Raw genomic sequence first — 72,089 nt, forward strand, 5'->3', positions numbered from 1 at the left:
ATTCCCCCCTCCTGGCCCCGCCCTCCTCCCCCGGGCCCCCTCCCCCGGACGGGGTCCCGGCCCTGCCCCCTCCCGGGGACCCCCTCCTCCGGACGGGGCCCGGGGGGGGGGGGGGGGGGGCGGGTGGGGTGGGAGGGAGGGGGGGGGGCGGGTGGGGTGGGGGGGGAAGCAGAGGGGGGCACGTCACTCCGCGCCGTGAAACACAAACACATGTACACGTGTAAAAAAAACAAAAAAAACCACACACACACACGAATTGCCCTCCCCCTCCGGACCCCCCCCTCCCCACCCGCCCCCCCTCCCCCTCCCACCCACCCCACCCGCCCCCCCTCCCTCCCCCCCAGGGCCCCGTCCGGAGGAGGGGGTCCCCGGGAGGGGGCGGGGCCCGGAGCCCGTCCGGAGAAGGGAGCCCGGGGGCGGGGGGCGGGGCCAGGAGGGGGGAATGCCCCCCCTCCGCCCCGCCCCCCTCCCCCGGGCCCCCTCCCCCGGAGGGGGCCCGCCCCGCCCCCCCCCCGGGACCCCCTCCTCCGGAGGGGGCCCTACCTACCTACCCACCCCCCCCACAGGACCCCCTCCTAATGAGGGGGCCCTTCCTAACCCCCCCGCCACCCCCCCGACCCCCTCCTAACGAGGGGGCCGCTGTAACCCGCACCCCCCGCCCCAGGACCCCCCCAGTGTGATGTAGGGACAGCCGGAACCCCGGCGGTGTGGGGCGGTGCTTGAACTGCAATGGGGGGACCCGCGGAGCGGCTCCGGCCCCGTGTGGGGACCCCAGCGAGGGCGGGGGCGCCGGGCTCCGGCCCTCGGGGCTTTATTATTGCCCGGCACCCCGCGCCCCGCGGTGCGAGGGAAGGAGGAGAGCGGGGAATACAGAACGAGAATAGGGGAGCGGGGGAGAGGTCGGGGTGTGCAGGGCGGCAGGGGACGGGGCGGAGGGGAAGGCAGGGTGGGGAGGGAAGGGAGAGGATGGAGGAATAGGGTAGGGTTAGGTAGGGATGAGTAGGGTAGGGATGGGTGAGGGAATAGGGAGGTGGGATGGGAGGGAGGGGCGGGGGGCGGCCGTAGGGGGGGAGGGAGGGGAGGGCTAGGGGGGAGAGGGAGGGGGGGGGTTTGGGGGGGGGGTGGGTGTGGGGGGTGGGGGAGGGGAGGAAGGGAGGGTGGGAAGGAGAGGTGTAGAGAAACAGGAATACTAAAGAAAAGAAACGCAGAAGAAAAGAAAGAGAAACAGAGATATAGAGCCCCGACCGACAGCAACCTACCCCACCGAACGCCGAGGAGCAAATGGCTCCGCCGGCCGCCCCCCCGCGCCTTAAATACCCCAAGGCCCCGCCCCGCGCAGGCGCACTGGGATCGCTCACACCTGCGCACGCCCTGCCCCTCGCACCTGTGCCGGCCCCGCCCCCGGGCCCCGCCTCCCCCCCGCCCCCCTCCCGCCCATAAAAGCCGCCGGGGCCGCGCCGGTCCCGCTTTCTGCGGGGCATCTCGGCTCGGGATGCGGCGGGAGCGGCGGTCGGAGCGCGGTGCGGAGATCCGGATCCGGGGCTGCTGCTGCTGCTGCGGCGGCTGCTGCGCGGGGACCGAGGCGCTCAGGTAGGACCGGGATCGGGATCTGGGCCCGGGGATTCGGGTCCCGGTCCCGCCGGTATTCCCCGTGGGAGCCGGGCCGAGCCGCTTTTTCCCCGGCGGGCAGGGCACTGGGGTAGTTACCCGGGGTGCCGGGGCCGGAGGATCGAGGGGGGATCGGGGCTGGATCGGGACCGGCATCACCGCGGGCGGGAAGAGCCGCTCCGGGACAGGCGGCGCCGCTCTGGCTGCGGCCGGCGCGGGGCTGGGTCCCGCCGGGCCTCCGGGCACGCTCCGGCTGCGGCGGCAGGGAGCCGGTGCTGTGCCGCTGCCGCGCCCGCCAGGAGAACGACGCTGCCCGGGAGCGGCCGCTGGATCGCAGCGGGAAGGACACGGAGACCGCCCGTACCGGCCCCGAGACCCCATCGGCATCGCCGCTCGCTCAGCGCCGCTGCCCGTCCCGGCCCGGTAACCCCGGGGGGACACCGAGCCCCTCTCCCGGCCCGGTAACCCCGGGGGGACACCGAGCCCTTCTCCCGGCCCGGTAACCCCGGAGTGACACCGAGCCCCTCCCCCGGCCCGGTAACCCCGGGGGGACACCGAGCCCCTCTCCCGGCCCGGTAACCCCGGGGGGACACCGAGCCCCTCTCCCGGCCCGGTATCCCCACGAGCCCCGCGCTCCCCCGCAGCCGCAGCGCCCGCAGCCCCCTCTCCGTGCCCGCGCCCCGGGGGCTGCAGCCCCGGCCGGGAGCAGCCGCTCTGGGACGGCCGCTGGGGCCGAGGCGTTGCTGCTCCCGCTCCCGCTGTGCCTGGGCTGGGACCGGAGCCCAGGGAAACGCTGGGGAAAAACAGTGAAAACTCTTTGCTCTTTATTTGCAGAGCCGCGAGGATCATCGAGGCAAACGCTGAGCAGCGACCGGCCCGGCCGCCCATCGATCACAGACTTTTGGCCTTGCCAGCGCCCTGCTCCAAACACCTGGGCCGATGCCAGGGCTGTTCCAAAGCCCTGCTGGGATGGCAATGACCGCTGCCAGTAAGAGAGCTCCCCTACAAACGCAGCTCCTTCCCTTCTGTGAGTGCTGCTTTGCACACCGGCCCCTGCAATGGCTGCAGGGCAGAACCGGCTGGCACTCAACCTGGCAGCACCGAGCTCTTCCCCATGACCCTGATTGTTCTGCTCTTTCCAGGATTTCCCCAGCAGCTGTGAATGTGCTCACACCATGTCCCTTTGTTTCCCCAGGAAGAAGCGAACCAGACGAGTGCTGAGGGCTCCTCTGGAGAGCGGCAGGGGGCGTTTCCTGCAGGTGAGTGCTGCCAGCTCAGAGCCACGGTGGCTGCCGAGGCCGGGGCTGTTCCCCTGGCCCAGAGGCGTCGGTGCCTCCTGCTCGCTGCCAGCCGCGCTCCCTGCTGTTCCCTCGGGGTGTCCCGGCTGGCCGGGAGCGCGGGGCAGGAGGAGCCAGAGGCTCCTGAAGGCAGCGGCCCCTCGTGTCTGTGGGATCTGCAGCAGGAGCTGTGCCTGCACCGCGGCTCCCGGGCCAGGGGCTGCTCTGAGCAGGCCCGTGGAAATGCTCCGGCCCACACGGAGCACCCGGAGCCCGGGAGGAGCCCAAGGAGCAGCTGGCATCACCTGGCACCGGAGGCACGGCCCGTCTGCACGGGGGCTGGCACAGCAATGCCCGGTTCAGAGCTCCCACACGGCTGCAGGTACGTCCCAGCCACCCCACATCCCTTCCCTCCTCCCCAGCCTGAGGCCATCGTCCCTCAGCAGCGTTAAAGCCAAGGCAATCTTCCCCCACAGATACTGAACCCCAGGCAGGAGCCCTCAGAGACACCCGAAAATCAGCGGGATGGAGTCTGGAGTGTTCAGGATCCAGCTGCAAGTGCACAAGTGATGGAAAGCTCTCACAGGTGGGTCCCACTGGAGGTGTGCTGAAGACAGGGATGTGCATCCCTTTCCTGAGGGAAAAGAATTTGTAGAGGCCACTGCTGAGGCTCTGAGAGGAGCTGAGCTCCTGCAGGGAGAGATGTCCCCCCTGGGCACAGGGGCTGCCCCAGCACGGGCTGGGAGCACATCTGGCCACTGCCTTCTCCTGCTTTAAACACCACCGGGATGTTCTCCATCCTGGAGCTCAGGGGGTGACACCAGCTCAGTTCCAGGCAGCTCTGTCCAGTGCCCCCAGGGACATCACCGGGATGAGGGGTATAAATGCCAGTTCTGTGCCACAGAACCCTGTCCTTGTCCCCGTGCTGCTGCTGGGCTCCCTTGGAAGCTCTGCTGCTCCTGGCACAGCCGCTGTCCAAGGCAGCAGCCCTGCATGGCAATGCCCAGCTCCATGGGGCACTGGGAGGTCACTGCAGCGGGAATGGAGCAGGGAATTTGGGGCTCTGGGTGTGATTCAGCACAGCCAGCACAGCTGACAGGGAACCCCAAATCTGGGCACCGCACAGAGAACAATCCTTGTCCTGCCCGGTCAGCTCAAACCCCTGGGCTGGGAAGCTTTGGGAATTAAATATACGGAATTACACAAAGCACAGCAAGCGGCATCACCCAGAGGGACAATCCAGGTCCCAGACAATTCCTCCTCCATCCTCTATGGGGGAAAACACTCTGGGCCTGCCAGGAGCTCTGGCTCTGCTTTTCCTCCAGCTCCTGAGCAGTGTCAGGGCCACCACGAGGGCTTTAAAACCCAAATAAACCCCACATCCCACACAGTGAATAACCCAAATAAAGAAATGCATTCTTGTCATCAAAGCTCAGAGCTGTGTTAGGAGTTGTGACAACAAGCTAATGGGATTCCCAGGAATCTCATTCATGCTCCTGGTTTCATTTTCATGTGGTTTTAATCCCTCAGTGGGCAGCCTGTACAACTTCTCCTGGCATTCAGAGGTTGAGCAGGGCTGGCTTTGGATTGACCTTCACCTCTGGCCCCAGGCTGTGCAAACACACCTTGTGCCAGGGTGGGTGAGCTCCTCGCCTCAGCTTTTCCCTCCTAAACGTGCCCTTACTCATCTCTGTGCAGATGAACTCACACTTTGCCCCAAACCATCCGCTCCTCACCTCCATGTGGCCTCCGAGTGTCCCTTCTGCTCCTCACAGGTGCCCTGGTGACCCCGCGTTGGTCCCTTTGCCCTTCCCCAGCCCGAGGCCGCTCCTCTGCTCGCTCTCTCCAGCCCCATCCCACAGGGATCCTCTTGTCCCCTCCCTGCTGGCTGCTGCCGAGGAAGGAGCGCACAGTGAGTCCCAGTGCTGTCCCCTCAGCCCTGGAGAGGCCTGGCTGCGGCCCTCGGATTTCCCAGGGGAATTGTCTGCTGCTCTCCCCTCAATGACCTCAGCAATTCCCTCACAAATGCCACCTCACTGCCCCTGACATCCCCTCCCATTCCATTTTCCCACACAAACAGTTCTTGTATCCCCTCTAGATTGCACCAGGATTTCAGCTGCATGCATGGCATCATCTGTGCCCACTGCTCCTTACTCACCCAACCAAAATCAAGAGCAAATGCTGGTTGGGCTTTAATAAGAACTTGAAATAACTTTAAAGCAAAACAAATCACCTTTTTCTCCTGTGGTTTTTTTTTCCTTCAGATGCTGGGCTTACCTCTGAGGATGTGTGCTGAGCTCTCAGTGGAGGCACTGTCAGGCTGAAGGGCTGTGAGTCTGTGTTCTTTCCCTGGCACCAGCAGTGCCCCAGTCCCTGTTCCCAGGCTGTGCCCAGGCTGTGGCAGCACGGGCAGACTCAGCTCTCAGCACTCCCTGCTCCAAACACAGCTCTGGCCTCCACTGCCATCTGTCTCTGCTGGGAGCCTTTCTCCTGGAGAAACCAAAGAATGGCTCGTGGTGGCACTTTGGAGACTCGATCTGCACAAAGGGAGGTGAGGGATGGAATGCTGCTCCAGGAGCCCCTGGGATCTGCAGGGCTGCTCAGGGAAGGGACAGTCGCTGCTCAGGGAAGGGACAGTCACTCCCTGCAGTGCCCCAGCCCCCCTGCAGCACCAGCACAGGCTGCCAGCTGGGCTCTGCCAGCCCCTCTCTGCCACCCTCCCTGTGCAATCCAGCCCCGGGCCTGAGCCCAGAGCCCTGGCTGGCAGCCCAGGGACACAGGGACACTGCCAGGGATGAGGCACATTGCCAGCACACGCTGCCAGCAGGGCACACGGGCCCCCCTGGAGCTCCTGTGGGGCTGGCAGGAGGGCACAGCCCCGGGGCTGGCGGTGCCAGTGACGGCAGCACAGTGCCACGGTCTGGTGGCACGGCAGGGACACCAAGGGCAGCAGTGCCCAGGGAGGGGCACGATGGATTCTGCTCCCTGTGCTGCCCCGTGCCAGCAGGAAAGCTCCAGGGGATGGAAACTCCTCCCCTTGCCCCAGCCCCAGATCAGCCCTGCTCAGTCTCACCCCCGGCTCTCACCTCCGGCTGCTCTGGGGCTGCTGCCACATCCCTGCCAAGGTGCCAAAGCCACCTGCGACAGGGCTCCCTCCCCCTGTGCCTCAGGGCATGGCAGGGACCAGGGTGCTCCGGCAAGGACAGCCTGGAACAAAGGTGGGAGGAGTCTGGTGATTTGCCTGCCCTGAAAGAGAGGAGGAAAAGAAAATTAAGTCCACTGAGGAAGTCAAAGGATCCCAGCTCTCACAGGGTCACAGACATCTTTCCATTAAAATCCTTTCTTTAGCATTTTCCCTTCTGGGAAGCTGAGGCCCCAGAAAAAGAATGCAAACAATGGTTCTCTGCTGCTGAGGAAGGCAACAGGTGCAGCTGTGATTGGCTGTAGGATGTGTATAATTAATGTATAATTAATGGCCAATCACGGACTGAGCTCCTCTGTTATTCATTCTTTTCTATTCTCAGCTTAGCCAGCCTTCTGAGAACTTTCCTTCTATTTCTTTTCAGTACAGTTACAATGTAGTATATGTATCATAAACTAATAAATCAAGCCTTCTGAACACGGATCAACATTCTCGCCTCTCTTCACCTGCAAACCCCTGTGCCCACTGTCACACTCCCACTGCTGCCCTGATTGCTCCCTGTGGGGTTTACCCATGGCAGGTGACACCAATGCAAACACAAACCTGTCCTTTCCCAGCATTTTCATTCCTGACTATTGCAGACATTAAAAGGAAGCTCATTTTCCATACCGCATTCTTTGCCCAATTTCACAGAACCATTTCTATCCCAGCCCCCACGTGTCAGCCATTCCCTCCTTTACCACTGGACTTGGCACAAAAGCAGGGACACCTGGGATGCTGCATCACAAAAATCCCACAGAGAATCCCCTCAAAACCTCACAGAGAAAGGGTTTTTGCTTCTGGGACACAAGAAAGGCCTTTGACCATTTGCATCCACGTGGAAAGCCCCCATGAGCACTTGGTTTTAGAGATGTTGCACTTGGAGTTACAGACATGGAACTGCTCTGGGATTTGGCATTTCCTGCACCCACACGAACACATAAAGGAATGAAGGGCAGAGTCCCAAAGTTTGGTTATTCCAGTGCTGCTCTGGTAGTGCCACTTGGCACACCAAAATCCACAGCAACACTTAAAAAATGAAAAGCAACTTTCACCCCACATCCCCCTTCCTTTTGATTTTGCAGTTCTGGGCTCCCCTTAGGAACAGGTTACAGAGGAGAAGAGCCCAGGAGCTGCTGCCAGCCAGGGCACCAAGCAGCTGTGTCCCACAGACGGCCCTCACAGCTGATGCTGTTCCAGGACAGCTCCAGCCCAGCCCTGCCACGGCCACCTGCAGCGCTCGGTGCCAGCCCCAGGGCAGAGCCCGTCCCTGTGCTGTGCCAGAGCTCGGTCCCTCTCCCTGGGACGGCCCTGCCCTGGCCAGAGCTGGCTGCAGTCCCTGCCAGCTGCGCTGCCCGGGCTGCGGGGCACAGCGTGTGCCCTCTGGGAGAGCTCCACGGGCACCCCTGGTGCCCACAGCGCTGCCGGCAGCCCCTGGCACGGGACACGGGGCCTGCCCGCGGCTCCCGCCCTGGCACCGAGGGTGGCACGGCGCAGAGGCCACGGCAGCCGCGCCAACGCCGCGCGATGGCACCGACGGCACCGAGAGCCCGGCCCGGAGCCGCTCCTGCCGGCACAGAGCCCCAGGCGCTGCCAGGGAGCCCCGCAGCCGTGACAGGGACACGGCCACAGCAGTGCCCGGCACACACAGAGCCGTCCCCGGCCGCTCCACCGGCCCAGCTCTGTGCTCAGCTCGGGTGTCCCTGCTCCGGGCAGGAGCGGCCACACAGCCCCGGGGCTGGGCACACCCTGCCCTGCAGCAGGGAACACGGGCTCATGGAGCTCGGGGACACTGCTGTCCCCAGAGGGGTGTGACACACACCCAGAGTGTGCATCTCTAACAAGCACAGCCCGTACCTGTCCCTGCAACAGACTCGCCTGCGTTATTTCCTCAAAGTCTCTGCTTTGGAATATTTTGCCATTCCCAGTGTTTGAACAAGACTGACCGTGAGCTCTGCACCCTGGCCGTGCCCCAGCCCTGAGGAAGAGCCGGAAACGCTCACACCCGCCCAGTGTGAGGGAGCTGCTGCAGCATTTCAGCATTTCCAACCCGCCCTGCCCCGAGGGTGCCGGCCCAGCAGCGGGTACGGGGCAGCAGCAGAGCAGCAGCAGCAGCCGCTGCAGCCCCGGCACTGCCAGCACTCGGCTGCCCCATCCCCGCTGCCCAGCACTCCCAGCTCTGTGCCCAGGGCTCCCAGCAGGAACCCGGGGCCCTTCCCAGGTGCCATCCCCGCAGAGCCACCGCTCTCCCCTCTGCCCGCCCTCCTGCCCAGCCCTCACCCCTTGGATCGCCACCGCCCCCCCAGGACACAGAGGAGCCTCTCGGTGCCAGCCGGGACCCGAACCGTTCCGGTGCCTCGGGAAAGAAACACAAACAAACTCGTCCCCATAGGGTAACAAAATGTCTCGGTGCCCGGCTCCTGTTTCCTAAGGCAAAACACACGGAGCGGGGGAAATGGCAAATCCCAAACCCAACAAAGCCTGGTTTGCCATGGGCTTCCATCAGGACTGCTCAGGGTTCCCAGTGCCCCTCGGCTGCAGCCACAGGAGCAGCTTCTCTCTGGGACCCCGGGGGGCACAGGGACCCCCATCCCGGAGCTTCCCGGGACACAGAGCCCAGCCCGGCCTGAATGAAACACAACAAATGCAGTCATTGCCTCTGCCACTCGTGTGTGAGCTGTGGCACAGCATCACTGACCACAACCACCCTGAGAGAGCACAATCTGTGACTACTGCTCTCGATAAAGTACAATCTGTCAGCTCATGTATGCACTGCAGAGCTTTTATAAACAGCAGGGTAACAGATGCTATCTTAGACTGTAGCATAACAGAGACCGTGAAATGGTAAAATGCTTTTACATGTAAGGAACTCAGACAATGGTGTAAGATAATTAGGTGATTTGCCACATCTGGGGACAATCTTATCTGAAACACAAGATAACAGAAACAGAAACAAGAGCACCGAAAAAAAAGAAAAAATGATTGACTCTCGTTATCAAATAACGAGGGAGTGAAAATAAAACAGGATGGCACCACAGGAAGAAATAAAGTATATTGGCTAAATCCACAAGATGGCACGGAGGTTAAAACCAAGCAAAAGAACATCTCAACTCCAAGGACTGTTTGAACACGTATAAACTCCAATGAACACGCACACACCGCTGCAATGGAACAGAATACCGAGAACACGGTTTAAGGTGACCGGCTGCTCCTGGCAAACAGCCCAGCACCCCAGCGCTGCCCTTCATCCCTTAACAAACGTGTCAAAGTTCTCAGGAGTGAACTTTGTTTCCCACACAACAAAGCGCTGTCCCCGCAGCCGGGACGAGCCCCAGCTTCATTCCACGGAACGCGACCCCAGAGAGCCGCAGGGCCCGGGACAGCCCCGTCCCACCCACAGCGGGTCCCCCGCAGCAGCAGCAGCAGCGCCCGAAGCAGCCCCGGCCCGCTGTGGGCGCCCCGGCCCCCTGTGGGTGCCCCCGGCCCCGCTCCCCCCGCTCCGGCCGCTCACCTGAGGGCACCGCCCGCCGCCTCCCGCCGCCGCTGCCGAGCCGAGGGCATCGGCCCCGCTCCTGCCTCCGAGGCCGCGTTCTGCGCTGCAGGGCGCGCTCCGGGGAACGCGGGCCCGGGCAGGGACACGGTGGCCCGGGCTGAGGCGGCTGTGCCGGCGCTCTGTCCCCTCACGGGGCTCAGGCCGGGCAGCGGCGCCCCGCCACCGGCCGCCATTGCACCGCGGAGCAGAGTCAGGGACGGCCGAAGAGCCGAGCGCGGCCGAGTGGAGCCGACAACAGCCGAGTGCGGCCGAGTGGAGCCGACAACAGCCGAGTGCGGCCGACGACAGCCGAGTGCGGCCGACGACAGCCGAGTGCGGCCGACAACAGCCGAGCGTACCCGAAGGGCCGACGCTGGCCGGGATTTGCCGAAGCGATCCGAGTTTACTGAGGTGAAAGGAACGGAACGGGACAGAACCGCGTTCAGCCGAACCGAACTAGATAAGCAAAACCGAACTAGATAAGCCGAACCAACCTGAACATTACGGGGTCGTTGACTCAGCCATTTCTCAGTGCGGGCAGGCACCCTCAGCTCCGAGGAGCTGCGCAGAGCGAGCGCTTGGTCCCTTGGGAAGCACGGAGTGATCAGCCCCAGTGACAGCAAAGTACAGACAAATGCCACGCTCAGCCCTGAGGATTCAGGGGGATTCAGAGCCAGTGGCCTAGAACCTGCCACAATTACATCTACAATTGCAATGTAATTATGGTGTGACAGTGCAAGGCTGCAGTTCAGAGAGCCCAGCCATTCCACTGGGGCTGGGGACATTACTGAGGGGGTTTTGTGTCGGTCTGATGGGTCTGAGCAGCATCAAGAACTAAAAGGAAATTTTACAGAAATGTTTTGAGACTGATTGCCCCAAAAACTTGGGCTGCTTCTAGGGGGACAAAAGAGTGAAAAAGATTTCTGTTGAATTCCTGTCAGAAAGTTCAGACCCACTGGTTCAGCTATGGAAGGGATGGGTACGATGCACCACAGAGAGACAAAACCAGAAAGGTAAAAAGATCTATCTCCCATCCTTCCCCAAACACGCTGCAAGGAAAAAGTTTCCCACAATGAAATAACCAAGAACTGGCTCCTACCTCTGGGGTTCAGTCCTACATTCTGTCCCAGTGCTGAGCGGGATGAGCGGCAGGGCTGTGCAGCCCTCATCAGGGGAGACGCGCCCTTAAAAGCTGCCACACATCAGGGGGCACCAGGCACGTCTGCAGGAGCAAGGAGTGGCACAGAGCTGCTCTGGAAAAGGAATCCCCCTGAGCACAGCAGACAGGAGCTGCCTGAGCAGCCCTGCCGTGCCCGGGCTCCCGCCTCTGCGGGCACATCCACGGCCTCGTGCTGCGGAGCACTTGGATGGGTGCCACTGCACACACGGCCTGAATGGAGTCATGGGCTTATCCAGGTGTGGGACTGCAGCTACGTCCCTGGAATAAAAGCACTGGCACATAAACTCTGTTTTGTAGGAGGGTAACTACATACTGAAGTCATACAAACACGTAAAACTTACACTGTTCACAGAAAAAAAAGGAAGCACTGCCATTACTGTCAATAATACAGAACACGAGAATATGCACCTCACCTGTCAACATCTAAAGGTCAGAGCATTTCCATCCTGGAAATGCTTCCCAGATGGATCCTCTGAAAATTTATAGAAGCATGCTGAAGCAAAACACAAGCTGAACATATTTGGGGTGAGAGGACCAAAGAAGGAACTAAGACAATTATTGCGGCTGAGCCTCATCCAGCGTCAGTTCTGGGTCTCAGGCGGATCTGGAGGAGCCCCATTTCTGCTGCAATCCTCTTTCTGCACGGCCTGGCGTGGTGTTCTGTGGCTGCCTGGAAACTCTGCTCCCTCTGGGCTCTGACTGAAACACTGCACAGCGTGCAGGGCAGCAGAGACTCATCCCGAGGCTCCTGAGTTATCCCTGCTCTGCTGGAAGCTGCCACTCCTCTGACAGCCAGCTCCTACCTGCTCTGTGCTCACAGCTTTTCAGTTTCCCATCCTAGGGACACAGAGCACAGCAATACTCTTTTCTTTCTCCTGGCTTGTGCTCTTTGTTGATTTGTGAAAACATCTCTTGGGATAGGTGATAACTTCTGGCTTTGTACTGCAGGCACGGTTTTTCTCCTGGTATCAGCTCCTTCAAAGCCTGAAAGGTTACCTTGTTTTCCCTCACTTGCTAACTTCATGGAGGTCGCCTTCCTGCTGCTCAATTAGATTGCATTTTTGCCACGTTGGATAGACAGGAATAGAAAGGAAAGAAAGCAGAAAGAGCCCCCAAACCTGCCACTATTTCCCATTTTTGGAACTTCATGTTGCAACAAAATCAATTCCCGTAACTCCATCGTGGCAACCCCAAAACCCTGAGGTTCATCTTAGCTCCACTGAATGAGAATTAGAAACAGGGAGTTTAATTTTAATGCAATTTTAGGATTGAGACACAGGCTGAATTTCCATGAATCTGATTGTTTTCATGTTTGCTGCTGCCCAGAGCCCAGCCCACATCCCTGGCGCTGCAGTGACGCCCTGGAGCTGGATCTGCTGGGGCAGCTCTTCTGGAACTGTGCCAAAGGGGGGGCTTGCAGAGCTCTGGGTTGTACTTCCATGAGTGCAGAAAGAAAGGAGGGTTTTACAGACCAGGGCACTGGGGAACAGTGCTGGGAGCAAACAGCCATTAATGCGATCCATCCTTTATCACCCAGGAAGAATTTGTACAGCAGACACTAACCTAACTCATGTTTCACTGCTGTTTTCCTTTTCCACAAGGAGTGAGGCAAATCTAAATCTGGCTTGGCTGCCAGGTGTGAAGAGAAGCTCTGAAGTGCTGGGTTTGTGCACGGGTTTGCTCACAGACTGCAGGCTGTGCACTGGCTCTGAGCTCACCTCAGGTTCTGCTCACTGGCTCCTTACAAACAGCCCAGCTTCCCCAAGTGCCGCTGCAGCAGCCAGAATGCCTCAGTCCGTCAGTGAACCCAAGCTGAGAAATAAATATCCGTACTCACGATTGCAGAAGGGGCTTGGGGCGTTTTCTGATTGTCTGAGGAACTCAGAAACTCTTGGTAACTCTCCCATTCCTGGCAGGGATCTCAGAAATGAGGAATGGCTCTTCACAAGTCACTGACAGGTGCAAGGCTTTCCTTTGGCAGGTCTCTGAAATAAAGCACAAGTCAGGTTTGGTGGGAAGCAGTTACTGTGATTTACAAAGCAATATTTAACATTAAAGCAGAACATGAAACTCCTTGTGTTTGTTGAGCTGTCAGATGGAAAAATTCTGACTCTACTGAGCTGAGCTCTACTGAAACAGAAGATTTTGACCATTTTGTAACACTTTCGATGCTTCTAAAGGAGAACAGATCTTGAAACGACAACTTAGATGTTCTACATCTAATATTCAGGAACATTTTTATATAAAAGCATGTAACAATCAAAGATCCCTCAGTAACTACTGAAAGGATCTGGCATTTTTTGTTAATTCTCCAGTTAAAAAAAAAAAAATCTCAACTCAAGCAGTCACGAATTCTCTGCAGAAGGAATGTTTTCTGGTGTCTGTCAATAGCACTTGAGTGCACAACAGTGCTTAAGAGTTTCCAGTAGTCTGGGAACACGGCAATCTTTTTCCTCAGATATTAGGATAAATACATACTGAAGTATTTATAGGTGTGTGTATATATATGTGTGTGTGTGTGTGTGCTGCTGTGCCAGATTTCACAGGCATTCAGCAGCCAGCCACAGCACATTTTGTGACCCCACACCTCCACTCAAAGCGGGAAATCTCATTTGACCTCACTCCTGTCTAACACAGTTATATCCCAACGGTGTCAAAATGGGAGGGAAAACCTGGATAAGCAGGAAAGGAAAACAAACAAAGACATTCTTTGCAATAGCCCTGTAGGATAAGGGCAGCAGTTCAGCTGCCTGATAATTGCCTTGCCATGGAAGGCGTTGTGAGTGAGGGATTGGTTTGGGCTGTGTCTCACCTGGAGCTCCGTGGATGATCTGTAATTCAGAACAAAACCTCCCAGACTGGAAAGGTGATTCCAGTGACCTGTGCTGGTGAGAGGACGGTTTAACATCAGCATCCAATTCCCTGCCACAGACCAGGAGGACACATCACCCCAGGCCCAAAACTGAAAATCTCCACTGGCAGCAAAAGGGTTCTGTGCTATAAAAAAATTCCCTTGTCAAATGGCTCCTGCTGAAAGGAAGCCAGGAAAATTCAATGCAGTGTAAACAGAACACGGACTGGGAGTCCCCCACTGCGAGTTCGGTTTACCTGGATGGGTTCCAGGGAAAAATAACAGCACACAAGCCAGTGTATGGATACACCAGCCTGCTGCACTTGGCACATCTTGTGTGGAGTAATTAAAAACCAGCCCCTGGTACATTATGCAGCAGGAGTTTTGTACCGCAGGAATTAAAGTGCAGTTTCACACACTTTTATAATCCTTGCTTTCCCAGTAGCTACAATCTGACAGCACTAAGTCCCATGAAGATGAGGAGAATTTGAGTCCTTGTTTTGTTTCCAAGATGGGCCTCCTGTGCACAGAGTTGTTGGGAACCGGGCTGCTACTCCTTGGTAGTGAGCTGATGTTAGCAGAGCAAACAAAAATATCCAGCAGAAATAACTTTCCACGTCTGTTTTCAGCACCTGCCACCCGGGGATGCCCAACCTCGGTGGCTCCTTGTGCACCAAGCGTCTCCTCCCCTCCTCCCTCCCTGTGACAGCAATGCAGCTGCACTGACTCTGTGACCTCTGAGCTGCACAGAGAGCAGTGAGGGAGGAGCCATTCCCTGGGAGTGCAGTTCCAGCTGAAGCGCGGGCTCCTGTCCAGCCACTCACCCCCCTGAGCTCCATCAGAGTCACAGAGACTCCAGGGGGGAATCCAGGTGGGATCCCACCCATCTGGGACTGTGCTGCACTCCTGAGAGGAGACAGAGCAAACCTGAAGCCCTGCCAGCCTGGGAAAAGCATTCCCATCGTGGCATCATCTTCTAGATATGATAAATCATAGCCTATCTTTTTGCAAATTGACCTGTGAGTTCCTGGCAGCAAATCAATAGGACACACATGAACAATAACAAGGCAATGACAACACTGTGCATTATCCCAGGCCCCAGATGGAAGCCTGGGGAACGATCAATATGATAAAGATTCAGCACTGCTGCTCTCTTACAAAGGAATGCCAAAGTCACAGACTCGTTTCAGAAGGCAGCTGTGCAACACACCAAAACCACCTGCCACGAGATGCAAAGAAAACCCCAAATATAAAACACTTCCTCGTTGGTTTGTCTGTTTCCTCTCCCCCAGACTTCCATTCATTTGAACTGGAATTCAGGGGAGCAATTTTTTGTCCTTGTTTGGAGGAAAAGCAAGGAAGGGAGGCAATTATCCATTTATCCTTAGCCCAAAAGCTCAAAGACACAAACTCACTTGCCCACCACGGCAATGTGAAAGGGGGAGTTTTTCCCCCAGCCCCTCCGTGCACTTTGTTTGTCTCTGATTTTAATGCCAGTCTGAACTGCCAGGGGGCACAGCCCAGAGACAGCCATGCTCAGGGGCACGGCCCAGGCGTGGCACCTCCCTGCAGGCTGGCAGGGAATCATTTCCAGTGCCAGCTGCGGGGCTGGCTGGGGCACAGGGCAACAGAGCCAGCCCTGAGGCCAAGGACTGACTGAGCACTGATCCCCAGGGGTGTTTGCTTCTCCCTGTCAGTCTGCAACCTGCTCTGTGCACAGGCAGCACAGCACAGACTGCCCAAGGGCAGACAGTTCAAGGAGAGGGGATGAAGGCAGAACTGAGGGAGAAGAGGCAAACCCATGAGGGCAGCAGCTCTGCAAACAGCCCTGCCCATCCAGCCTGTGCTCCTGCCACAACAAGCTCCCTCGGGCACTGCTCTCAGGATCTACCCAATGCCACCTTACTGGGCAAGGTTTCACAAATGAGAGCCTGAAAAGATGATGCCAACTTGTGCCAGAATTCCCAGAACTATGTAAAATAACTTCCTCAACCAATGCAAGGTGGCACATGGCAGCTACCCTTCCATCTCACTTAGATTTTCATTCTGGATTACCAAGGGCAGGGTGAAAATAAAATGCCTTTCCTGAAAGGCAGCCAAAAGCCAAGGTTTCCAAATTCCAGTTTATGTTCAGAGCTTTATCACAATTTCACATGAGTAACAATTTCATACAAATAAGTTCTTTGCACATAAATTTCCACAACTGCCTCAGGGTGCATTTAAAGTCATTTATCTCCACATGGGTGCACTGTTTTAAGAACTTTAAGACTCAACTCAAGATGAATCCAGAGTCTGTGGTTACAAGCACAGAGCAGAGAGACTCACGCAGCTTCAGCCCCAAGACAGGCAGCACCCATGGGGAGCCAGGGGACAGTCCCCTCCTGATCCCATGACACCACGAGCACTGAAGTGACTGTGCCCTTCCAAGTGAAGGGTGCCAGTCCCCAGCTCTGTGGCACATCGGCCAAGGGAGGTGTTGGAAAGTGCTGCTGCAAGGCTCTCTCTGTCAGGGTGCGGTCCCACCTTAATTCTGGGCACTTTTCAGCAAACTCTGCTTGCAGGGAGTTTTTTATCCTTTACAGTGTCCGTACCTCTGACTTTTAAACAGCGTTTGTTGCAAATCAGAACCGCCTCAAAGCTGAAAAATCTCACTTTGGGAACTATCTAAAAAAACAATCAAAATTCTTTAGGGAAACCAGATGAAGTTTGTCAGACAGCTGCAGTTCCCAGCTGTTTGCAGCATTTAGGGAAAGAAACTCGGAGGTGTTTTTCCCAGGTGTGCCCAAGTGATTTCTGCATTATTCAGTCCTTCTGCTCTCCCTTGGCAGCTGTCACTGCCCAGCCTGAAGGGATGAGTCTGAGGGGATGCTCCTTCTGAGCCCACAGTCCCTTTTCCACGCCCATGGCACTGCAGGAATGCACTGAGACACGCAGGGAGCAGCAGCAGCAGCAGCTGTTCCCACACCCTGCTGGGCAGCAATGCCCCCAGCAGTGCCAGCAGCAGCCCCTGCTGCCCCTCAGTGTCCCCTCCCGCAGGGAAATCTGCCCCAGGGCCTCTGGGAGAAGGCCTGGCTGGGAGCAATCTGCTGGCACCTCCCCAGTGGTACTGACCTGGCTTCCATTTCAAACACCCAGGAAAAGATATCCTACAAACACCCTTTCCTACAGCCAGGGCTGCTCATTACCTTGAATGCTCAATCAGAGCCATATATATTGTCAAAGACCAAAACCCAACTCTCTTCCTCTGCCATAAAGCTAAACAGAATCCTGCTCTCTGTTTCCATGTAGGCTGGTAAATCACACAAAGTATTTTTTTACTGTTTCTTTGCTGCTGTCCCTTGTTTTCTATGGCTCGTGGGCCCTAGGAGCAGCCTCAGCTCAATGACATAGGCAGGCAACACTACACAGCCCTCACTGAGAAGAAACAATTAATTTTGAAATTTCCTATAGGATTTGTAATTATCAGAACCTGATTCCTACAGCTGAGGTATCCCAGACCTCAGGTATCCCATTTCAGGAGCCATAATGCTTTCAATTCAAGTGGAACAGGTTCTTAATCTTGATTTTTTGTGCTCAGGTGTTTATATTAAAAGCCTACTTAGTCACAACGTGGAGCAAAACAGGGATAATTCCAATCAAACATCTAAACCCAAGGAAAGTCAGAGGGGAGGGAAAAAAAAGACATGTCCAAGCCAACAGGGAGTGAAATAGTTGTGATCAGTCCTCAGCCTTGCTGATTTTGGGAGAGGACACAAAACCAAAGGGTAAAAATATACCTCATGTAAGCAAACAGCTGCCTGCTCTGGTTAAACAGTGTGGAAGGAGACATTTCCTTGCTTCACAGTGTGCCCTCCTTTCCTGATACAGTCTGGAGCTCTGCAAGACCACATGGAGATCTGCGGGTCCAAAGCGCTTTACAAGTAGAACCCACACTACTGCCCAAAAATTAAATACAGCTTCTTCTTGCCAGTATCCATTCAACCCTTTGTGTAAGAAAAATGGGAATGTGCTGGTAGATCTTCAGAGCCCCACCCTTAGAAAGGAACATTCATACCTTGAGCGCAGAGCTGACAATTAGGCTGTGGATACTCTCCCGAGGCAGGAGGGACCATCCTGGCTGCAGCCCCAACCAGGATCTCACCACAGCACAGGGGATGGATCTGTGCACAGCTGGGAGCCCCAGGGAGAGCCACAAAGCAGCAGCTCCATGTGGAATACCACTGCCCAGCCTCACCCTTCTGAGGGAGCTGGAAAATAAAAGGTTCATGTTTAGATTAAGAAAATGGAAAAGGGAAGAGCAAGGAAAGATATTTTCTGAAACCATTTTGTATTTTGTCCTCAAACATAAGTGGAACAAAAGTGCTGTGTAAAAATCAGTGTGAAACAAAGCCCCAGAAGAAGAGCTAAAGGCTATGCCTCCCTTCCTCTAATTTATTGCCAGAGTTATTCAGAGTGCAGACACTTAATCCCTAATGTAAACCCGCAGGCAACATTATTTATCTTTAGGAAGACCTGGGATTTTTGTCTTTTCATTGTGTGGGCTGCGAAGGAAAGATGGATTCAATTGCTTTCTGCAGATATCAATATGGAATTTAAGGAGGTGGAAGGGCCGGCATTCCTTGGAATGACTCAAGTGCACATTTGCTGTCTCCAAAGAAAGGAGTTTACAATGGACAATGACAGAAACACGATCCCACCGTGTTGGTCTGTGGCATTTGGACTTGTTTAGTGAGGCACCTGAAGGAGGCGTTTCCTTACAGCACCAGCTGAAAGAACCAAGTGTGTGTGTGCAAGAGTAGAGGGCTTTCCTGCCTAAGGGTGATTTTATGCCACAAACAAATGTTCATGGTCATAATGAAAGTGACTCTGCATTCCTTCACAGTTATCACATTAGATAGTTTTCATCCTTCTTAATGAAAAAAACTATTAATGAGAATGAAACTGGCCTCTAAAGCATTTCATCCCTGCTTTCAGGAAAATGGATCAAGGGCTGGTTCTCATTATTTTTCCAAACTGAGCAGAATACATTTTAATGAGGCTTCTTTAACCTTTACTCCCTGTCCCTCTTCTGTCTGGCTTCTGCCATTCCATCTCACAGCATTTCTGTGCTCAGGTCACAGCTGCCTTAGCAACATTAAAATATGGGGTGCATGCAGGCCTGAAACACACGTGATCCTCTCTTAGAACAAGTTTAAATTTTAAACTTATTGGAACGCGTGATCCGAGTACCTGGAACAGCTTTCTCAATAACCTTTCCACAGGAAAATGGAATCAAAAACAGCCAGTGGGAACAATTCCAGCTCCAAGCAATTGGCTCCTGATCACCAAGTCTGACGGTGTGTGGCTGGGGCTGGCACCCTGTGCTGCCCAGGGCGAGCAGCCTCCACAGCCACGAGTGCCCCGGCTGTGCCAGGGCTCCATCCCCACCCCAGAGGGACACGGGGCCGGTCCCAGCAAACGGGGCCCTGGGGTGGCAGCTGGCCCTGGGAGCACAGGGGCACCTGCAGCCCACAGCACCTTCAGCCCCAGGCACCCGCTCCTGGGGCTAAATGTGAGTTCTCCTTTCCATGGTCCTACAATGCAGCCTTTCCCAGAGGTACAGAGAGGAAAGGGTCAGGCTTAGGGACACACCCTCCACTTGCAGCGCCTGCTGCACCCAGGCCTTGATACCAATGATCTTTCCCTCTGCTTGTGGTGCAGTGTCCTGCCAGCACCATTTTCCACGCCATTCACTTCTTCTCTTTTCCCTTTGCTAGCTCCAGCTTCTCCACTGCAGTAGGTGAAATTCACTCATCCTCACCTTAAAGGTTCTCTGTCCTTCACTCCCCGCTCATTACCTCTCACATGGGACCCAGGGAAGGACCTGGGCACCCCTGCACACCCTGGGACAGCAGCTGGCCATCCATCCCCTGTGCTGGGGCTGTCCTCCGTGCCTTTGGCACAGGGGCACGCACAGATGGCCCTGGAGCCAGGGCTGAGGCACTGAACCCCTTGGAGGGGACACAATCTCCTGTCCCAGGCCTGAGAAGCGATGTGCACAAAGTACCCACGGCCCTACCAAGCTAAATAACAGAAGGAGATAAAGAACAGGGAAATGAAGGAGAAGAGAGGACAAGCAATAAGCAAATATCCCCTGATTTCTGCAGAAAATGTTACCCCAGTGCCACTGGACACTGATGGATGAGAGGAGTAGGGCAAAGCAGGAGGATTTTTCCAAACCTTTGGCAGCCATCCGTCGTCCAGAGCTGGGAATGACCCCCTTGGTGCAGCTCCTCAGGCCGGGGCTCCCTGAGCCACCCACACAGAGGATGGATCCTCAAACAGCAGGCACAGGTGACAAGGTAAGGAGCCCAGCACACCATGCCTAGGAGATAAATGGATCCATCTGTCAGCAGTTACTTCACAAGGGAATTGCTCCCAGTTATGCTAGGAACAGCTTTTCACAAAACACGGATCTAAAGTACCACAGAGAGGAGGAAAATGTACCAAGGAAATTCCTGATATAATGGAAATTGAAAAGAGCACTGGACTCTGCTGTTATAACTGCAAAGAGAATGGAGAGTTTGATAGAGGCGACAGTGGAACAGCTTCTGGGGTATTATTTGGCTGGGACAGCAATCTTCTCATCACGTGTCCAGCCTGTCCCCAGAGGTCATTTTCAAGGTGCACGCTGAGGTGAGAAAGAGCAGAGGCGTGTGACAATCTCTGATGGCTGCAGAGAAATGTTCACTGTGCTGCCTTCCTGCCACAGAAGGGACAGCCACGTGTCAGATGGTGGGAGGGTGTCAGTGAAACACTGCAGTTTGGCTACCCTGAACTGAAATCCTTCACACAGCCCACCCCCAGCCCTTTCTCTTATGACACCAAGTCAATGAACCCATATCAGGGGGCAGGCAAATATTTTCCCTCCCCAGTTTCTTCTGGGTTTTGGTGTGAGAGACGTGGATTGCACGGGTGGCCCCAGAGCTGCTGCCCACAGCCCTGAGGGAGTGTGACACATTCCTTTGGGCTCCAAATCCCTTGGAGCTCTCCCCAGAGCCCGGCTGCTGGAACACACCACGCTTGTTTGGCAGGCACCAAACCGAGCCTCAGTTTGTGCTGTAGCCCCAGAGGGGATTCAATAATGCTGAATTTAAAGTCAGTAGAAACAGCACTGCTGTCACAAGGACACAAATACTGAATTACTGCATCTCTTTGAGATGGGCTGAATTATGATAGTGCTTCGCTGACTGATTCATGCTGGAAATCCACATTTACAAATTACATTCACCAATAAACTCGGCTTTGGTGTGGCACAGAAGTTATTGCTGTTACCTGGGAAATGTTTTCTGCTTTGGCTTTTGTTCCTGGGCATGCTGCACACCAAACAATGAACTTCCCACATCAAACAGCTTCCCTGAAACATCTGCTACCAGGAAGCTTGTCTGCAACTTGCAATGGTGGATGACTTTCTGACAGGTAATAGCAATTCAGATCAGATGCAGACAGATTTAGTACCTAGAAGCTCCCAGTTTATTAAGATCACCACTGATTTATTCAAGCACCCCCCTCTCTTTTCAGCGCCATTGAGAAATGAATCACTTGGCTGTGGTGCTCAGGGCTCAAGGTTCTGGTTCCTTGTAGCTGACAGGAAATACAGCTTTGCCAGCTGTGAGAACTCCTCACTCTCCTGCCCTGAGTGGGAGAGGACAGGAAGGATATGATGTTTTTACCAATGTTCATCCTCTCTTTAATTACATGGGCTGCTGCAAAGGAGTCATTCTTCTGCCAGAATTTCCCACCCATGAATGTCTGTCTAGCCTTTAGTCATTGTAGATAGAAGATGTGGATTCCCTCTCTCGCTTATAAGTAGTGGTTGAAATCTTTAGTAAGCCAATATTTTAAGGAAAGAGGGCCCACAGTGTCTCTGACAAAGCTGATTATAGAACATCAGAATGAGGACACACCGCTATTCAAAAAGTTTTATAGGGAGTGAAGATTTATAGAGGTGTTCTGCTGATTCATGAGGAGGAGATATGGAAATGCATCTCTGGCAGCCACTCAGTGATGAAATATGTAGCACGTAATGCATTTGTCTGTAAGACAAATACGTGTGTTGGCCGATTAAAAAAGATACACAGACTTCTGCAAATAAAGCAGCAATTCTTCTCAGGAACAAACCAGCTAATTGTAAAACCAACAGGAAACAAAATCTGCCTGTTGAGTAACTACAATTTTCGCTAAACAGGAAACTTTCAGTATTAATTCCTAATGTGCTTCATACACAACCTCAGTATGTGATGACCAGTGTAAACTCTGAATACTTGCAATGCACCACCCTGCTGCTTCTAGGCCACTGCCAGGGTCTGTGGGGCACAGCAGGCACACACAGGTGGCTCAGGGTTTTTTCATTACTGGTTTTTAAAGTCGCCCTCAGAATCTGTCAATGTAAGAAACAATTTCTTCAGCAAGAGCAGCTCAGCTTCAAGCATTCAACAAGTGATAAATGAAGCTTTTCCAAACCAGGAGTGCCTACAGTGTTGATAAGGCAGTGTGTGAATGCTGATGGATAAATGTCATCTGCCTGAGTAAGCCAGATTCCAGCTTGTGCTCACATGGAAACGATTTGCATTTGTCCAGATGTGCTGATGTTACATGCCTTTTGGAGAAGAAAACAGAAATGCTAAAAAACACTTTCTCCCTATTTATGTTTAAAAATAAATTACTCAGTTGCTCTGTCAGGTTCAGAAACTTGAAGCAATTGATGCTGTTGGAGAAAAAAATATCAGGATATAAATCATCAAGCTTGTAATCTAAAATTTCTCAAGTCCTTTGGCAAAAATAAGACCAAATTGTGTGATGGGTTCAGGCACAAACTCCTGAGAGATGAGGGCTTTGAAATCTGTAGATTTCCCTGAGACCTCGTGGTTCAATACATTTTCTCCCAAGTTTTAGCTCTGCTAAAAGGAGAGATAGTAGATCTGGATAAGTCTTTTAATTCAAAAAGGAAGATGGGCTGATACCTCAGGACTGACAATATTTTGGATTTTTTTCTGGTTCTGTCGGGTTTAATGGAACGCACAATGTTCAAAGGATGTTCTGCTTTTCGTGAATCTTTTTTGCATTTTCTCTTCCATCCCTTAAGAAAAAGGAAGGAGAAGATAAATGGCAAGAGGAAAGGAGCGTTTGTTGCTTTGCGGTGTACAAAAGAGAGGGGGAAAAAGAAGTGTAACGTGGAACACACAGAAAATGGTTGTTACCAATTTCTGTGAAGTAGGAGCACTAACTTTAACAACTGCTACATAAACCCCTCTAGGTTGTTCTCTTTGCTCATCCATAACCTCTTTTATCTTGTTAGGATGGGATATCAAAACACGTGGTGCTAACCAAAACTACAGAGCAGCAGAGCTGCTGCATTACCCTGCAGTCCCTTTCCAGCGAGGAATTCTGAGGCAGCTGCAGCCTTTGAGGGAAACTCCCAGCGGCAGAGCTGGCAGCAGAGCCTGAGCTCCTGTGCTGGGGATCAGGGGTGCTGCCCACAGGGGGCACAGAGGGGACTCTCTGCTGTTCCTCACCTCTCAGCCTGAGGGGACAGTGCTCAGCTTGGAGCCTGAGCTCCTGTGCTGGGGATCAGGGGTGCTGCCCACAGGGGGCACAGAGGGGACTCTCTGCTGTTCCTCACCTCTCAGCCTGAGGGGACAGTGCTCAGCTTGGAGCCTGAGCTCCTGTGCTGGGGATCAGGGGTGCTGCCCACAGGGGGCACAGAGGGGACTCTCTGCTGTTCCTCACCTCTCAGCCTGAGGGGACAGTGCTCAGCTTGGAGCCTGAGCTCCTGTGCTGGGGATCAGGGGTGCTGCCCACAGGGGGCACAGAGGGGACTCTCTGCTGTTCCTCACCTCTCAGCCTGAGGGGACAGTGCTCAGCTTGGAGCCTGAGCTCCTGTGCTGGGGATCAGGGGTGCTGCCCACAGGGGGCACAGAGGGGACTCTCTGCTGTTCCTCACCTCTCAGCCTGAGGGGACAGTGCTCAGCTTGGAGCCTGAGCTCCTGTGCTGGGGATCAGGGGTGCTGCCCACAGGGGGCACAGAGGGGACTCTCTGCTGTTCCTCACCTCTCAGCCTGAGGGGACAGTGCTCAGCTTGGAGCCTGAGCTCCTGTGCTGGGGATCAGGGGTGCTGCCCACAGGGGGCACAGAGGGGACTCTCTGCTGTTCCTCACCTCTCAGCCTGAGGGGACAGTGCTCAGCTTGGAGCCTGAGCTCCTGTGCTGGGGATCAGGGGTGCTGCCCACAGGGGGCACAGAGGGGACTCTCTGCTGTTCCTCACCTCTCAGCCTGAGGGGACAGTGCTCAGCTTGCAGCCAGCCTGGGAGGCCGTGTGAGGACCATTCCTGCAGCGAGGCAGAGCAATCCCAGGGCAGTGCCAGCTTCTCCCAGGAGCTGCACCAAATCCCTGCTCTGAATATCTATGGGCACAGGACCAGGCACTGTTCTTTCAGCACAGGCAGCCATGGACTCAAGTTTTGCATTATTTTGACCTTTCTCATCCTCTGCCATCACATCTCCCCCTTCACTTGCTCAGGGAGCTCTTGCCTGACCCTCCCTCCCTCAGCCATGGGCCAGGGTCACCCTTTGAGCTGCACTGCCCTTGGCAGCTCCCCCTGAATTCCATCCCAGTGTCCATTTTGTCAAGGTCACCTCCAACAATCCTGCTCTCTTCTAAAGCCACGGCAGAGTCCCCCTGCACAGTTGCTCCCCCGTGACTTCATTCAAGGCTGGAACTCTCCTCTCCCTGCTCTTGGGCATGAGGGATCCTTAGGATCAAATCCCCCTGGGCAGCGTTTAAGGGGCAGCTCCTGCCCTAAGGAGGGCAGGACAGGACAGGGGAGAGGAAGGGGCAGGGCAGGGCAGGACAGAGCAGGACCAAACCCCTTTGGTGCATGGGGGTTTCTGCATCTCATCAGAGAAGTCACAGGAGTGGGTGCACATACACAAACCCCAGAACTCTCTCACACTGAGAACTGGCTGTTCACATGGCAATTCTTCCTCAGCCTCTCAGTAGTGGGGATTAGAGGGACTTCCTAACTGCACAAAACCAGCTTTGTTATACAAAATATTTTAGGTCTTTCATTGAATAAAGCTTTACTCTCTTGGTTCATCTACTCTGAGAACACTGCATCTGTTCCATATCCCTTGTTGGCACCCTCTGGATAACATGAAAATTCAGCAGCAGCAATTCCCTGTGTCACACTTAGGGTCTCCTTTCAACTAAAACATTAAAGCTGTGCCAAAACCCTACAGAAACCTGGAATAAGATTTCAGTGGCATGCTTCATTTTTTGCTGCCGTGGGCCCTTGAATCCTGCCATGCTCCTGGAGCCATCCACAAGCACTGCCCAGGATGGAGCCTTGCTCAGTAACTGCATCCTCTCTTCTTTTCTTCTTTAGCCCTGCAGTGGCTGGATGGAACTACCCAGCCTAATTATTATCCTGCAGGATATCCTACAGGAATCCCATCAGATAAAGAAATTGTTTTAACACCATAAAACATTAACACAGCCCAAAATATCTGAGCCCAGGGCAGAGGTACCAAGCCAGCTGTGCCTGCACAGATCAGAGGGCTTTGGTCACTCTGCTCTGCTGGGGAATGAACATTTTCAGTTGGATGAGCTGAAATGGGGAACTGAGGGAAGGAGATGTTGATGCCACAGCCAATATGGATCGAAGCTGAACTCACCATTTGCACGATTCCCCTTACACATACAATAGGAACAACAGAAAGAATGAAATCCCAAGCTCTGAGGCATTGAGAGAAGGTGGTGTATGAAGGTTTCTGTATAACTCCAAATATTCCTTGTAATCAGGGTATAGGAAATAGTTGATTGAAAACAACAGCTAAAACCTTTTGTTTTTCATTAACCAAACCTTTTGTTATTCATACCAGAACTAAGCCCAAGGGATCTGGTGTGCAGGTGAAAGATCAGCTCTAAACCTGTTCTACTTCTCTGCCAGAGCTGACAATGTACAGAACACAGCTCTACAAACTAATGGGGCTGATCCTATTGCAGGCTCTCTCCTTAAACTGCACATTAATCTCATAACAAGATGCTGCACCTTTGGGAAAACACAACTTTTTATGTGACCACTTTTGTGTGTAATGCCAGAATTATTTGGAGAACAGCAAAAAGGGTTTTTTTAGGGTAGAGAGAGGCTGAGAACAAATCCCTCTGATGTCACTCTTTTAGAAGTTGTCCTTCTGTCAGGTATGGTTAATGCTGGAATTTTGAGCAGAACAGTTCACAGTGCTCTGATGGCTACCCAGAAAGGACCAGAAAACAGAGGTTTAGTGAAGTATTTGACCAGGCAGAACAAAAACAGCCAAAAGTATTCAAGGTAACACCTCCACCCACAATGAGAAATCCAGTGGATTTCTTATATATTTCTCATAAAATCATAGGAAGACACAAAGGAATGCAGAGACAATCACAGGCAGCTAAAACCCAGCAGCCTCAGAGACAGAATCAAACCCAGTCCTGTCTCTTCACCACCTCACCAGTGCACTTTGCCATCCAGTCCTAAATGGGGAAGATTAGAGAATAGGTTTAAGTTGAACAATTTGTACCACAAGGAAGAAAACCTAACCAAGGTTTGCAAAGAACATTTTTATATCCGTAATTCTGTTTTAAATATCACTTCCCTTACAACTCTTACTTCACTGCAAAGTACATTTTTCTCAAGTGGAAATAAGAAATTAAACAGGTATTCTTACTGAGAGGATGATTTGCCATCTGTTGAGAAATCTGAGCTATAATTTACAGAAATAGGTTACCTAATAAAAACTCCTTACAAAAGCAACAGGATTGGAAAGGACCAGGACAGGTCATTTCTCACAAGGAAGTGACCCATTACTGATTCCAATGATGTTAAAAAATCAATAGTTCTCTGATTTTTGCCTTTCCTAGGCTGACAGATTGGTAACACTTTGTTCTCCCACCTGTGCTTCCAGGCCCCGGCTGATGCTGAGGGAGTTTCCCTGTTTCCCTTGCAAGTGGCTCCCACTCTGGTGGCAGAGACTGGAAGCCTCTCTTTGCATGGAGAGGTCAGAGTTCCAGTACCTTGAATTCAAATTACCATTGTAAACCCAAACTTTTCTTATTTTGGTCATTCCAGTCTTTTCAGAGTGGATGGAGACCCTGGGTGCTAAAGATTGCCTTTGTTAGCAGAAGCAGGCTCTATAAGCCATGGTGCTGTTAATATTTCCAGTTATCTTGGCTTCCTTAATATCATTCAGCTATTTCTGTTCTCTATGGGTGCCTTACTCTGCTTGACTCTGTTTCACTTTGAACCTGCACTGATGCTGAGGGTTTCACACATTTTTTATCACACTGTGCAAAATGCTGCTAGAATCTTTGTGCAGACTCTCTGGTGACAGAAAAAGGTTATTATTGCCATCTCCCTTGTATTGTGTCTCCAGAAATCCGTGCACGTGCTGTGCAGCCGCCCATTCTGCACTGGAACCTGAAGAAATCATTTTGTTGTACTGACCACAAGAGCACTTTCTCAAAGAGGTGTCTTTCTAATTGTCCATTTCTAGAGCTGGTGCATGCACAGTGCAGAGCCTCCAGGAGGGCTGCAGTGATTGGCTCCAGTTAGCTGTGCCTCAGCACTGGGGCTGCTGCCTGGCACAGAGGTGAAACCATCCAGGCTGAAAGGAAAAGGCTCTGTCAGGTTGGAATGCAGAGAGCAGAGAATTGCATTCACTGAGGGCAGGGATGGAAGAGCTGCATCCACACTCTCTTCCAGTCCCTCCATTTCTCTGTTCCTGACATTCTCAAGGATCCTAACCCACATGGAGCTTTTGTGACCCCAATCCTCCATCTACAGAGGCAGAGAACAAAGAGTGAGCAGGCTTTCCTCCCCTCTGAACAGTTTCCATGCTTCCATTAATTCCATCTGCTTTCTCTCTGCTGTCCCACCTTCCCAACAGTCTGTGCCAAGGATCAGCAACTGCCCAAACTAAATGGCCACTGAGTGCCATTACTCAGAAATATTTCTGTGTGAGCAGCAGGTTCACCCAGGGCACCCCAGCCAGCCCTGCAGCCATTCCCCACTGGCACACAAAGAGCAGCTGGATATTGAGACACAGCTGTGATATCCATTACTGCCCACAGGCTCACCTTGGAGAACCTGGGGAGACCTGTGCCTTGCAAACAGCATCAAATGGAAATGATGAAATAAACCAGAAAGAGAAAAAGCCATCTAGTGAGTCTGCTGGCTTACTGTGCTCCATATTCCTAAAAACTCGCTTTGCAGTCAGGAAGGACACAGGGGGTTTGAATCATTTTCTGCCTTTACACCTTCCCTACCACCAGAAGTAACATGGGGATGTTCTTCAATAAACAAATCTGCTCTTTTCTCTCAAGGTTTGTGTACACTCTGAGTGCACTGGTGACATCAGATTTTTCACCAGGGAAATGAAAGAAACCAACAAAACCAACAGCCCACATTGCTGAAAACCCAAGAAGCTAAGCTGGTCACGTCTCTGAAATATGGTATGAGCAAAAAGAGAAATACAATAAAAATCCCCATCCAGCACAAACTGGGAAGTGATGGAACGAGGGCTTTCCTACTGAGGCTGTCTCCAGTTACCACCCTTCTGAGCATTGTCCATTATCCATTCTGCACTGAGGAGGCTCTCAGGCCAAAATTTAAAAGGTGACTGACAAACACAGGAGGCCAAAATGAAGCAAAAGAATCACAAGCAGAGCCTATGGAAGAAGCCTTCTGTAAAACATGAGGGAGCCCTGAGCCACACTGGATTAGTTTCCCCTTTTTTTCCTCTTTAATTCTCTTCTAGCAGACAATATTTCCTATCCCCCCTCTCCTGAGTCCCTACAGCGTGCAAGCTCTGTGCTGGGATGCAGGCAGGCTGAGAAGTGCAGCTGTGCTCTAGAGCTGCTGGAGCTGGGAGGCACATTCTCAGTGAGTAAAAAGCACACTTCCATCACTGACACACAAAAACTGCCCTCCCAAACCTCACCACACGTGAAACAGATCCCTGGATCAGTCCCATCTCCAGCCCTGCCCACTGCTGTGCAGGCCTGTTGGCAGTACAGCTGGGACACAGCTGGGACACAAGGGACACTGTTCCCATGGTCTCACAAAGGCCCCAGGGATGCAGGCTCAGTGTTTGTCACATTCTGCACAAGCCTGGGGAAAAACCCCGAGCCCATCACCTTCACTCCTCCAGGGGCTGTCAGGCGGCTGGAGAAGGGCAAAGCTCCCTTCCACCTGCAGCAGCAGCCAAATCTCTTTGGGAGAGCAATCCCATCTCCACAGGCACCTCCTGCCTCTGGACTCTGTGTATCCTTCCTTCCAGCAGTGACACACCTGCAAGGGACACAAGCAGCAATTACCTCTTCTGCAGGAAAAGCCCATCCTGCCCCTCCACACCAACCTGTCCCTTGCTCGTGGTTTAGCTGCTGTTCCTACTGCCCTTAGAGATTACCCATGTTTCCAACAGAGATGGGCTGGAGACACACCAGGATCTAATCATTAATAATATTTTGACCTGTAGGCCCAGATGGGCAGGAAAAAATGCTCACTCAAGAGGAGTTTTTCCTTAACTCCAGCAGACCCTGGATTTTCCATTGAATGTTTTCATTTTCAGCTGCAATCACCAGAAATAACATTAATGACTTTCAGTGCAGGGCAGAAATAATTAGAGGCAGAGCAGGTGTCCAGCTTACATGCTTATGGTAAGAAAAGACTGAGAAAAATCATGGCAAAACTTGATAACCTGAGGGGAGAAAAAAGCAAACAAGCTCAGGGGTGAGATCTAAATCAAATATAAAGCAATCTATATCTTCCATTAAAGCCATTGTGGAACTGGGCATTTTGCAAAGGTCTTGATTGAAAACCATGGCAGAGTTAATGGGTTTGACTCAAATGATCCTCAGCACTTCAGTAAGGAGCAAGGAGAAAGGAGGCCCACGAAAGCAGAACTTGAAACGTTAGTGCAAAACCATACAACAGAAAGGAAACCATTTCAATTGCTCTAGGAAGGACTATACATTGCCTTGTTCTCAAAACTAGAGGGAGACTCAAGAGTGCAGAATCTCATTAGAATTTCAGCACTGGATTTCTTTTATAAACAGCATATCAGTAAGATTTACCAATATTGTCTCAATATACTGAAAGCTTTATTATTTGTTCTTGGACAAGTAGCATTTTTCTAATTCTTTACTTCTAATAAAAAACAGTAGAGATGTTTTTGTGCTGAATTGAAAGCTAATTAGCACATTCATATCTGCCAAAAATTCAATAACTTGTACTCATTTTGGGTTCTTTTCTGGTCAGTTTAATTTAATTTTTCAGTTTAATTAAATTTTTAATTTTTCAGTTTGATTAAATTTTTTTCAGTTTAATTAAATTTTTAAATTAAATTATCAATTTTTTTGATAAAATAAAGGAGGATATGAAAAAATTAATAGCTTAGGCTAGGTTTTTCACAGGCAATTAGTAGTTAGAGCCCATTAAACTAAGGAGGGAAGCAGATCAATAATTTCTAGGGCTTTTTTAATGTTTCCCTTGAAATTTTAGGATCATCAGGAAAGGACAAAGAGCAGTCACGATCCAAGAGAATTTCCTGGGATCCAGGGACAAAACACATTGTTGAGGGGCTGAGAAACAGGAGTTCAGAGCTGCTGAGGCTGCTGACAGCCTCTTACAGTGGGTGCTCTGTTTCAGAAGCTGGGATTTCAAGAGGAGGCAAAGTGGGTCATAAATGCTACTGAGAGCTGAAAATCAGGAGATGAAAACCACTCCAGAGCACTGAAGTGTGGTGGGTCTGATTACAGCAATCAAAATGCTGTCCCATTTTGCTACAGTTTGTCTTGAACAGCAAGGCTAAGGAAAAAAAGGCCAAAAAAGAAAAGCCGTGTGATCCTAAACTGTGAGTGTGCACCAATGTTCCAGCCCTGCCAGGGGCTGCACAGGCACCTGGTCCCAAAGGTACCGTGGGATTCATCTGGGTTTGTGCTGGCAGCCAAAGCCACTCCTGCTGCTTCAGCAGGCCTTGCCCTCCCGCCCACGCTCTGAATCCCTGCGGGTTTGGCACTGAGCCCCGACTGCTTCCCACCAAACACCCGCACACCCAGCTCCATCCCTGACATCACCCTGAGGTGCCTCTGAGCGTGCACCGGCCTGGCTGCCTTGGCACGTGGCCAGGGGGACAGCAAAGGGACATTTGTCCCCTCACGACCCTGGGCAAGCGGAGCGTGCTCAGAGCACCCGGGCACGGCCCCCTGTGGGAAACCTCCTGGCTGAAGGCAGCTCCGAGGATCACTGCACAAACCTCTGCAGCTGCCCCACACACACACAGTGACAGTGACAGCTCCATCCAACCAGCCCCCACTGGCTCTCCTGGAGCAGCAGGGGACAGCAGAACAAACAGCAGGTGACAAAGGCTGGGTCCTGCCCACCTTGAGCCCCAGTGACTCCAAAGTGCTGCTGCCACACACCAGTCCTCTCCTCCTCCTGCCAGCTGACTCTGCAAGCTCATCCCAGTTCATCTGGGAGCTGCTGTGCTCGTGAACTGGGGAGGGCTTCAACAATCAATCACGTGGGAGATATTAAAGGCACTAGAGAGCAAACAAACAAACCCACAAAGAAAAGAAAGAAACCTGAGTACCAACAGCAGTACCCAGTGCAGATTAAAAACACAAACAAACAAAATAACTTCATGTGGTTTAAATCCTAATCCTCAGGGATGAGTTGAGCACCAAGGTGCACAGGCCTTGTTTATTACCAGTGAGCTGAGAACTGAGAACACCCTTCCATTTCTTTAGGCAGCATCATATAAAGCCTATTTTCAAGAGTGAAATGAATAACGGGATTGAGATAAACTCTGTGCAAGGGGAGGTACTGGGCAGTGCTTCTGAGTGCCACAGGCTGGGAGAATCCATGGAGGCATTTCCACTCACATCCCAGAAAGCACCCAGGGCATCAGCAGTTGCTGTAATCCCCTCTCCCACAATGACCATCACTGCTGTCCTCTGTGCTCTCCCCTGCTCACACTGCCTCCCTTCCCTTCCCTGATGGCAATGCTCCATCACACAGCTCCCTCAGGGGCACAGCAAGCAGGGATGTTTCCATTTTGTACTTCAGGAATCTCTGCAGGTTTAACAGTTTTAAAACAGACATGAAGCTGCTCTTGGTGTTTTTCCTTCAGCTGTGAAAAGTCTTTAAATGCCCCAATGTGCACCATGTGACCCCCTGAGCTCAGTCCTTTAGTGGCACAGGCCCTTAAATGTGAACTCAACAGATACTTCAGGTGAGGTGTCAGCAGTGCATAAGCAACAAGCTGACATAAATCCTGAGGAATTTAACTTATAAAAAACTTGAATTCCTTCTTTACTCCAGAAGGATCTCTTCAACCTTTGCACTAGCTTTACATGGCTCCTTAAGCTACATCAGCAGGACGGTGCAGCAGCTTACAGCAACTAAGTCACAAGCAAATGTATGTAAAAACAGTGTAAGGACACTTCAAAAAATGGACTTTGCAGAAAATCAATACATTGTCACTGGGGTGCATCACCCAGCATCACCATCTAATGTATTGCACTAAACCAGCTGGAGCAAAAGGAATCAAACCCAATCACCACCGGGGAAAGCAATTCTATTTATCATGAACCCACAGGGCCATTTCAAATAGTTTTTCCCAAACAGCTTCCACACTCCTTAGAGTCCCATTTGGATCTCAGCTCTGTCACTCTGCACTTCCATCTCTGTACACTCAAAATAATAATAAGAAAAATCTAATTCCTGGGGGGAAAAGGGGATTTTTGTTTCACCCAGGCTGTGAGTAGCATTATCCCAACCTGAGGTGAAAACACCAATGAATCAACGTTTCCTTAACTGACTTCACTGTAATCCTGGTATTGCACTGACCCCTGAGGAAGCAATTAAGGAGCAATAATTACAAATGGATGAGTATTTCTTCCTGAGGCACACAGCATTTTACGATGCAACTTCATGAAGTAGCTCTAAGGTATTTCCTGCAACATATTTCAATAAAAGAAAATATAAGCCACTCAATGTAAGCATTGAGGATTTAAGGAATTACTCAAATAATGAATGCATGAAGCTATTAACCATCCTGGAGAATTAAAATGTGCCCCTACGTGATGAACCAAAAGCAGCAAGTCATTTCAAGTCTGCAGGATTGATTTGATACATGTGACTGAAATATTATCACAGAAACACCAAACTGTGCTGTACCTAGAGAAAACTAGCCCAGACTGCTAGACCATGAGCACACCTCTGCAACAGCTTTTATTTGGTCCATCTGTTACCTCCTGGAAATGGTTCCAGCCAGGGAGGTTATCATGTGGCAGTTACCCCCAGGTAAAGGCACAGCATAATGAAATCAGCCATTTTTTAGTTTCATTTCATTGCAATCTTCTGCTGTACTGAAATATCAGGAGGATCAGCATGACTAAGTAAAATTTTGCTCAAGCACAGCTTATTGCATAAGAGCAGTAGCAAGCAAAGAGCCCTGATACCAGACTAAAGTGGGCGCAGGTTATCTCTGGGTGTCAGGTATTTAACGGGAAAAGTTATAATAGGAAAGACTTAGAAAATTAAAACATTTTCTTTCTGAAACAGGTCACTGGAACGTTCTCTGCTAAAAGCAGCTGCAACACTGTGAGATGAAATAAAACACAAAAGGGATGAAAGAATGACCAAGTCTCTACAATCCAAGTCCAAGGGCCACAGGCACCAGGGCTGGCACAGGAAATCCCCTCCCACAGCTCCGAGGACAGGCTCATCTCCCCTGCAGTGCCCCCCCTGCATTTCCCCTCACTCTGGTTCCCCCTTGGGAGCACCTTCTGCTCCCACAGGGAAGGCACCATCTGAGCTGTCCTTCTGCACTGGGAGCTGCTCTGTCTCATGGCTGGGACAGCAGCAGCTGCTCTGCTTAACAGCTTTTCAACTCTGCTTCTACCATTTTCCCATCTACCCTTCCTGCACTGTGAGATTTCCAGTACAAACAGGACTCCTGTTGGCTACTGGAAAAGTGAAATATCATTAAATAATTTTGCTGGATAGCAATCAACCACACTTCTCTCACCTGTCACTCCTCAAACATGCAAGTAAAGTAGAAGTATTTGGAACAGAGATCCCTTGTTTTTATTTTCTTTTTTCCCCCCTGTCTCTTCATTGTGCTTTGTTGATAGGTAAAAGGCTAATTCAGTCTCAAGACTCTTCTGTGTCCACCCCAACTATTTCACTGCAATAAATGACGTTGCTGTGAATATATTTTAATTAGTGATTTCATAGTTGGAATTGTGCAATTGGAATACAGTAGGCATGAGGAGCTATTGAAATAGTATAAAAAGGCATAATTATTTTCAAAAGCTCTGTGGGAATAACACAGATAAAAAAAATCCCCTGCTGGCACCTGTTTTCTGTGTCCAGTGTATCATTAGCACCTCACAGTCTCTCTGTACTCATCAAAGGCAAGATCACAGGTGCTGGAGATTTTTCCTTCTCTGTTTGCTGCTCCTTGCTGAGGTCATTATAATGAAGACCAGATTTTTACTTCATTTGACAATTTCGTTCTAATTGACTGAAAGATGTTACAAAGAAAAATGGGAACAAACCCCAGAGATTCAGAAGGATTTTCCTGACTCCTGGGCCTGACCTGGGACTCTTTCATGCAACGTGGAATAAGTGAAGTAGGGCCTAAGAAGAAAAAATCAAACCCTTGTCATACCTGTTACTGCTGAAGGCAGGCTGGCAAGGGCTCTGAGGAGTGAGCAGAAGGAAAATCTTGAAAGAAGCACCAGCTCATTTCGGATCTGAACTCCAACTTGCAAGCAAGATGCTGGGCTAGAGGAACTTGGTATAAAATGAAGGCTTTGAAACTTGACTAATTCAGAAAACGAGACTTTTCAAATCCCGTAAAATGAACGGATTACAAAAGCAATTCAGTGAACCTGCCGTGCCTTCCAACGTGTATCTCACTGCAAAGGCTGACAGCGTCTCTGCTTCTCCTCCTGCAATGCAGACTTGGCCTCTGCCTCACTCATCCCTCTTTGGTGTTCAATTGTTCCACCATTTCTCCAATCCTACTCATCAGCTGAGAGGAGCAGGACTGACAGAGGAGGAGCTGGCCTGGGAGTGACCTCCTCAGCACAGCCCAGCAGCATCCCTCCCTGGCAGCAGACTGCTGGAATTATTTACCTGGGCATGGCTCTGGGCACGAAGGTGCTGTCACCGAGAGCACCAAACAAACAGGAGCCCTGTTTGCAGAGAAACCTCAGGATAAATTATGTCCAGGTGTCATGGGATCTCCTGCCTGAATCCATCAATACTAAGGCCTTTGCAAGAGGAAGGGAAGGTTCAAAGATGGGGACTGGGAGTTCAGAAAGCAGCCAGGTCACCTGAAATGCAGCAGCCCTAAAACCCAGGCTCAAAAGCAGGGGAAAAGGCAAAAATCATAAAATAGTCCCAAGTATGAACACTTAGTCAGTGATGCAAGACATGAAGACTGCGAGTATTTGCCTGTGCTTTTCTACAGAATGCTTGGGAGGAAGTCTGAGCAGCCTGCACAGACTTGAAAGGAACATGCAGTAAAGCAACTCAACAGCAGAGAGTTTAGAAACTACAGAGGGGTGGATGAAGAGTTAAGACATAAAGGTCACTGTGCAAGGACCTTGCCAACTCTGTATTGGGTGCTTTCTTGGCTATCTCAGTTCTAAAAGGAAGAGAAGCTCACTCAAGTTGCAATATGGAATAGACTCCAGTCTGATTTGTACAGACAAAGCTCCCAAATGCTGTGTATCACTGAGGAAATCAAAACACAAAACCAAGTTCTTCTGGGAATAAAAAAGACTGAAATCAAGTAATAAAAAAAAAATTATCCCCACCTGCTGCCTTGCAGTTGGTGGAAATTGAACATCTTGGATGCATCTGCCCACCCTGGACAAATAATTGCTGTTTACCATCCTAGGGGAAAGCCAGGAAAGCAGGGGAGGGAGATCATAATCCTCAGAGCATTCCCCTCCTTTTCATGGAGTGTACTCAACAAAGCTGTGATCACTCAGAACCCCTGATGAGATGCCTCCTCCAGTGACCAAAGCTCAGCTTTTCCCAGATACGGCCATCGTAAAAAGAGCAAGGAAATTATCTACTCCATTCATATTGCTGAAGTCTGAGTGAGAACAGGTACCTCCAGCTGTTCAAGGAAAGGCAGAGGGATGCAACCACATGCTCCCCACCTCCCTCCCTGCTGCACTGGGCTCTCTGTGCACCTCAGTAAGGAAAGAGGCTGAGTTCTATTCCTTCCTGATGTTCCAGAGAGGAGCGAGCACCCAGGACTGCACAGCAGCCTTACAGAGATTGCAATCTGCTCCTACAGAACAACCCCCCCTTCTCCTGGTACTTCCTGAATGGAGGAATGAGATGGGGGTGCTGTGTGGTTCAACGGAGGGAAAACACTGCTGAGACACTCAATATTAGCACTACACTTTCTGGGTCTCCAAATTAGGATGCAAAAGAAGGATGCAGCCCCTGCCTTAGCCAATGGAAAGGGAATATTTTTGCATATTTTTGATATGTGATCTTATCAGCAGACAGCTTTTTCTTTGCAGTAAAATAAACCCTTGTAATTCCACAGTACAGAAATCTGGCAGTACAGAAAGGAATCTTTATGATGGCTGAAAGTCTCTGCACAGCACATATTGCAGCTTAGGATAATTATTTATTACTGGTGCTACCATTCCTGAGCCTTTAATGCACTTGTGGCTAGTGGGCAGAAAATGAGCAATCTCTGGTGACAACAGCAGAAATGCACTTCTTCCCATGGCAAGTAACTTTTTCAAGTTGCTGTCAGGCTGTAATATTTTTCTCCTCTGTGCAAGAGCATTAAAATGAAAACTCTGGATATATAAATCGGAGTAGGGTGAGTGCACTCCTGTGCCAAGAGGGAACCAAATGAATCCTGGGCATGTTAGAGCTGAGAGGGGCCTCCTGGATCATCCTGGTGTGCCTCCCTTCCCCTGGCCATGAACAGCTGCTGCTGCCACTGGAGCAGAACCCTAAACAGCCCAGGATGGGGAAGGAATGCCAGCCTCTCCCCTCCAGCTGCTCATTAGTGCATTAACATTTTCTACAAGCTATTTCATACAACAGTCTACTTCCTATTTACTTCTCTATGCCTCTCTGCTTTTTCCTGGACCTTATCAACTACTCACATCATCACCTCTACATTCACAGTGAACTTTCCCTACCTAGGTTATTGTCAGACTGACCTTCCCTCTAGAGGGCCTTTTTCTCCTAATGCATAAAAAGAACTTCCTTTGTTCTGGTTTCCGTCCATTACATCTTTTCAATACCCAATAATTCCTCAGCACCTTGAGAGTCCCTACAGTGCAGGTATTCATACACAAGCACATCCCTCCCTCTCTGCTCCAGCATGGAGGCACACAAGTGACAGCCCTGTGACAAACAGCCAAGCTGAGGAACCACGTGGGAGCCTTTCAGAGCCACCAAGAGGAATTGCCAATCCCCAGTGGCAGCATGTGTGCACACACGGGTGTGCCAAGGCAGAAGCCAAGAGAGCAGCCATTTGCTGCATGACCAACATTCCTCCTGCAGGAATGGCTCTCCTCAGGTGCTTTCAGAGCAGTCAGATGGATCTGCTGGGATACAATTTCATTTATTTCCTCTTCACAGAAACTATCACTCTGGGAGTGAAATAAGGCACATGAGGGGATCCCATCCATCTCTCTGCCATTAGGCCCAGCAGAATAAAGCCTCCTGTTCCCTGAATTTAGCTGCCCAAGCCTTACACAACAGGCTCTCCTTGCTTGCCTGCATCAGCACCTGAGGTTTAGCCATGCCACGCTTCCTCACTGGCTGGACCAGGAGCAGAGACCTGCCAGTGCCCGGCAGGAGCTGCATCCCCTTTCCCTCTAGGTCTGCTCCAGCTGCAGCACCCAAGTTATCCACCACCACTTCCCTTAGGTGGAATTCACCATCCAAACGCGGCCCTGCTTCCTCCTGGTGTAATGGTACCTGTGCTTTCCCTAAAAGGGCTTCGCAGATGTCATCTTGAAAGAAATCTACCACAACACTTTACACTCACAGCTGACTGCATTTCCTGGTTTTCCAAAGGGAAAACTTTTTACCATGTTCCTTCTCTCACCAATCTCCTTGTTACAGCTTTTCAATATCTTCAGACCCTTTACCTGGCATCACCTTTCTGCCTCCTGAACACCAGAGCACCTGCCTAGCAGTTTTCTGATGGATCAGCTGAATGCAGGCTACTTTTTCACATTATGGAAATATATTTCTTACTGAAAGTTTGATCCATTTCCATGTTCATTAAAGAGGGTAACAGCTAGTGCTCTTATCAGTAGCTGCAACTTACACATACCCTGAAACTAACACTGTTAATGCTGGTAGTATAAGCTTAGGAACAGATAAAACTCACCAAAACACGTTGGAAAAACAAAAAAAGTTCAGTAGGTTTGGAAGAAAAGGCTAGCTGAATCCTCAGAGTAACCAATTTCAATATTGCTAAATACAAAGTTCTATCCACTATAAAAACTTCAGACAATGGTCTCCCATTGGGTTTCAGTTTAGTTCAGGTCTGTCATTTTCAAAGACTTCTTTTGCTATAGTTCAAAGCTCCATAAAGTAGGTGCAGAGACGGTAGCACAGCAACCACCACAAAGTGAGTTTAAATACAGAGAAAATGAGCTTTTAGCTTTCTAATAGCAGAGCTTTCATATTCATATCTTCTTGCTGGCTTTGAAACACCTGTTTCTATTTCAGTGACTTGATTCATTCTATCAGTACAGAAAGCTGAATGGCATTACTGAACTGCAATTAAATCAACCTGGTTTATGTGAATATTCTTTGGTCATGGACAAACAGAAAACCGAATTGTCAATGGTGAGGAACTCATTTCATGTTTAAATTAAATTATCATTTCCTTGAAGCAGAAGAAGGGTGGTTCTCTGCATGAAGCAGAATTTGTTCCCCGAGTGGGCGCAAGAATAAATCTACTTCTTCCTGCTGACTCAGGAAAACCAAATAAACCCAAACATTCACCACTGTGATTTCAAAAATCAGTTTTGAGGTTATATATGTGCCCTCTCTGCACAATAATGTGAACTCTGTCAGAACAGCTGAAGGACCAAGAGTTCAGAGTTTTGGCACCTCGGTGACTTTTCCTGTTCACCTGAACTGAGTTTAAAACTGACTGGCCTTGGATTTCCATCTTTGTTTGAAAAGATCTTGGTGCCTGGAGAAGCGGATGTGAAATGCTGATTTAAAGAGCATCTCCAGCTGGTAACATCTGCACGCCTGTGCAGGCACACAGCCTGAAAAACAGTGGATAATAATCAATGAACACTTTTAAACTCCAATTGTGCATCTTTGTTAGGCTTGAAGCCTTTTGCCTTCTCCATTATTTTTTTAATGAGGGTGATTTTTCCTGCTGATGTATTAACTGAAACTATCACCTTGCAAAGAACTTTCCTCTACCAGTGCTAGATGCAAAACCAAAAAGCAAACCTAGGAATGCCTGCCACACTCCAGCACACAAAGCTGCTGCTGCTGCTTTTAATGGCTTAGCCTGAGGGCTTTGCTGCTCTTCCTTTGCTCTGCTAATGGGAAGGACTGGGAGACCTCTTTGAACTAGCTACAGACACCAAAGACTGAATAAACAAGTATTCTTCATCCCATTTCTCTTAAGCGTTTGTCCTGACAGATGTCTTCTCCCTCCTGAGGTGTGGATTATAGTTTGTGTTTCCCTTTTTTTCCCCCTTTAGCCCTTGAAGCATTTCACACCCTGCTGGGCAAATGCCCAGAAGTAATCAGACTGACTGAACACGGAAACGCAGACAAAAGAAAAGGCTGGAAGCTACTGTTCTTCTCCCAGCTGGCACCGCCAGCTCCTGAGGGCTCAGCCACCACAGCCCACGTTTGTGACAGTACCTGTACGCTCTGGGTGTGTGCAGCCCTTCCGTCGTGCGGCAGCCTGGAGCTGCAGGCTCAGATATCCACCGCGAGCTCCTGGATCTTCCAGGACAAAGCCAGCTCTCCCTGCTGCTCCCGTGTTGCGCTGCCTGTGGAGCAGGGAGGGAAGGAGAGGCACACAGGTTAGCACAGTGGCAGTGCACGAGCTGCCAGGCGTCACCCATCTGACCCGCACCAAAGAGGAAATCTTAATTTTCAGAACTTCCCATCATGCCACACAAGACACTGAAGCCGTCCAAATCTGGAAGGGATAGCCTGGCATGATGCCTCCCCCAGGTCATATCTTACATCAAGAGTTCTTTTTCTCCTGCACAAGGCTCTATATCCTACTTGGACAGATATACAAATATCTATAGAAACTACAGATATTCAATAAGCCATCTTAAATCATAACAGCCAGGCCTCTGTACGACCGTGCTTAACTCCTGCTCAGCTCACGCCATCTCCCCGTTCCTCAGGCATCAGAAACCACTGAAACTCCCGTGTTTTCCTGGGGGCTGCCTGCCTGCAGCTGCCCTCCTCTCACCAACGGGGCCACCTGCCAGGCTCCCCAGGGCACAGCAGCCTCCAAGGGGAGCATTCGTCTGTTTGAGAGGTGATGGAAAGCCTGGGGAAAAAAAAAGCTCAGCGACACTGTGGCTCTGAAGGTGCAAGAATCATTACCCTGGAGACGTGCAGCTCACCTGGTTCATGCTGAGCACGCTCCCTGCTCGCTTCACCTGAGCGTTCAGCTGGAGAGATCCATTTCCACGCGCTGGGCTGGGTCCGTCTCCGTCCCTGCTGCGAGAAGGTGTTCGGGGGGGTGCCGCTGCCCGCTCAGCAGACGCTTCACGCACTCTGCCAGCAGCAGGGGCAGCCTTTGAGGCCACACCAGCCTGGCACAGAGTCGCTGAGCCATTCTGACTGTGTTAACAGCACCACTGATGAATCCTCAACCTGAACCCCAAATTCACCAGAGCAGTTCTTCCCCAATTTTCTGCTAACAGCTGTACACTGCAGCTCCTCTGCTGTTTCCCACCTACAGATGTGTGCCAGCACAGGAATATCAGTGTATTTTTTTCCTCCACATCTGTCTAATAACGTTGGCTATAATGTTGACATTGTCACGACTATTAAGTCATCCACGCTAAAATGAAATAAACCTCCTACTTTGAAGCACTAAATTCTCTACCAAAGCAAGTGTCTTACTGCTGTCTGCTTGGCCATACTGGGCAGCTTATTTTCATTCGGACAAATAAAATGAGCTTTTCCAGTACAAAACCCCTCTCCAGCAGCAGAGCACGTACCACGAGTAGCTCGGCCAAGAGAAGCGCCCCCGCCAATGCCCGTCAGCGGCCCCCCCGAACCCGCCAGCCCCCCCGAGCCCACAGCCCGGGAGCCCCGCACCGGAAACACCGCGGAAAACCCCGCCGGGGCGGCGCCGCCATCGGGGCGCCGTGCGGGCAGCGCCGCAAGCGGACCGCGAGCCTCGAGTTCCCGGCCCTCTTTGTCGCCGTCTTGGGAAGGTCACCCGAGCCACTCCCGAGACGGCGGCGGCTGCAACTCCTCGGCAGAGTGAGGCGGCTCTGCCACGGCCTGTCGGCGCCCGCCCAACACCCGCCCGCCCGCGGCGCCGCTGAGCCCACAGCCCGCGTGCTCGGCACTGCGTACCTCACGGAAAATCCCGCTGCGGCCTCGGGGTGCCCAACAGCCAGTCTGGGGCACGGACCGCGCGGCTCCTTTCTCCCGCCCCCGTTGCCGCCATCTCGAGAAGGGGTCAAGGCCAAGCGCGTCCCGGCCGAGCCGCTCCCGAGGTCGCGATCGCGCCTGCGCCGCGGCAGAGACGCGTCATGGCCGCCGCCCCCCGGCTGCTGCCGCGCTCTGTGGCGGGCGGGGAAGGCGGGCAGAAAACCAGCTGCGATGCCCTCAAAAAGCCTCTAAAATAAATGCCAAACGCCTGCCTCTTACTCAACAAGAACCAAACAAGCCCCCTTCCTTTAAAACCATATTGAAATATATTTTATATTTCTATTTTTCATATTTACATTTACATGCATATTGATACCGGATATGGATGTGTTAGGCAATTGATATAGTATATTACGTCTATTCCTATTATTGATATTTGTTTATCTTTTCTGTTTTCATAAATATCTTTATATATCGACTGCATATTTCTATACTTAGATTTATATTTATATACCACTTCTATTATTCCAGATAAAAACCCCGTCTCTAAACAAATAAATACAAAAACCTCCTTTCCTTTAAACGACATAGAAATATTTTTATTTATACTTTGTAAAATTACTTTCATATTTATATATATTGTTTCTTTTGACGCATTATATTAATATTTATATACAAGATATATGAAACTCGAAAAACATAATTAAATGATTACTTAAATTATTTACCACATCTACTGCTGCAACTAATTTTTTTCTTAGAGCTTTAAATTTTAAATATATCTGTAAGTATTTAAGACATATTTCTGTACTTACATTTCCACCTTTATACTGTTTGTATTTATAATTTTTATAGTCAAAACCTTGCCAACTGGCAAATAAAAAATCTGCTTTAACTATTTTTATAAAAATATTTCTATTTATTATCTTCATAAGTATGTTTATAATGTGTTAAATATTATATGATAACATATTGATGTACTGTAATTCAAAACATTTTTTATATAGTATTATATTAAAATACTACATATACAGTATTACTTGTATTATGTATTGTATCAATTTTTATTTTTCTATATTTATGAATATTTTCTTTATACAAGTCTGCATATATTTGTCATGCATTTCTATATTTATATTTGGATTGGGGTTTCGTTTCTATTTATAATCTATACTTTTATATAGCTAAAAACATATATAATACCCTGTATTAAAAAATATATCATATGGTAATATATAATGATTTATGTAACATGGATTTTTTTTACATATTTGATCTATATTTAAATTTTAAGTTTTTTATTCCTATTTCTATACATATATTTGTTTTGTTTAATTATCGTTATAGTCCTAATTGTACATTTATAATCCAATTCCTAAATAAAATGACAAAACAAACAGCACCGAATTCCCACCAATATGTTCCAAAACCGTCAAGATACCTCCAAGAGCCAAGCAACTGCCAGCGAAAAAACCACACAACACTCTTTTTGGTAACAATTCTCATCACGACAGGAAAATGGAACCAAAATAAAAGGAAACCCTATAGAGACACACACAGCAAATTACAAAAAGTACTAAAAAAAAGTCAAACCAATTTACTAAACTCCAAACAGTGCCACAGATCCTGAACGTTACTACAAAAAAAAACAAAAAACAAAAAAAAAACCAAAATTCTACCTTTCCACTAACTCAAAGAATAACCAATCCACTGTAAAAATAACTTTAAAAACCGAACTAATTAACGAAATGGAAAAAAATTTAACCACTAAAAACTAAGAAAATAACTACCCAAATAAATACATACTTTAAAAACCCACCATATAAATACCCATGTTCCCAAAAAAAAAACCCCTGATAAACAATACTCAAATACATTAAAAGGCAACAACAACAAAAAAAAGAAAATAAGGAAACCAACAATAAGAATAATCACAAAATGCAAGTAAACTTAAATCTGACACAAAAAAATTATTCCCAACTGAATAAACCCATAGTGCCTCAAGCTATCAAAATAAAAATACCACCTAGAAACAAATACAAAGACTAAAGACAAACGTAACCATAAACAATGTCTCCCAAGTGATCCGTAACCATAAAACATACACTCCAATCAAACAAACCGAATAAATAAAAGCCCTGGAAGACGATAAACACACATGCAATTATCGAGATTAAAAACCCGCCGCTATGAACGACACGACGCTACCTCAAGCCCCACAAAACAAACACTACACCCTCACGCTAATAAAAGCTGCCGCAACAGAATTAAAATCCGAACCGCTGCTTCACGCTACGACCCGTAAAAACCATTGCGCAACTTTGAAAACACAATACCCCGGCAAAAAAAAAAAAAAAAAAAAAAAAAAAAAAACAAAAGAAAAACCAAAAAAACACACCACCCAAAATCCGACTACAAAACTGAATCCAAAACAAACCTTTATCATCCCTACCAGCACCGAGAACCGTACCACTCAGGAAGAACACCGTATCCCTTAGCGTACAGCCGCTGCAAACTGAACACAACGATGCAATCAATGCCTACAAAGCGTCTCCGAACCACGGCACCGCCGAACTGTGAGCGGCCGAACGCCGCGCTCGCTGCCGGTCCCGGACGGAGCGCGGCTCCCGGCAGGAAAGCGGCTCCTCCGGTGGCGCCTCCGGCACGCGGCGCCGTTCCGGGGAGCCCCGCCCGCTGCCCCTGCCCGCCGGGGCCGGCACCGGGCCCGGGGCTACCGGCGGCGCCCGAGCCCGCGCCCAGACCGGACGGAGCGGCCGGCACCGCCCGGGCCGGCGCAGCAGCGCCCACGCCGCCTCTGCCGCCCTCGGCCGGCCCGGCCCGGCTCCCCTCGGCTCCGCACGGCTCGCACCGGCGCGGCTCCGCCACTGCCGCCCTCGGCCGGCCCGGCCGCGCCAAATCCCCCGTGCGCCCCGGCAGCTGCCCGGGCCGTGCCAGCGGCGCTCCCGAGCGAGAACGTTCCGGGCCGGGCCGCGGGCATGAGCAGCGCCCTCCGATGCAGCGGCACAGCCCCATTGCAGCCCTGCAAACGCTGCCAGAGCTGCGGCTTCCCGCAGCCGAACCCCGAAACTGACGCCGCCGGCGGGGCTCACCTCACTTCAACAAGGGCAAAGAAATGCCTTCTCCCCTTCAGTTTCGTCCCCTACGAGAGCAGAAAAGAAGGGGCGCTCCTCAAATGAAAGCCTTCGACTGATGGGAAAGGGGGATTTCGACCTCCATTCCAACCCTTGAAAAGGAGGGACACCAGGGCTGCCCCCTCCATTTAAACCCGAGGGTGATGAAAATGGGGTGGCTGCCTTCAAATCAAACCCATAACACCACAAGAATACTTTTCCCATTCCCCTTAAAATAGAACGCAGGGATTCCCTGTCACCCCCGGGATACCCCTAACAGCCTGGAAAAGGCAGCTTTTCCTGCAATCAACACCCTTAAAACCCCAAGTGAAGAGGGATCCCCTCAGCTCAAACGCAGACAATAAAAGAAGAGTAGCTGCTTCCTTCTCCTTAATTCCTTTTGTGCTCATAAGCCCCATTTTTGTTCCTGGGGATCCGGGGAGGGACTGGCGAGATGAAATTGCAAAGGGGAAGGAGAAAATTCCCGGCTCCAAACCCACACGCGCTCACCTGTTCAGCCGCTGCTCCCCGGCACCAAGATTCGTCCCTCGGCGCCTCCTTTAAGCGATGCTCCACGTATCCAAGCACGGATCCAGGCGTTCCCCCCGACCCTGTGAGAAGCTCCTGCAGTCCTTCCATGAGACAGCGCCGGGAGCGCCCCACAAACCCCTCCACTCAGCAGCTCCATGCAAAAGGGAGCTGAGGCAAAGCCTCCCCGTAAAACAGCCTCGCACCAGCAGGAGCGGGCCCCCATCATCCTCACAGCTCACACCTGGGCTGCTCCGAGCCCCCATCATCCTCACACTCACACCTGGGCTGCTCTGAGCCCCCTATTTTTCATATTTATATTCGCATTTATATTTAGAATTTATATTACTGTACAATAAAAATTATATTGTATATTGCATCTCTTCATGTTACTTACATAGATTTCTATTTCTATTCATAGTTTGATATTATATCTTTATATCTCTATATATTTATTATATATTTCTGTATGTCGATTTACATTTCTATAGTACTTATATTATTTAAAATAAAACCCCTGCCTCTAACGAAATAAAAAGCAAAGACACCCCTTTATTTAAACCCCATTTAAAATTTTAAAATTAATTTTGTTTGTCATAATTCTATTCACATCTATATTTGTAATTTTCATTTGTTTTATTTATAGATATTATATATATTGGAGAGAATACCTTTTTATATAATAATAGATATATTCTTTTGACACAATATATTTTTAACTTATATTTATATATATTACATATTTATTGATATCGACATATATATGATATATTTGGATTTCTATTTTTATATTTTTTATTAAATCTCCAGCCTATACCCCAATAAAAGCCAAACAATCCCCAATTTATTTAAACTGTATTTAAACATAAATCCTGTCACAGCTGCATTGCACAGCAGTGCCCCAAGCGAATCTGACACTTGTTCATCTCCTGGACCTGAAACTGAACCCGCTCACCTTGATCGCACCTGGCAGAACCGTTTTCGTACCTTTTTCTGGCATTTCTTGTTTTTTTTTCTTGAGTTTTTGTGGCCTTTATTGCCTCTCTTTCTTGCCTTGTTTCTTGGGTCTTTTACTCCCTTTTTCCTTGATTTTTTTCTGGCATTTCTTGGGTTTTTTCTTTGTTTCTTCTTGCCCATCTTGGTGTTTTTTCTGGTTTTATCTTGCCCCCTCCTTGGGTTTTTTTTTTCTTTTTGTTTTTTTTTTTTCCTGGATTTTTTCTTCCCCATCTTGGTTTTTTGTTCTGATTTTATTTCTTGCCCATCTTGGGGTTTTTCCCTGGTCTGTTTTCAGGGATTTTTCTTGCCCATCTTGGGGTTCTCTTCTGGGCGTTTTCTTGCCCATCGTGTTGTTGTTGTTGTTTGGGTTTTTTTGTTTGTTTGTTTTTGGTTTTGGTTTTTTTTTCCTGTTTTTTTTCTTTTTCTGTGGTATTTCTGGGATTTTTCTTGCCCATCTTGGTTTTTTTTGGGGGGGGTTTTCTCACCCATCTCGAGTTTTTTTTCTGTGGGTTTGTTTTTTGTTGGTTTTTTTTTTTCTTTATCTTTTTTTTTTTTTCCCTTGGTTTCTCCTTGCCCTCCTGGTTTTTGATTTTTTTTTTGTCTGTCTTCCTTCCTTCCTCCCTTCCTGTCCTTCCTTCTTTCTTCCTTTCAGTTCCTTTCCTTATTTTCTTTTTTTCTTTTTCTTTCTTACTTTCTTTCTTTCTTTCCCTGTATTTCTAATCTTGGTTTTCCTTTCTAGCTTTAGAATAAAAAAGCAGCAGTAGTAACTTTCAGGCTACCTGGGAGTAAAAAAAACTCCAAAACGAAACTGATTTAAAGAAAACTATTTATTCCCTGGGAGCCTGAAATTTTCTACTGCTGCACATGACATAGAGCTTTTAATTCTTCTTATAGAGAGTTGATATTTTCTACTTTCTTTATACAGCGCCCCCTGCCGTCTGTCCCGGAGCACTTCAGGCACAGCGATCCCTGCCGCCTGCACAGGCGCACTGCAGGCACAGCGATCCCTGCCGTCTGCACAGGCGCACTGCAGGCACAGCGATCCCTGCCGCCTGCACAGGCGCACTGCAGGCACAGCGCTGCGGCGTTGTTCGGTTCTGTTGAATGAAACTCGGCTGAATTCGGCTTGGTTCGGCTCTTGGTCTAAAGTCGTTTCGGTTCGGCTCTTCGGCCGAACTCGGCATGGTTCGGCTAAACTCGGTCATATTGGGCACATTGGTCTAAATGCGGCCAGTGCCGGCTACACTCGGCTATCGGTTCCAGTCGGCTATCATCGGCTCTTGGTGTAAACTGGGCTATTTTCGGCCGCCCTGGGCTCTTCGGTTCAAGTCGGCTGTTTTCGGCCACCCTCGGCTCTTCGGGTAAACTCGGCTGTTTCCGGCCACACTCGGCTCTTCGGCTCTTAGGAACAATTCGGCCCGGCTCGGCTCCCTCAGGGCGGGAAGGCGGCCGTCAGAGGACCCCGGCACAGCGAGGCGTTTAACCCAGATGCCTGGCACAAACCCGCCAAAATACGCCCGCCCGCGGTGCCGCTGAGCCCACAGCATGTGTCGGGTACACATGAAATGCCACAGAAAAATCCGTCGGGGCCGCCATGACGTCGGTATTCCATGCAGGCAGTCCAGTTACACCCATCCCGGTCCTCCACTTCCCCGCCCTTTTCGCCGCCATGCTGAGAAGGTCAATTAAAAGTCCGCGACATCCGCGACGCGCCACTCCCAAGGTGGCGGCCTCTCGGTGCAGGGCTGCAGTACCGCGCTCTGCCCACAAGGCGGCAGCACTGCCGCACGCCCCAGCCGGGGGCGCAGCGCGCCTCGGGGCTGCGGGCAGGGAAGGCGGCGAAAAAGAACAGGGGCGGCCCCCGCCGAAAACTGCTCTGAAATAAATGCCCCAAAACAACGGGGAAGAGGAAAAATAAACTTCTGCCTCTAATCTAATAGGATAAAAGACAAAACAAAACAAAACACAACACAAAAAAAAAAAAAAAACCCAAACAATTTCTTTTAAAAAATATTTAGGTATTTTTTAAAATATTTTTTCATATTAATATTCACATTTCTATTTACAATGTATATTGATGTACACTGTCCATTTATACATTTCTTTTTATAAATACATTTCTATTCCATATTGCATATATCCCTAAAACTTAAATTTATTTGTGTATTTTTATACATATTTTTACATAATAAGTATATATTTCTGTTACGATTTTTACTCCTGTAACACTTGGATTATTTAAAATAAAACCTTTGCCTCCATCCAAATTAAAGCCAAAAACAACCCTTTTCTTCTCAACTGTATTTAAATATTTTTTAAAATTCTATTTTTCAGGTTCATATTCACATTTACATTTAAAATGTATACTTATGTATACTGTTATTTGCATTCTTCATTACATCTCATCCTATTATTTGTTTTTCTTTATATTTTGTGTTTATATATATATTTAGATCTTGATTGTATATCTCAATATTTAGAAATATATGACAATAATATCTACATTCGTATTATTTAAAATAAAAACCCTGCCTCTAACACAATAAGAATAAAAAAACCCACAACCCTTTGTTTTAAACAATATTTAAATAGATTTTATCCTAATGTTCAATGTTTATGTTCATATTTGTATTTATAATGTATATTAATGTATATTGCTTACTTATACATTTATCTTTACCAATGTCAAGTTAGAAATAAATTTATATTCTATATTACATCTGATGGGAGTAGTTATTTATATTTTTTATATATTTTTATTCATATTTTTTATATTTGATTAAATGTTTCTGCGTCAAGATTTTTACTTCTGGAAGACATATATTATTCAAAATAAAACCCCTGCCTCTACTTAAGTAAAAGCCAAAACATTCCATTTCTTTTAAACTATATTTACATATTTTGATATTTATATTCCCATTTATAATTTATATTGCCGTATAATGTTATATATATTCTATACTACAACTCTTCATATTACTTACATATATTTATATATAAATTTATATTCATACTTTAGCAATTTCTCTTTATATATTTATTATATATTTCTATCTTAAAATCCACATTTCTATATTACTTATATTACTTAAAATAAAACTCCTGCCTCTAACCAAATAAAAACCAAGGACACCCCTTTATTTGAACCAGATTTAAAATTTAGGAAGTAAATTTATTTTTCAAAATTATAATGATATTTATATGGATATTTTTATTTATTTTATTCATAGATATTATATATATTAGAGAGAATACCTTCTAATATAATAATAGATATATATTTTCTGTATTATATATTTTTTTACTTATATTTATTTAAATTAAATAAATATATACAAATATATATACAAAAACAATCTGATAAGAGACTAAGAACTTTTTCAACAGATAACCACAGTACTAATTTCAGACTTGGAAAAATATTTAGGCGTAATCACTACCACAAAATTAACCCAAAGTAGAAAAATTACCAGAAAACCAACAAAACGAGCTAAACTCATTTCTGAGCACCACAGTCCTTCCTCACTCACAATATGCAATTAATTCTCTCCTGCCATTTACATCCCCAGCATCATCCCATGCTGAGCATTCCTGGCACCAGAAGTCACTCGGAGCCAATTAACATCCAGCTTTCCCTTCCTCAGGACTGTGTGCTTTCTGTGTCTTTATGCACACAAGGAGCAGCTGTCAGACCCACCTCTCAGCAGCCTAACGAGCACCCAGATGTTCTCTCCAGGTTCAGGGGCTGCTCACAGTGAGGCAGCTTTCAATCCAGCCAGGATTGCCTCGCTTCTTCCCTGGCAGTAGCCTTGCACAATTACCTCAGCTGGAAGTCAGACCCCACTCCCTGAATTCTCATCTCCGCCTTTAAGTAATGCGTTGTGTGGAAGACTGTGCAGCAGTTTCTGAAAGAAAGTGATTTCAGGAGAAATGGGAAATTCATGGTCTCCAGTTTCTCAGTTAGTTGGTGAGTGTCAGGGGTCATCTAATAACAGCACCATCAACAGTTTCAGCACTACCTCTGTGCAACCAACACTTGTTAGGACATGAAGTGCAGTGCTGTCATGGCTAAAGTGAAGAGAAGTGCTGTCACGGCTAAACGCTTTCAGGGATCAGGGACATGGGGAGGAAGCAGGAAGGCAGGAGATCAGGAGTTTCACAGTGCCTCTCACCATAGCTCTATGCCAAGTACTTGACACTGGCAGGGGTCCGTGCACAAATCACAAACAGGGCAGGGCTGCTGGGAACATCCTTGAGCCGTTTGATTTTCCAGCATCAGCCTCATTCCATGGTTATAGCAATGGGAAGATGCCACCAGCTCACATCCCAGGCAGCAGACCAAGAACTCAATGTCACAACTCACTTTATCAGTTTTTTGCCCAATCACACAAAGCAAAAGCACATTGACAGTAGCTCTATCCAACCACTGTAAGCACAGGTACCTTTGCTTAAACAATGCTTGCTTATTTCAAATACAATACCTGCTTGTGAGCCTTAAACACAATGCACAGAGCTCCAGTATTAAGCCTAGAACTTCCTAATATCTTGCTAGATAAACTTCCTGTAGCTTAGGGAGTTATTCTAGGCGAGTGTTAATACACAGACCATTGTTCTATTTGTCCTTGCTTTTCCACAGTTTAAATAGTTTTTCTGCTGACCAATCTCATGGCTGCTGCTCAGCTCTGATCACAGTTCTGCTGTCTCTGAGGCCTGCCTTTTGCAGCTTTCCCAAACCCCTCTGATTTTACACATTCCCACAGTACTCAGTGCTGGATGAACCCTAGTGCAGAAACAGAGGAAGCAGGATTTAGAGTGAGTCTACTCACCCAAAGTACTGGGAAAGAAACTCCCTATCAGATGAGTTCTGCAGACCACAGACAGGAGCAAATGCAGTTACAATGGGTTACGCCTGAGAACTGTGCTCACATGCAGTTTCCCTGGGGGGTTTTGGCCCTGCTAGCAAACGTCACCCTTGGAAGCACATGAGCAGAAACAGATGGGTCCCCCAGCGAGCGCCTTGATAAGATAACCCTCACAAAAAAACCATTCCATCCCCTGTGGTAAACTATAACTGCTGAACTGCCAGCTGATGGCATTGCTGCCCCAGGGCTCTGTGTTTGTAACTCTGCACACGTTGGGAGCGAGAGCAGCTGAGCTGACACCTTTCTATGGGGAAGAGCCTTCAGTTTGCACGTCCTTTTCAACCACTCCAAGCAAAGACACCGGCCCAGGGTTACAAGGAATAACAGCTGTGGAACTTCTCCTTGAAAATGCTACAGCTGAAATAAAGCTGCCAAGGTGTGCTGATATGAGCCATTCTTGTTTCTCACACAGAACCTGTCACAAAACTGAATGCTGCAACAGGAGCAGACAGCATGCCAAGTAGGCACTGCTGATCTGAAATGCATCCAAAATAACTAAACCTCCTGAGCCTGGAAATCCCGGCTTGAAATTCCATTACAATAAACTTTCCAGCACTAGCACTCTGGGATTTGGAAAGTAGAGTCTGTTGTCTTGGTCTTGTTAATTCCTTGATTTATCCTCACTTTTGTGTTCAGCCCCAAATAAGTCAGATTCTACTCAATTACAGTCTGAACTGGACAATATTTCCCTACTCAGCTGAGTGGTGTTCCATCACAGTGAAATAAAAAAAAAAAGGCTACAAAGATGCAGCACAGGTCTTTTCTTTCCTTAGCTTGCTATGCCTACATTTTTATTACTACTCCATTTTCCTAGAAACCTACTTAGACTGGGAGAATACTACCAGTTACCTGCCTATCTGTGAAAGTTATCACAAAACCCAGAAGAAATAATCCAGATTAGGACCAAAACCAGCCCCCCCCCAAAATTGCCACATCTGCAGAAGAGAATTCCACCAATAAGCCTGTTCTGGGGCAGATATAGCAGGCAGAATTTTTTTCCAAGCAAAATACAGCTGGACCTTGACTAATCCTTCACATTGAAATGAAGTTGTATTTTTGTACCTGGGAAAACTCTAATAAGTATAGTCAAAGAAACTATTCTGATAGAGAAGGGAAATACCTCCTTTATTCACATGTTAAAAAGTCTTGGATTGGTTCCTCAACATTTTGGAATTCACTTCCAGTTTTCTTGCCCAGCACAGCAATCACTGCCAGTCTCAGTCACAGGTGCATTGACAGAATCCTAAAAGATGCTGAGGACCAGTCCTAAATTCATTTATGAGTTCAGTTCTGTTATCAGAAGGATAGCATCAGTTTTCTTTGTCCCTATCTAGTTTTCTTCCTCGATTTTCAATTTCCCAGAAGGGAAGCCCGAGACTCCCACATTTGTCCTTTCCTTACTGGAAGCCTCCTCAGGGAAGATGAGGCATTATCAGATGTCATTGCTTTCCTTGTCCTGGGGACCCTCAAACACCACCACAGTCTGATTACTTGTTTAGAGACAAAACCATTTGAATTAGTGCTAGGAACCTTGTCCCACTTCTATTGGACCTCTATTTCTGCTTCTCTTGTGTTTTTATTTCACCAGACTGCAACTCGTTCAGATTTGTTTGTCAGCAAACCTGGCATGTCAAAAAATTGTTCAACTGAGAAGTTCCATCTCAAAGTGCTTAGGCTATCAGATAACCCAGGCAATGTTTTACTCACACCCTGATAGTTAAAATTATTAAACTTGCATCCCACCTAGCATGTTGACACAGCATTACCAGGAAACAAAGTTCATTTTGTCTACACATGCAAAAATCATGAGGTGAAAGACGTGGCAGAGCATTTTGACTGATACAGCAAAGTTCTTACGACATAAAGTAGTGTGTGTGGTTTTCCTGGTTTTTTTTGTTGTTGCTGTATCTTTATTTTTTTAAATAATACACAAAATTCAGTCATTTGAGAAAATCATCAAAGAGTAATTGCCACACCAGCGCTATTTAGCACGTTCCTTTCTCCTTTTTTCCCTGACTGAAACCCACATCAAGTAATTACATGCAATTAAACATATTCTTTCCAATGCTTTTGCCTTGTTTTCTTTTTTCATTTCACTACAATTACTGTGAATTCTCTTTTACTCATCAACTTGCACTTTTCAAGCAAATTTTCATGCATTTTATGCATCAAAAGGGCCAATACCTCAAAGAGGAGGATCTTTGTAGCCTGCCCTGATGGAGGGCCATTTCATCCAAATCTCATCATTTTCATCCAAATCTGTTCTGCGCCTCATCAAGGCTCTGATAATGGGCTCTACACAGCAGAAATAGTCAAATTGCAGTTTGAACCAGAGAAATTTTTTTTATTTGCTGCAAAGTAGCAATTACACGAATCTTCAGCTACAAAAGGGAACCTCTCAAACAACAGTGCTGTAAATCAAGCAGTTTGTTCACTTGAGATAGGAACCTAATAAGAGAAAAATATTCTCCAAAAGAATTCATCCCATCATTGAATTTTTAGGCTGTTTGAGATACAGACTGTGTCTGGATGCCTAAGGGGGTCTTAAGAGCTACACAGGCAGTGGTATGGTGCAAATAGCAAACACATGCGAGTCAGCACTGACAGACAGAAAGGGCAGGATCCCTGTCCTTTATCAAATCACTATGGATAGGATCTTCCTTGTCTCAAATATTTTAGGAGCACAAACACTCTTCAGCCTCCATTAAATAACATGGTATTGACTCCTCTCTATGCCAAGGATTGAAGAAACATGCTACAGCCTCACCTAGAGGAGTTATAACAACTCCCAGTCCTATGCACAGGTGACCTGCCCAATTACTAACTAAAACAGATTAATAACAGAAATATAGTCAGAGACCAACAGAACTAATTAACCTTTTTCTACAGAACATCATACTTGTTTCTCATCCTCTCCATGAACCAGTTGCCACCAAAAACATATGGGGAAACCAGAGAGCCTGAAGGAAACCATTCCTCCATGAACTCCATGTTCTTAGCACTCAAAGCTCCAGGGAATTTTCCTTGAGCAGGTAAGGATATGGTGACAATGCACTTTGAGACTATTACTGCATGATGCTCCCAGGCAATCCATTCAAACAGACTGATTCACCTCAGCCCAGCTGAGCACACCACAGGAGCAGAATAACTCTGCTAGAGCTGGTTTCTGTATGGAACAGGCTGATGAGCTCCAGCCACTGTGCTGTGCCCAGTGATTCCAGCTCACCTCTCTGAATTTCTGCTGAAATGGGAGGGCAGGTTGCCAACACAGGCTGGGATTAGACAGAAGGCAGCACTGGAATCAGCTGGGGGCTCAGGACTCAGGAGCTCCCCACCTGAGAGCTCACATGTGTTTTGTTCTGCTGAAAATCCAATTTTGTCACTGGTCTGGAAAGAGAAGTGTTCTTGAATCATTTTCATCTGAGAAGCAGTTGAAAATATGTATAGAAATATATAGTATACATAGAAATATATGTTATATAGAATATATACTTTACATATAATATTATATCTATTATTATATATAATCACATATTTTATATATTATATATTATTAATATATATTATATCTAATTCTATATATCTAGAGCTATATCTAGAGCTATATCTAGAGCTATGTGTTAAACCATCCATTTTTGCCTGAACATCAGTTCCCTGTCTGAAGTTAAAATCATGAACAGTGAACATGTTATGGACAGTGGAAGCTGAAAGCCAAACTAATTTACAGATGGATCCTGAAAACTCAGCAGAGTTAGACTACTGAAGTCAAAAGGCTCCAATATTTTATTTTCTATTTTAACCTAAAAAGGATTGTCTGGTGACATTTCAGGTTCAAATTGAGGTTGGGATAACAATTAAAATTGTAGAAGTAAAATGCCACAAGCTCTGTACATGACTGGAATCAACTTAGTCCACACAGCTATGAAGGTAATCAATTCCTAATGTTGTTTCCTGTGAGTACAATGAATTGTATAAACATAAATGCTCAAAAGTTAAGTTTATGTTTGGATTCTTCAAAACACAAACTTTTAGGGATGATAAAAACGCCTGGCTTTTCCTTCTTCCTCAGAGAATTCTCAGCTGGTATTTTGCTTTGACAATTTATGCTTCTATTCTGAATCTGAAAATAATCATCAGTAACTCAAACGGGCATAGGAAATTACATTATTTTTTCCCAGCCAACCCATGATACCACTGCACAGTTTTGTGAGGGAAAGTTTCATTTGCCTTCCAGCCATCAGGCACTGGCCAGCATTCAAGCAAGCACATCCATTCAGGTGAAGGACCGGCTTGTGGCATGACTGAGCAGCCAAATTCAATTCATCCTTGGAGTGAACCCAATTAATATTTGTAAATAGAATATATACTTTATATATAGTATTATATATATTATATAGAATTATATATTTTATCTATTATATACTATGAATATATATTATACATAATTCTATATAAAATAGAACCATACCTAGAAGTGTATTCAGAACCATACTTAACACATATACAGAACATATACAGAACATACATAGAACTATATATGGAATTTATCTAGAACATTCTGGAACGTACCTAGAACTGTATCTAGAACACAGCTGGAAAATACCTAGAAATGTATCCAGAACACACACAGAACATAATCCAGAACGCACCTAGAACCTAGTCTAGAACGTAGTCTAGAACGCGGTCTAGAACATACCTAGAACGTAGGCCAGAACATACCGAGAACGTAGTCTAGAACGCACCTGGAATGCAGACTAGAACATACCTAGAACGCAGTCTAGAACATACCTAGAAGGCAGTCTAGAACCTACCTAGAACGCAGTCTAGAACCTTTTACGACAGTCGCGCTTTAGGGCACCTTTTACGACAGTCGCGCTTTACGGCCGGCTTTACGACAGTCGCGCTTTACGGCACCTTTTACGACAGTCGGGCTTTACGGCCGGTTTTTCGACAGTCGCACTTTACGGCCGGTTTTACGACAGTCGCGCTTTACGACACCTTTTACGACAGTCGCGCTTTACGGCCGGTTTTACGACAGTCGCGCTTTACGACACCTCTTACGACAGTCGCGCTTTACGACAGGGTTTACGACAGTCGCGCTTTACGACACCTTTTACGACAGTCGCGCTTTACGGCACCTTTTACGACAGTCGCGCTTTACGACCGGTTTTACGACGGTCGCGCTTTACGGCAGCTGTTACGACAGTCGCGCTTTACGGCCGGTTTTACGACAGTCGCGCTTTACGGCACCTTTTACGACAGTCGCGCTTTACGACCGGTTTTACGACGGTCGCGCTTTACGGCAGCTGTTACGACAGTCGCGCTTTACGGCCGGTTTTACGACAGTCGCGCTTTACGACACCTTTTACGACAATCGCGCTTTACGACCGGTTTTACGACAGTCGCGCTGTACGACAACTTTTACGACAGTCGCACTTTACGGCCGGGTTTACGACAGTCGCGCTTTACGGCCGGTTTTACGACAGTCGCGCTTTACGACCGGGTTTACGACGGTCGCGCTTTACGGCCGGTTTTACGACAGTCGCGCTTTACGGCCGGTTTTACGACAGTCGCGCTTTACGACCGGTTTTACGACAGTCGCGCTTTACGACACCTTTTACGACAGTCGCGCTTTACAGCCGGTTTTACGACAGTCGCGCTTTACGACCGGTTTTACGACGGTCGCGCTTTACGGCAGCTGTTACGACAGTCGCGCTTTACGACCGGTTTTACGACAGTCGCGCTTTACGGCTGGTTTTACGACAGTCGCGCTTTACAACACCTTTTACGACAGTCGCGCTTTACGGCCGGTTTTACGACAGTCGCGCTTTACGACACCTTTTACGACAGTCGCGCTTTACGGCACCTTTTACGACAGTCGCGCTTTACGGCCGGTTTTACGACAGTCGCGCTTTACGACACCTTTTACGACAGTCGCGCTTTACGACCGGTTTTACGACAGTCGCGCTTTACGGCACATTTTACGACAGTCGCGCTTTACGACACCTTTTACGACAGTCGGGCTCTACGGCACCTTTTACGACAGTCGCGCTTTACGGCCGGTTTTACGACAGTCGCGCTTTACGACACCTTTTACGACAGTCGCACTTTACGGCCGGTTTTACGACAGTCGCGCTTTGCGGCCGGTTTTACGACAGTCGCGCTTTACGACACCTTTTACGACAGTCGCGCTTTACGACCGGTTATACGACGGTCGCGCTTTACGACACCTTTGACGACAGTCGCGCTTTACGGCACCTTTTACGACAGTCGCGCTGTACGACAACTTTTACGAAAGTCGCACTTTACGGCCGGGTTTACGACAGTCGCGCTTTACGGCACCTTTTACGACAGTCGCACTTTACGGCACCTTTTACGACAGTCGCACTTTACGGCCGGTTTTACGACAGTCGCGCTTTACGACACCTTTTACGACAGTCGCGCTTTACGGCCGGTTTTACGACGGTCGCGCTTTACGACAGGGTTTACGACAGCCGCGCTTTACGACAGGGTTTACGACAGTCGCGCTTTACGGCCGGTTTTACGACAGTCGCGCTTTACGGCAGCTGTTATGACAGTCGCGCTTTACGGCCGGGTTTACAACAGTCGCGATTTACGACACCTTTTACGACAGTCGCGCTTTACGACGCCTTTTACGACAGTCGCGCTTTACGGCAGCTGTTACGACAGTTGCGCTTTACGACCGGTTTTACGACAGTCGCGCTTTACGGCAGCTGTTACGACAGTCGCGCTTTACGGCCGGGTTTACGACAGTCGCATTTTACAACACCTTTTACGACAGTCGCGCTTTACGGCCGGTTTTACGACAGTCGCGCTTTACGGCCGGTTTTACTACAGTCGCGCTTTACGACACCTTTTACGACAGTCGCGCTTTACGACCGGTTTTACGACAGTCGCGCTTTACGGTACCTTTTACGACAGTCGGGCTTTACGGCACCTTTTACGACAGTCGCGCTTTACGGCCGGTTTTACGACAGTCGCGCCTTACGGCCGGTTTTACGACAGTCGCGCTTTACGGCCGGTTTTACGACAGTCGCGATTTACGACACCTTTGACTACAGTCGCGCCTTACGGCCGGTTTTACGACAGTCGCGCTTTACGGCATCTTTTACGACAGTCGCGCTTTACGACACCTTTTACGACAGTCGCGCTTTGCGGCACCTTTTACGACAGTCGCGCTTTACGGCCGGTTTTACGACAGTCGCGCTTTACGGCACCTTTTACGACAGGTTTTTCTTGCCCATCTTGAGGTTTTTTCCTGTGTTTTTTTCTGGGATTCTTCTTGCCCATCTTGGGGTTTTTTTCCTTGGCTTTCGTTGGGTGTGTTCCGAGTTTTTTCTTGCCCATCTTGGAGTTTTTTTTGGTGAGTTTTCTGGGTTTCTTGTTTATCTTTTCCTTGCCCATCTTGTTTTTTTTTTCCTGAGTCTTTCTCTTGCCCATCTTGTTTTTTTTTTCCCTGGGTTTTCTTGCCCATGTTGGGTTTTTTTCCTTGTTTTTTTTTGGATTTTTCTTGCCCGTCTTGGGGTTTTTTAGCTTTTTTTCCTGGGTTTCCTCTAGCTCCTCCTGAGGTTTTTTCCCTGGGATTGTTCTGGGTTTTTTCTTGAATTTTTCTTGCCCATCTTGAAGTTTTTTTCCTGGGTTTTTGTGGGGTTTTTTTGTTGCCCATCTTGGGGTTTTTCCTGCATTTTTTCTGGGTTTTTCTTGCCCATCACGGGCTTTTTTACTGAGTTTTTTGGGTCTTTTCTAGCTTATCTTGGGGTATTTTTCTGGGTTTTTACTAGGCCGGGACCAAAAAAAAAATAAAAACAACAGCCAGGGTGGGAGGCAGCTGGGGATTTTTTATTCTCAATTTAACAACGAGTTGCAAAACTTGAAAAGCAAAAGTCATATACACAAGGTTAAATCCAGTGAGCATGCACTCACACACGCAGAGATGAGCAGATAGACACAGCCACGTGCTCTCACACACGCTCACACACTCCTTCCACTTACATGCTCGCTGCGGCCCTTACCTGAGATGCTGAAGAAGGTGCTTTGACTCATCTTCTGGCTGCCGCTCCTTGAGGTAAATGGCAGATCCTGGGGAAATCAGCAGCCTCGGGGACCTTATACGACAGGAAGGATCAACAAGTGGCTATCTGACAGCTAGGACTTGTCCCCACTCTGGACTGATAAATTTTCTACCCAAAATCCCACAAAACACAGATGAACAGTAAAGTTGTTATAACTGTTCCACTTAACTGTGACTACAGGCCAGGGCAGGGCAGCTCCGATCAGAAGTGGTACAGTGTAAGTACACACAATATAAGCTGACGCATACAGTGCAAGTGTACATAGAGTGTAAGTACACACAATATAAGGCGACATGCTTACATACAGTGTAAGTACAGACAATATAAGGCAATGCACTTACATACAGTATAAGCCAGCATAGGTACATGCAATGTAAGTACATACAGTATAAGCCAACATAGGTACACACAATATAAACCAACACAGGTACATGCAATATAAGTACATACAGTATAAGCCAACATAGGAACATACAATATAAACCACAACTTAAGGTAACTCTCTGGAAGATTACTGATTGAGCCCTATACCCTTGGAGAAGATGGAACCTATAGAACTACTGCAGTCACGTGAGGAGGGTGTAAGATGCTCCCTCTAGAAGTCCAAGAAAATGGAAAAAAAGGCACTACCAAAGCTGGTAGTGAGAAGGAAGATGGATGAGAAGATCTTGTCCCTGTGAGACATTCCTGTCTCAACGAATAAAAATGTAAAGATGCTGGAATAAGGGATATCTGGAAAGGAATGTGAGTAGAACATGGCCTATATGGCACAGAAGAGTGCCGATAAAGCATCGAGATGTAACAAAGGCCTGTGACGTGGAAGACAATGGACACAGACTATGTAACACAGACACCATAACATAGACACAGATGACATAACACAGAGACAAGTTGCTACTGCTTGGCACTTTCCCCTTAGGGACCCGAGAGTCCTAGCACAAGACAAGCCAGAGGCCAATGAGGCCAAGGGAAAGGAAGCCCTATGATGACACCACGTGATGATGAAATGTAACTCATTAAAGGAAGTTAGGGCCAAAGCAGTTAAGAGAATGCCCAAGAGGCTCAGCAAGCCTAGAGAAGGAAGCGGACTGCCGGGTGACCGCGGCTATAGCTCCGGACCTGAAGGCGAGCTCCTCGGGGGAAAGAGCCGTGACGACATCGAGTCGAGGAAGGCAGATGACGCAAAGTTCATGAGAATGTGGAGATGGGTCGGAACTGCCCTGCCCAGCAAAGGCTCTGGTGAGGCTGAGGAGAAACCCTCTCCCTTTACTTCCAGGGAGCCCGTCCCACTACAGGCCTCTCCGCTAAGCTGACATCAGATTGCCTCCTGTGATAGGAAAGGCTTCTCCCCTTCTCCCAACCACTGGCCCTGACATTTAGCTTTTGGAAGACGAGCGGACAAAAGCCATCATCGGTCAGACAGGGACATTGAGATGTTCTCAATGTGTGTGCTTCGGTGCTGCCGCTTCCAAGCTGTGGCTACGAGCCTCCCCAGGGTACCTAAGGCAAAACAGAAAAGGTGACTACTGCCCTCAAAAACAGTAATCCCCGGGAGTCCTCTGCATCACTGCCCCAGCTCACCTCAAGTCTTGATTTGACTCCAGAGGCTGCCCAGAAGGTACCTGCAAAAAGAAAACGGACACGCCCAGCATGCTGCTGCATAACGCTCGCCTATGAGTCAGCCTGCATAAACCCCGAGTCACCTGCCCTCCTCTGTTCCTTGGCATGCCTAGGGCAGCGACAGCACCTGCAAAGAAACAAAGCAGAAAAGCACGCTCAGATACTGTGAAAACACAACCTCCCAACCCTGACAAGTATGCCACACCAATACCTTAAGCTTGCACCCACCTGGCATGGGCATGCTGGGAAAGGATAGATGGCAAGCAGAAAATCTAAAATAAAAATAGGAATAATACATACTTAGAGCAGCACCAAAAACTGAGACCTCAGAAATAACAATAGCTTCGGTACCCTACTCAATGCTCACCTTGCCCACTCAGCCTTGACACCTGCTCTCTGCCTTGACTCAAAGACAAAGAGCAGAGCTGAAACAGCCACCATTTATGCTTCCTCCACAGAGACAAACAGTGACTGACCTGCACGGGGGAATCCCCTCACCCAGGATGGGTGGCTCTGCCCTGGATTTTATCCTTCTGCAACTAAAAGAAAGTCAGGATGAAAGTCAAAGGGCGGCAGGATACCTTATGGGCTCCAGATATCCTGCATCCATCTACAAATCCCATCTAGAGCCCACCTGCACCCCACATTACAAATTCCAAGTCCCCGGGACTTCTCCTATTGCACCAGGCTATGCAGCAGGGCAGAGCAGCCCCGGCACAAATGTGTGCAGACACCCGTGACACAGGACAGACAGGATGTGACAAACAAAGGGCACAAGACACAGACAGAAATCTCTTTGCAAGGAAAATGGCTGCCAGGACTGAGAGAATGCAAAAGGAGATGACCGAGCCGAGACCGATGGTGAGCTGATGAGGCTCAGAGAACCCTGGAGGAAGAAGATGCTAACTGAAGGATCTTTTCCAAGAACTGCAAAGATTGATGCCTAGCAATCCTATGGTCAGAATCCTCTGCCTAACCTCACATTCTTACAAGTCCTAGTCCACCATAATGGATCCAGGTGGGGCATAGCTGTCCATACAGCTCAGAACAAGACCTGACAAGACATCTGACTGGATGCTTCCAAAGAGAGATGGAAGTCTGACACCTGTCTGAGCTCCCGAGTCAAAAGTTCTATGGCCTGGGTGCCAGGCCAAGGAATGCAGAGATCACAGATGCTAACAATGATGCCAAGATTTCTGACAGACCCCTCAAAGGGCTAAGGAATAAGACATGAGATACACAAAAGACAAGTGACATGAGACACACCGGGACTGCTCTGCCCTGCTCCACACCTCAGCACTGTGATCAAAAGTGAGACTTTGCTTTTATGGGGCCTAAGGGGCCACTTCATGAAAAACACCCACCTCCTAAGTGGACTCAAAAACCCCTCCCAGTAATTCCCAAACCAGCACCATGCCTTCACCCCCACTGTGGGTCCTAGCCCTGTACTTATCTCTCAGACATCTGGGGATGCCAGTCTGTGTCAGGTGCAAAGAAAGGCCACCTCATCAGCTGGGAAGGTCCTGCTGGCACAGGGCTGGTGTCTCTCAAACAGCTATATTTAACAAAACCAAACATAAGTGCCTGAGCCTGGCACCACATCGGCCAAAACCCCACCACTCTGCTACTCACCGCGCTCCTAAGATGGCCCGGCACCTCCTAACCCTGACCCTCTGCCTCACATGGAATGCATCTGCACCTGAAAGAAAGTTAGAGCTTATGTCAAACACCACCAGGGTAACTCACAAGCCGCAAACACCTTATGTCAACCTAGGAACAGCATCTAAAGCCCAAGTACAGCCCACATTACTAATTCAACTCCCCAGGCCTGTCCTATTGCAGCAGGCCATGCGGCAGGGCAAAACAGCTCTGGCACAAATATGTGCAGACACCCGTGACACAGAACGTGACAAACAGGGGGACACAAAACACGACACATCATGCTTGTGGTGAGAGACTCAAGGGGAGAAGGCAAAAGGGACCCCAAAGACACACCAGGGAACACAGCACACCGGACAACAAGACACAGACCAGAGCTGTTCTGCACTGCCCGCCTGAAAGCTGCCATCAAAAGTAGAGCCTCTCCCTTTAGCTGTCCTAACAGGCCCTTGGAGAAGATTGCTTTTCCCTCTGCTAATTTTGAAATCTGCCCCAAAAACTCCCAACCCACTACTCTCCCAGCATCCCATCTCCAGGCCGTGGCCCCCAACTTATCTTTTGCATGAACGGTGATGGGAATCCACGTTGCACCTGAAATGAGTCTGCCTCGGAGGGCCTCATGATGGCCTGTCAGCCTCTCAGTCAGCTACAATGATGAAAACCAAAACCAAAGTGTGAGTCCAGAGTTATGTGGGACAAATCCCACCAAGGCAGCTACTTGCCCTTTCCTGAGTGTGCCGGGCTCCTTCAGCCTCCAGCTTCATCCTGATTCCAAGGCTGTGACCTTTATTAGGAGTGGCACCTGGGTTAGGGAAAGGCAAAGTTAAATGGCATTCCTGTGAGTGCAGTGGATGACCTTGTGTGCTGTAAGACATGTGAAAAACTCTGCTAGGCTTCTGAGAAGCCTTGTGTAGGGGGGCCCTCAAATAAACAAATAAACACCCTCTCTCACCCTGCTGTCTGCAAACCTCCCCCTGCCCACAATAACTCCTAACTGGATACCTGCTCACCCTCCCTCTCCCAGTCACAATCCTCAACTCACCTGAAACCTCAATCTCAAACATCATCCTTCACACTGGGCAGATCCCTCTTGTGACATGATGAATCTGCTGAAAAATTGTTTTGCTTGAGAGCTGAGTAATAAGAACTACTTCTCTCCACTGATGACCTTGGCTGCTGGTATGCAGATTGACTTCCTAAAAAGAAAGACAAAGAACAGAGCTGTAACAGAGTCACCATACACACTTCTGCTGCAGAGACAAATGCAGCCTCACCTGCTAAGGGGAATCCCCTCACTAAGGATGGGGCCCTCTGGCACTGATTTAATCCATCTGAATCTGAAAAAAAAAGTTAGGGCAAGAGTCACACTGTTGCAGGATAAGGTAAGAGCTCCAGATATCCTGGGTCCATCAACAAATCCCATCTAGAGTCCAACTACACCCCACATTACAAATTCCAAGTCCCCGGGCCCTCTCCTATTGCACCTGGCTACGCGGCAGGGCAAAACAGCTCCGGCACAAATGTGTGCAGACACCCGTGACACAGGACAGGACGTGACAGACAATGGGGACACAACACAGACAGAAACCTCTTGGCAAGGAAAATGGCTGCAAGGACTGAGAGAATGCAAAAGGAGATGACCAAGCTGAGACCGATGGTGAGCTGATGAGGCTCAGAGAATCCTGGACAAAGAAGATGCTAAACTGAATGGTTTATTCCAAGAACTGTAAAGATGGATGTCCAAGAATCCTACAGTCAGAAGCCTCTACCTAACCTCACATTCTTTCAAGTCCTAATCCACCACAATGGATCCAGGTGGGGCATAGCTGTCCAATACAGCCCGGAATATGACCTGACAAGACATCTGACTGGACGCTTCTAAAGAGAACAATTTTGACTGGGGAGCTCAGACAGCTATCAGAATTGCATCTATGGCCTGTGTTCCAGGCCAAGGAATGCAGAGATCACAGATGCTAACAATGATGCCAGGGTTTCTGACAGGCTCCCCCCTAAGGTAAAAGACATGAGATACACAAACAACACCTAATGCACAACAGACATGCGACACGAGACACACCCGGATTGCTCTGCCCTGCTGCACACCTCAGCACTGCGACCAAAAGTGAGACTTTGCTTTGATGGGGCCAAATGGGCCACATCTTGGCTACCCTCATTTCCAGAGCCAACTCAAACCCCCCACCCACGTCAGGGAGTCCTGACCCAGCACCCCGCTTTCCTCCCCTCTGTGGGTTGCAACCCTCTACTTATCTCTCAGACATCTGGGGATGCCAGTCGGTCTCAGGTGCAAAGAAAGGCCACACCTCCAGCTGGGAAGGTCCTGCTGGCACCACACTGGTGTCTCTCAGACAGCTAGATTAAACATAACCAAACATCAGTGCCTGAGCTTGGCACCACATCAGCCAAAACCCCACCACTTTGCTACTCACCGCGCTCCTAAGAAGGCCCAGCACCTCCTAACCCTGACCCTCTGCCACACATGGAATGCATCTGCACCTGAAAGAAAGTGAGAACATAAGTCAAACACCACCAGGGTAACTCACAAGCTGCAAACACCTTATGTCAATCAAGGAACAGCATCTAGAGCCCATGTACACCCCACATTACAAATTCCAACTCCCCAGGTTGGTCCCATTGCAGCAGGCCATGCAGCAGGGCAGAACAGCTCTGGCATAAATACGTGCAGACACCCGTGACACAGAACGTGACAAACAGGGGGACATGAAACACGACACATCATGCTTGTGGTGAGGAACTCGAGGGGAAAAGGCAAAAGGGATCCCAAAGACACACCAGGGAACACAGCACACCGGACAACACGACAGACCAGAGCTGTTCTGCACTGCCCGCCTGAAAGCTGCCATCAAAAGTAGAGCCTCTCCCTTTAGCTGTCCTAAGAGGCCCTTGGAGAAGAATGCTTTTCCCTCTGCTAATTTTGAAATCTGCCCCAAGAAACCCCAACCCACTACTCTCCCATCATCCCATCTCCAGGCCGTGGCCCCCGACTTATCTTTTGCATGATCAGTGATGGGAATCCACGTTGCACCTGAAATGAGTCTGCCTCGGAGGGCCTCGTGATGGCCTGTCAGCCTCTCGGTCAGCTACAATGAAGAAAACCAAAACCAAAGTGTGAGTCCAGAGTTATGTGGGCCAAATCCCACCAAGGCAGCTACTTGCCCTCTCCTGAGTGTGCCGGGCTCCTTCAGCTTCCAGCTTCATCCTGATTCCAAGGCTGTGGCCTTTATTAGGAGTGGTACCTGGGTTAGAGAAAGGCAAACCTAAATAGCATTCCTGTGAGTGCAGTGGATGACCCTGTGTGCTGTAAGACATGTGAAAACCTCTGCTAGGCTTCTGAGAAGCCTTGGGAGGGCCCCTCAAATAAAGAAATAAACACCCTTTCTCACCCTGCTGACTGCAAACCTCCCCTCCCAAGAACTCCTAACTGGACACCTGCTCACCCTCCCTCTCCCAGTCACAATCCTCAACTCACCTGAAACCTCAATCTCAAACATCATCCTTCACACTGGGCACATGCCTCTTGTGACATGACGAATCTGCTGAAAATTTGTTGTGCTTGAGAGCTGAGCAGTAACAACCACTTCTCTCCACTGCTCACCTTGGCTGCTGGTATCCAGATTGACTTCCTAAAAAGAAAGACAAAGAACAGAGCTGTAACAGAGTCACCATACACACTTCTGCTGCAGAGACAAATGGGGCCTCACCTGCTCGGGGCAATCCCCTCACCAAGGATGGGGCCCTCAGGCACAGATTTAATCCATCTGAATCTGAAAAAAGTTAGGGCAAGAGTCACACTGTTGCAGGATAAGGTAAGAGCTCCAGATTTCCTGGGTCCATCTGCAAACCCCATCTAGAGTCCAATTACACCCCACATTACAAATTCCACATCCCCAGGCCCTCTCCTATTGCACCTGGCTACGCGGCAGGGCAGAGCAGCCCCGGCACAAATGTGTGCAGACACCCGTGACACAGGACAGGACAAACAATGGGCACAAGACACAGACAGAAATCTCTTGGCAAGGGAAAGGGCTGCAAGGACTGAGAGGACGCAAAAGGAGATTACTGAGGTGAGACCAATGGTGAGCTGATGAGGCTCAGAGAACCCTGGAGGAAGAAGATGCTAGACTGAATGATTTGTTCCAAGAACAGCAAAGGTGGATGCCCAAGAATCCTACACTCAGAAGCCTCTACCTGCCCTCACATTCTTACAAGTCCTAATCAGCCACAATGGATCCTGGCGGGGCATAGCTGTCCATACAGCTCAGAACAAGACCTGACAAGACATCTGACTGGATGCTTCCAAAGAGAGATGCATTTCTGATGCCTGTCCGAGCTCCCGAGTCAAAAGTTCCATGGCACGGGTGCCAGGCCAAGGAATACTGAGATAACGGATGCTAAGAATGGTGCCAAGGTTTCTGACAGGCCTCTCAAAGGGCTAAGGTAAAGGACATGAGATACACAAACAACACATAATGCACAACAGACAAGTGACACGAGACACACCGGAACTGCTCTGCCCTGCGCACCTCAGCACTGGGATCAAAAGCGAGACTTGGCTTTTATGAGGCCTAAGGGGCCCTCTTGGCTACCCTCATCTCCAGAGCCAACTCAAAACACTCCCCTCCCAGGGAGTCCTGACCCAGCACCCTACTTTCATGCCCTCTGTGTGTCATGGCCCTCTACTTACCTCTCAGACATCTGGGGATGCTGGTCCATGTCAGGTACAAAAAAAGGCCACCTCGTCAGCTGGGAAGGTCCTGCTGGCACAGGGCTGGTGTCTCTCAAACAGCTATATTAAACAAAACCAAATATCAGTGTCTGAGCTTGGCACCGCATCGGCCAAATCCCCACCACTCTGCTACTCACCGCGCTCCTAGGAAGGCCCAACACCTCCTAACCCCAACCCCCTGCCATGGATGCAATGCATCTGCACCTGAAAGAAAGTTAGAACACATGTCAAACACCACCAGGATAACTCACAAGCTGCAAACACCTTATGTCAATCTAGGAATAGCATCTAGAGCCCATGTACACCCCACGTTACAAATTCCAACTCCCCAGGCCTGTCCTATTGCAGCAGGCCATGCGGCAGGGCAAAACAGCTCTGGCACCAATGTGTGCAGACACCCGTGACACAGAACGTGACAAACAGGGGGACACGAAACACGACACATCATGCTTGTGGTGAGGGCCTCGAGGGGAGAAGGCAAAAGGGATCCCAAAGACACACCAGGGAACACAGCACACCGGACAACAAGACACAGACCAGAGCTGTTCTGCACTGCCCGCCTGAAAGCTGCCATCAAAAGTAGAGCCTCTCCCTTTAGCTGTCCTAAGAGGCCCTTGGAGAAGATTGCCTTCCCCTCTGCTAATCCTTAAATCTGCCCCAGGAACTCCCAATCTGCTATTCTCCCATCTCCAGGCTGTCGCCCCCAACTTATCTTTTGCATGATCGGTGATGGGAATCCACGTTGCACCTGAAATGAGTCTGCCTCGGAGGGCCCCGTGATGGCCTGTCAGCCTCTCGGTCAGCTACAATGAAGAAAACCAAAACCAAAGTGTGAGTCCAGAGTTATGTGGGCCAAATCCCACCAAGGCAGCTACTTGCCCTCTCCTGAGTGTGCCGGGCTCCTTCAGCCTCCAGCTTCATCCTGATTCCAAGGCTGTGGCCTTTATTAGGAGTGGCACCTGGGTTAGAGAAAGGCAAAGTTAAATGGCATTCCTGTGAGTGCAGTGGATGACCTTGTGTGCTGTAAGACATGTGAAAACCTCTGCTAGGCTTCTGAGAAGCCTTGTGTAGGGGGGCCCTCAAATAAACAAATAAACACCCTCTCTCACCCTGCTGCCTGCAAACCTCCCCCTGCCCACAATAACTGCTAACTGGATACCTGCTCACCCTCCCTCTCCCAGTCACAATCCTCAACTCACCTGAAACCTCAATCTCAAACATCATCCTTCACACTGGGCAGATCCCTCTTGTGACATGATGAATCCGCTGAAAAATTGTTTTGCTTGAGAGCTACGTAATAAGAACTACTTCTCTCCACTGCTCACCTTGACTGCTGGTATCCAGATTGACTTCCTAAAAAGAAAGACAAAGAACAGAGCTGTAACAGAGTCACCATACACACTTCTGCTGCAGAGACAAATGCAGCCTCACCTGCTAAGGGGAATCCCCTCACCAAGGATGGGGCCCTCTGGCACTGATTTAATCCATCTGAATCTGAAAAAAAAAAGTTAGGGCAAGAGTCACACAGTTGCAGGATAAGGTAAGAGCTCCAGATATCCTGGGTCCATCAACAAAACCCATCTAGAGTCCAACTACACCCCACATTACAAATTCCAAGTCCCCGGGCCCTCTCCTATTTCACCAGGCTATGGCAGCAGGGCAGAGCAGCTCCAGCACAAATGTGTGCAGACACCCGTGACACAGGACAGGATGTGACAGACAATGGGGACACAACACAGACAGAAACCTCTTGGCAAGGAAAATGGCTGCAAGGACTGAGAGAATGCAAAAGGAGATGACCAAGCTGAGACCGATGGTGAGCTGATGAGGCTCAGAGAATCCTGGAGAAAGAAGATGCTAACTGAATGATTTATTCCAAGAACAGCAAAGATGGATGCCTAGCAATCCTATGGTCAGAATCCTCTCCCTGCCCTCACATTCTTTCAAGTTCTAATCCACCACAATGGATCCTGGCGGGGCATAGGTGTCCATACAGCTCAGAACAAGACCTGACAAGACATCTGACTGGATGCTTCCAAAGAGAGAGCTTTTGACTGGGGAGCTGAGACAGGTATCAGGAACACATCTATGGCCTGGGTGCCAGGCCAAGGAATGCAGAGATCACAGATGCTAAGAATGATGCCAAGGTTTCTGACAGACCCCTGGAAAGGGCTAAGGTAAAAGACATGAGATACACAAACAACACATAATGCACAACAGACATGCGACACGAGACACACTGGGACTGCTCTGCCCTGTGCACGTCAGCACTGTGATCAAAAGTGAGACCTTGCTTTTATGGGGCCTAAGGGGCCACTTCATGGACACCCCCCACCTCCTAAGTGGACTCAAAAACCCCTCCCAGTAATTCCCAAACCAGCACCCTGCTTTCATCCCCTTTGTGGGTCACAGCCCTCTACTTATCTCGCAGACATCTGGGGATGCCAGTCCGTGTCAGGTGCAAAGAAAGGCCACCTCGTCAGCTGGGAAGGTCCTGCTGGCACCGGGCTGGTGTCTCTCAGACAGCTGTATTAAACAAAACCAAACATCAGTGCCTGGTCTTGGCACCACATCAGCCAAACCCCACCAGTCTGCTACTCACCGTGCTCCCAGGAATGCCCGGCTGCTCGGACCGCACGCTTCGGGCCCACTCAGAGACCGACGCCGTCGTCACAGGGGACGTCTAGGTTAGGAGCAGATGAGGTGATTTCCCAGGGCTGAAACCTGAGCAGACCCTCGCTCCTCCGCCCTGCTGCCCCGACTCACCGCAACTCCTCGGCAGTTGCCCAAGGCTATCCTGGTGACACCTTTAAATAGAAAAGGCAGAGGCTTCATTGCTGAGTCCTGTGATACTTCCGCAGGCCTCGGGAGAGCACGAACCCGGGGCGTCGGCCGGTCAGTGACTGGGGCTTGGCGTGCTCTGAGTGGATTGCCTAAAGCACAGAAACAGGAACAGATGCTTAGAGTTGCACTGGAAAGTGAGCCTCGAACAATAGCACTGCTTCTGTACCCTACTCAATGCTCACCTTGCCCACCTCATCTTGACTGCTGATATCCAGCTTTATTTCCTAAAAAGAAAAACAACAGTGCTGTAACAGAGTCACACTTCACACTCCCCGTGCAGAGACAAACAGTGACTGACCTGCTAGGGGGAACCTCTTCACCCGGGATGGGTGGAGGGATTTTGCCCTGGATTTTATCCTTCTGTGTCTGAAAGAAAGTGAGGAGAAAAGTCAAAGGGCTGCAGGATAACTTCACAGCTCCAAACACCTTGTGCCTATCTAGGAATATCATCTAGAGCCTGCCAACACCCCACAAACTGCAGTTCCCAGGACTTGTCCCATTGCAGCAGGCCATGCAGCAGGGCAAAACAGCTCCGGCACCAATGTGTGCAGACACCCGTGACACAGAACGTGACAAACAGGGGGACACGAAACACAACACATCATGCTTGTGGTGAGGGCCTCGAGGGGAGAAGGCAGAGATCTCTGACCACAGGGATCCCAAAGACACACCAGGGAACACAGCACACCAGACAACACGACACAGACCAGAGCTGTTCTGCACTGCCCGCCTGAAAGCTGCCATCAAAAGTAGAGCCTCTCCCTTTAGCCGTCCTAAGAGGCCCTTGGAGAAGAAGGCCTTCCCCTCTGCTAATCCTTAAATCAGCCCCAGGAACTCCCAATCTGCTACTCTCCCATCTCCAGGCTGCCGCCCCCAACTTATCTTTTGCATGATCAGTGATGGGAATCCACGTTGCACCTGAAATGAGTCTGCCTCGGAGGGCCCCGTGATGGCCTGTCAGCCTCTCGGTCAGCTACAATGAAGAAAACCAAAACCAAAGTATGAGTCCGGAGTTATGTGGGCCAAATCCCACCAAGGCGGCTACTTGCCCTCTCCTGAGTGTGCCGGGCTCCTTCAACCTCCAGCTTCATCCTGATTCCAAGGCTGTGGCCTTTATTAGGAGTGGCACCTGGGTTAGGGAAAGGCAAAGTTAAATGGCATTCCTGTGAGTGCAGTGGATGACCTTGTGTGCTGTAAGACATGTGAAAACCTCTGCTAGGCTTCTGAGAAGCCTTGTGTAGGGGGGCCCTCAAATAAACAAATAAACACCCTCTCTCACCCTGCTGCCTGCAAACCTCCCCCTGCCCACAATAACTCCTAACTGGATACCTGCTCACCCTCCCTCTCCCAGTCACAATCCTCAACTCACCTGAAACCTCAATCTCAAACATCATCCTTCACACTGGGCACATGCCTCTTGTGACATGACGAATCTGCTGAAAATTTGTTGTGCTTGAGAACGGAGCAATAACAACCACTTCTCTCCACTGCTCACCTTGACTGCTGGTATCCAGATTGACTTCCTAAAAAGAAAGACAAAGAACAGAGCTGTAACAGAGTCACCATACACACTTCTGCTGCAGAGACAAATGGGACCTCACCTGCTCGGGGCAATCCCCTCACCCGGGATGGGGCCCTCTGGCACTGATTTAATCCATCTGAATCTGAAAAAAAAAAGTTAGGGCAAGAGTCACACTGGTGCAGGATAAGGTAAGAGCTCCAGATATCCTGGGTCCATCAACAAACCCCATCTAGAGTCCAATTACACCCCACATTACAAATTCCACATCCCCGGGCCCTCTCCTATTGCACCTGGCTACGCGGCAGGGCAGAGCAGCTCCAGCACAAATGTGTGCAGACACCCGTGACACAGGACAGGACAAACAATGGGCACAAGACACAGACAGAAATCTCTTGGCAAGGGAAAGGGCTGCAAGGACTGAGAGGACGCAAAAGGAGATTACTGAGGTGAGACCAATGGTGAGCTGATGAGGCTCAGAGAACCCTGGAGGAAGAAGATGCTAGACTGAATGATTTGTTCCAAGAACAGCAAAGGTGGATGCCCAAGAATCCTACACTCAGAAGCCTCTACCTGCCCTCACATTCTTACAAGTCCTAATCAGCCACAATGGATCCTGGCAGGGCATAGCTGTCCATACAGCTCAGAACAAGACCTGACAAGACATCTGACTGGATGCTTCCAA

The sequence above is a fragment of the Melozone crissalis genome, unplaced genomic scaffold, assembly GCF_028551555.1.
Source record: "Melozone crissalis strain CALT ecotype California unplaced genomic scaffold, PUWL_Pcris_2 ptg000038l_1, whole genome shotgun sequence".
In the NCBI taxonomy this organism is placed as follows: domain Eukaryota; kingdom Metazoa; phylum Chordata; class Aves; order Passeriformes; family Passerellidae; genus Melozone; species Melozone crissalis.